The 72,089-nt window shown below is 38.5% G+C and overlaps 5 protein-coding genes across 5 annotated transcripts; 4 read left to right on the top strand and 1 right to left on the bottom strand.

Annotated features, from left to right (window-relative positions):
• The first annotated feature begins 34,680 nt into the window (after positions 1-34,680).
• Positions 34,681-38,224, top strand: LOC109211585 (probable leucine-rich repeat receptor-like protein kinase At1g68400). The gene is made up of 3 exons (XM_019375133.1): positions 34,681-35,773; positions 36,520-36,909; positions 37,499-38,224. Exons 1-3 carry the CDS (start codon positions 34,924-34,926, stop codon positions 38,140-38,142), a joined length of 1,884 nt encoding a protein of 627 aa, XP_019230678.1. The 5' UTR covers positions 34,681-34,923; the 3' UTR covers positions 38,143-38,224.
• Positions 38,225-39,049: 825 nt separating this feature from the next.
• LOC109211582 (probable aquaporin TIP3-2) lies at positions 39,050-40,997 on the top strand. Its single transcript, XM_019375129.1, has 3 exons — positions 39,050-39,680; positions 39,997-40,247; positions 40,338-40,997. The coding sequence occupies exons 1-3, from the start codon at positions 39,542-39,544 to the stop codon at positions 40,728-40,730; spliced, it is 783 nt and encodes a 260-aa protein (XP_019230674.1). The 5' UTR covers positions 39,050-39,541; the 3' UTR covers positions 40,731-40,997.
• A 335-nt stretch (positions 40,998-41,332) lies between these two features.
• LOC109211581 lies at positions 41,333-47,619 on the bottom strand. Its single transcript, XM_019375128.1, has 7 exons — positions 47,441-47,619; positions 46,508-46,964; positions 45,906-46,025; positions 45,762-45,815; positions 44,928-45,091; positions 42,579-42,755; positions 41,333-41,698 (listed from the first exon to the last, which is right to left on the bottom strand). The coding sequence occupies exons 2-7, from the start codon at positions 46,907-46,909 to the stop codon at positions 41,488-41,490; spliced, it is 1,128 nt and encodes a 375-aa protein (XP_019230673.1). The 5' UTR covers positions 46,910-46,964; positions 47,441-47,619; the 3' UTR covers positions 41,333-41,487.
• A 457-nt stretch (positions 47,620-48,076) lies between these two features.
• Positions 48,077-51,708, top strand: LOC109211578 (transcription termination factor 1-like). The gene is made up of 2 exons (XM_019375126.1): positions 48,077-48,240; positions 49,222-51,708. The coding sequence occupies exon 2, from the start codon at positions 49,277-49,279 to the stop codon at positions 51,212-51,214; it is 1,938 nt and encodes a 645-aa protein (XP_019230671.1). The 5' UTR covers positions 48,077-48,240; positions 49,222-49,276; the 3' UTR covers positions 51,215-51,708.
• A 2,800-nt stretch (positions 51,709-54,508) lies between these two features.
• Positions 54,509-59,717, top strand: LOC109211580 (alpha-galactosidase-like). The gene is made up of 15 exons (XM_019375127.1): positions 54,509-54,894; positions 55,356-55,414; positions 55,516-55,572; positions 55,826-55,860; positions 56,469-56,572; positions 56,829-56,904; positions 57,036-57,094; positions 57,209-57,274; positions 57,374-57,457; positions 57,695-57,759; positions 57,854-57,936; positions 58,034-58,124; positions 58,230-58,279; positions 58,746-58,886; positions 59,427-59,717. The coding sequence occupies exons 1-15, from the start codon at positions 54,713-54,715 to the stop codon at positions 59,514-59,516; spliced, it is 1,242 nt and encodes a 413-aa protein (XP_019230672.1). The 5' UTR covers positions 54,509-54,712; the 3' UTR covers positions 59,517-59,717.
• Positions 59,718-72,089: the final 12,372 nt, after the last annotated feature.

The raw sequence follows: 72,089 nt of genomic DNA, 5'->3' as shown, positions 1-72,089 counted from the left end.
GATTTCTGGATTTATGGATGGCTCGGGCTGCACGCCGCAGCAGTACTATGTGATACTGAGGCCGAGGGCCTGGTTGGTGCCACGAGATGGCTTATTTGCGCTTGGGCTGTAGGAGCCCCTCCGGAGTCTGTACACACCCCCAGTGAGCATCGTTGACGTAAAATATATGGTTGGCTCGGACTGCACGCCGCAGTGGGTACCTGAATGTACCGGTAATTGCATTGCATTGCATTATTGCATCATTCCTTACCTGTTACCTGTCATGGCTATTTCTGTACTATTACTTTATTGACTTGCCGGTTTCACTGTTAAAGGTTTGGTACTGCCCGTTATAGTTGCCTTGTGTTTTTTTTTGTGATTTCTTATCTTCAGTTATTATTTATGCTTATTACTCACTGAGTCGGAGTACTCACTTTACTCCCTGCACCTTGTGTGCAGAATTAGGTGCATCACAGTCTGAGGGAGGACCTGTCTAGCTGAGCAGCATTTCACCGGGAGCATCGAGGTAGCTGCATGGCGTTCGCAGCCTTGATCCTTCCCTCCTATCCCTATCTTTCATTATTCCGTTTCTTAGACAGTCTTGTTATAGGATGACACTCTGTATTAGAGGCTCGTAATTGTGGCACCGGATCCTGTTTTGGGTTATGTTCTAGTATTTTTATTGGTTTTCAGTATACTACTCCGTGCTCATAGTAGTTTGATAAGAAGGTTTAGTAATTTAGTATCTGTGCTCGAATTCCTGAATTATCATAAGTTGAGATTTGTTGTTGAATAGTCGGGCTTGCTTAACAATGTGTTGGGTGCCATCACGACCGGAATTTGGGTCGTGACAACATGAAAGGAAGATCTTAACTCGAAAGCTAAATGTTCACTGCCAGATATCTCATCACTCCATTGAGATAGGCAGATTCAGAAGGAGAAGAACATAAGAACATTTGGGAAAATTTGGAAATCGTATGAGCAGACCAATTGTGCAGTGTCCGAGCACTCTTAAACCATTCAGCTAAGTCATGCAACTGAAGCAACTATACAAGAACCAAATCATGGTGCTCTTTGAACCAGAAATGCAGAATGCTGTACGTAAAAGTATTCAGCAAAGTTTTCAGCAAATCGTAGAAGATACAAAGAGATAATCTGCATAGTAGATAGAAGCAATGAGCTTTCAGCGAGGAAGAAGTAGTTGAGCATCCTAATCTGTTGGAGATTGGCAAACAGATAATCAAGAAATGTGGAGCATCCTACTAGGATCATCTGGTTCCTAGTAGTACTCATATTGACTTCAAGTTACACAGCAAGTCTTACATCAATGTTAACAGTTGAAAACCTTCAGCCAACTGTTACAGATATAAAAGAACTTCAGAAGAACAAGGAGTATGTGGGATACCAACAGGGTTCTTTTGTTAAAGAACTTCTAATAAAGAATAACTTTGATGAGGACAGGCTAAAATAATATAACTCCTCAGCGGAATGTATTGATTTACTCTCTAAAGGAAGTGCAAAGGGTGGTATTGCTGCTGCGTTATTCCTTATGTGAAATTTTTGGAGGGGAAGCAAGAATAGGCACTTGTCTAAAAACCACCCAATCCTAAGATACACAATAGCAATGCATCTCATGCCAATTGATACAGTCAGATGAACCAAATTTAAGTAATTTCACATCACCAACAGGTCAATTCAACTCAACTTGGGAATAGTCATAAAAGAAGCAACTGAAGAAAACTACTAAGAGTAGTAACGAGACTGAGAGAAAGTCACATAGAGGTACGACTAGGAAAGATAGTTAGAAGGAAAAGGAACTAATATTGGTTAACAATCGAACCCCAACCATCCCAGGAATGAAGCGGCAGAACCTGGTAAAGGGATCCAATGCGGCGGCTTAAAAATGGACTACTCAAGTAAATATAAGGTCAAGCCAAGGTTGAAAGCAAAATTAAAGGCCAGAAGGCTACTTCTGCGCTCTAGATGCTTCCTATCCACCATATACTGGTAATAAAAAGCATTCAAAAGTCTCATACTCCAGCGTCCCGGATGAAGGACAACAACCTATACGCTGCACATTATTGCAGCTGTTAATTTCTAATTCACTTTTTTCATTTTTTGATAAGAAAATTCACCTTTTCCATATGTTTACTTTTCCAGTGCATCAAACTTCTTTCCTTTTTATTTTCACTTTTTATCCATAATTACCCAATAACTAGTTCTATCTGTAAAAACAAAATAACCTACCATTTTAAAACCAAAATTTGAGTTAACCACAGTGGCATCCACCTTAAGTACTAGAATGATCTCCATTTGTTCAATTGCCACCTGAGAGTGAGCTCATTTTAACATACTTATTATTCCCCCTTTCTTCTTATGAGAAGTAATAAAAATGTAACCTGGAACATTGTGAAAACGAACTAAGACAAACAAGGCAAGACACTTTTCTAGTTTCAGTTTCATTTTATCAGTCGTGAAGGCCTGTAACAATACAGTATGCTAATACTGCACTTCATGACAGTGCCAGGCATGTTACAGGCCAGTAACCAGATGGAAAACAAGAGAAGATACACAGATTATTAACTTAGCAACATTCATCGCTCCCCAACACCTTCCTGAAGCAAAAAAAGCAACTTACAATTAGTCTTGGCAAGTCCAATCGATTTGTTTCGTTAATCAGAATCATTGCGATCCTAAGTACAATTACTTGGTACTCATTCCATTGGAGGGGAAGCAAGAATAGGCACAAGCATGGAAGCATGGATGACAAAAAAGAGACTAGGGACTAGATTTTCTACTGATACCTTTAGCTTCAGAAGGTCTGTTCTCATTGTAAACCACCCTAGTACTCTCTTTATCAAGATAAAAACCTAGTAAACTAAGGAGCCATACAACAACTTGAAAGATATGAGTAGAAACTACCCAGTTTTCCTCAATAAAAGAACTTCAGATGGAGGTTCATCTACAGGATGGGGTCAAAGTAATTTGTGGAAGGGCGGAAAGGAGGATGCCGTTGGAAATCAAGATTCCTGGAGCAGCAAAAGTAACTGGAATTCTGGCAGTGGTTTTGGTGGCAACGACCAGCAATCTGATTCTTATGGTGACCGGGTAAGAGGTGGTAGTTGGAGGGGAGGCCGTGGTGGATCAGATTGAGGTGGATACGAAGGTAGGGGTGGTTCAGATCGTGGTGGTTTTGGAGGAAGGGGAGGTTTTCGAGGTAGAGGGGACAGGGGAGGTTTTAGAGGTAAAGGATCGGATGGGGGAGGATTTCGTGCTAGAGGGCGTGGAAGGAAGTCTAACAAGGGCAGTTGGAGTCAAGGTAACAATGACATAGGGAGCTGGAATACTGCTGATAGTAGAGGTAATGCTAATGATGCTGAGGGATGGAAGTCTAACAAGGGCAGGCAGTTAATGAGAAACGCTTGCCAAATTGTACATTCTTGGAGGATCCAATACGGGTACGACAACATTTTTGGAGAGTCCGGACAGTTGAGTGTTAAGTCTGAAGGCTTAGGTGCAACTAATATAGTGTTAATATGTAGTAACAAGTTTGGCAAATATACAAAATTGGGTGATTCATGTTCACCCAAGCAGAGCAGCAACACCTGATGCAACATCAAAAGAAAGAAATATAGCCATTGAAATTGCTGCCCTGTCAACACATACAACTAAGACATGAGCGAGACATGGCCACTGATTTCAATAGCATAGCCAGTGGTTTTAGAAAATGATGGAAATAAGAATAAAGGGTCTTTAATTAGCTGTTACTATCTGTGCTTTATCAAATGCTACATATTAGTAACATATGTTGTCCGGACTCTCCAAAAGTATTGTTAGGGAATTGACTCCTCCACTGTTCTATGTACAAAATGCATGTGACATGAATTATAAGCCCAAATACAACAACAATTTAATAAAAATCGAAGGAGGAAAACTCAAACAGTAGCGACGAAGGACAAAGATGAGTAGTACCATGAGAAGGTTGAGCATTTTCAGCAATACTGGGCATTCTTGATGTTTGTGGTACTCGTTCATGTCCACTATTGGCGTCGGGGATCTAATAAATATTAACATGTTAAAGAACAATACTTTTATATGACTAGAATTTCAATTAAAATATCTAAAGTTTATTAAATGGAGTTACCTGTTCACCCAAGGTGCCATTGCTGCTTTGAGGCATAGATGCATTAGGAGCATATTTGCGCATTAATTGTCTCATTTGGAGTAATTCTGATTGCATACTCTCCTGATTTTGTTTCATAATATTCATTTCATCATTTTGTTTCTCCTTTAACTCGATTATCTATTGTTCTAACCTTCGTATAACCTCATTAGAAGAATCATCTGCAGCAATATTTCCTAAGAAAGACCTACTACCCCATAGAACAGAAGGAGTTGGACCAAGCTCTAAACCACGAACATACCCACTTTTTTCATTTCCCAACACCTGGGAATACACATCGCCTTCCCAAGCAACACTACGAGGAGGTTGCTCAGTAGATCTCTCACTATTGCTCATCTTTTCATTTATCATTTCCTGACCATAGAATACACAATAAATCCACTTTGGAATTCATAAATAGGAAAAAATGCACATTGTTTGACAGAGTCATGAAACCAAAAAAATAAAGAAAGAATAAATCTTACGATTGTCTTGACAGAATCATCATCCAGTGGCCTACCATCCTTACGTTTTTTATGAGTTAATAGGAAAATTTCTGCTCGTGTAGGCTCTATCCCGTTTACAACCTAATACAATAAAAATGATATCATATATGTTTGCATGACAAAAAAATGGTTAAAATATTATAGTTTGTAGTATTCACAGGTTTACCTGCTCATTCATCAATGTGGCAATACTTTTTGATCCTCCTGTGTGAGGCATCGTTTGCTTGGCCCTATTGTTTCTATTTGCTAGGGTACGTCTCTGTCATTGAAATATTAAAATGATATCTTATAAACTTTAAACAAAAATTGAGCATACCTAAAATCAAAACGCTGTGAAAATGAGCAGACTAGGAGAACTTTCAAGGTTGATACCTTAACTTTATCGGAAAGCCAATACGAGACAAGACCACTCCATTGATCCCTCGGTATACGACTTAGTCTATTTTTTAGTAAAGCGTCTTTAGTCTTATATTTTTGCGCATACTCACCCTTCAAACTGCACTTGTAATCTTTCCATTTTTTTCCTAGTGACTTTTAAGACCCACGCCTCTCCACGTTTTGGGATAGAGAAGTTCTTCTAAAAAAATAAAAGCCAATATTTATAAGATAACATCATGTATAAAAGATAGAGCATGTTCACAAAAAAATAAAATATAATAATAATAATAATAATAATAATAATAATAATAATAATAATAATAATAATAATAATAATAATAACAACAACAACAACAACAAATATTCCATACCCTCGCAAAATCCACCAATTTCTTCTTTTCTTCGTTGTCAAAATTTCTCCAATCATCTATATGTAGAGGCGTTAGTTCTGGAGTTCTGGCAATAATTCCTAGAAAGCTAGCAAGCTTTCGACCCTCTTTCCCAATAGCTTGGCTACGATTATTAAAGGGCACATCAATTGTCTTCCCCGGCGGAAGTTTCCAAATCTCTTTTAGTAAAGTAGGCCCACGAACCTTTTTTGCTTCTGAATTGCCTAGAATGAAAAAGAGAACAGAACGGTAGGTAGTACAATAGCTATTAAGTGGAGAGTCCACCCAGAGTTATATGTGGAAAAGGAGAATGCCAATCAAGCTGCAAGTGGTAAGAGTCAAGTCAATGCTAATGTGCAGCCTTTGATGATATTATCCAGTGGTAAAATTGTTGGCAATCCAGTTGTTAATGCCAAGGAACAATGGAAGGAAGTAAGGGACAATAGAGTTAGTAATGGGGTAAATTCAGAACAAAACAAAACTGGCAAAGAAATAGTGCCTATTCAGCAGAGTGGCGATCAACAAGGTAATGGAGGTAACAAGCAGGTAGTTCCAGCAGGGTAGAAATCAGGAGAAGACAGGAATGGTAAAAAGCAGATAGTTCCAGCAGGAGGTGAGGCAAACAAGCAGGTACAGGTGGCTAACAAATTTGCTGTCCTAGAAGTTGTGGATGAGGAAGATGAGCCTAATAATCAGTTGGCACTGGTAGAAGCAGTTAATACTCCTACAAATCCAGTCAATGGGAATCAAGGTGAAAATCAGCAACAACCAAAGGCTACTACACCTAATACAGGAACTCTGAATCTTGCAGCTCCAGCTTTCAATTTAAATTTATCTGGGATTGGTTCTTCTAATGTTCGAGTGAATTCATCTCCTAAAAGCAAGAGCAAGGAAGTACCTAAGACTAAGGAGTCCACAGCACAATGGGTGGAAAGAACTTTCAATGCAAATACAGGTGGTGGAATAGTTGGCATTAACACTTCATGTCAGGACATTCCTTCACAAGATACCATGGTGGATAAGGAATTGGATAAAGCTCCTGAAACCCAGCCTGATGGAACAACAAGTTACTAGTCATGATGGACCTAATCATGGGGAATCAGTTGGAAGATGAGGTGAGTCTGTAGATGCAGGAGGAACTATGGAAGGTACAGTATCTAAGCAGGTGCCAGAAGAAACAAATAATAGTCATGATCAGGCTCAGATGATTAATACACCACTGGAAGTATCACAATTGAAGATTCTAAAGAGAGGAGATGATCAGGCTGTAATATCCAAATTTCATGATGCAGACAAGGTGGCTACTTTAGGAGATATTGATGCAAGGGAACCAGATGATGAGAATCACATTGCAGGAAAAGATATGGACCAGGAATCAACCACCCAGAATTTCATAAGTGTTGCAAGGCAGGGAGAATGAACTGAAATTCTGTTATGAATGCTACAGTACAAAATGAAAGCCATTGTACAACTGTGGAAATGATAACACAGCCCAAGTAAGGTGCCAAGCAATTGATAACACACAAAACAGCAGGAGGTCACACGAACAGCAGCTACATCACAGTATAGGCAAGCAGAATCTATCCAGAAGTTTGGTCCCTATCCAAGCTGAATGGAACTTTTGACAATCAAAAATGGGGAACATGACTGTAATGTGGAGCTATAATTTAATGTATATTTGTAATGTAACATCACAAGAATGGATCCAATCATTGGAAACAGCAGATGACAGCTTCAAGACACACGAATTTCAGCACTTCAAAATCAATAAAACCTCCAAAGGTCAAAGAAAGCACCAAGTAAATCAAATATCACTATGCAATAAGCATTTATGATGTGCAACCATTACAAGAAAACAAGTATAAACAGTGTTGAAAGCCATAATCTAATATTATACATTATCAGATTGCAATACTATAGAAACATTACCTGAATCGTCATCATTTGGAATTTCAGTGCCACCATCAGAAACTATTCAACTCATTAGATTGACCATCACGTGCTTGGGCATTAGAGTAATTCTGACTATCCATCAACTGCTCAATATATGGCTGGGCTCTAGAGTAGTTTTGACCATCCATCAATTTCTCAATATAAGGTCTCGCATCTTCATCATAATCTTGTTCAATTACCAGTCGATTGCGACCTCTAGTTTGCATAGTTCCTTTTCCTAAACAAAGAAATTATCTAGATGCATTAAGTTATACTAGTACAAAATTAACTCCAACCAATCAGCAGGTCACACGCAAAATAGGAGGAAACATAGTCCTCGTCTCAAGTTGTGAAAAAAAATGAATAGCAATTCAGGCACACGGATAAAGCCTTGCGACAGAGATAGTTAAAGAGATAAAAAGTATTGATGCACCAGCAAAAACTATTGTCTAGCGATAATAACACCTTAGCAAATTGTAATACAATGGCTACAATCAGCAAAATATAAGCAAAAGAAATCACAAAGAATTGACTCAAATCAACCAATACAAACACGGAAAATCCATAGCTGACTAACATGCATCTTCTGTAAAAATGACTCAAATTAAAAGCAAAAAAGTATATTTATTCAAATTTCTGCAGTAAAAAAATCACAAGAAGTTCTTAAATAACACTTGCAAGAAAAATATTCTATAAATTCCACCTATCTTATTTAGAATCATATTCATTTTCACTGTCATTTCCTCCCTCAACACTAGCTTTACCATCATTTGGAGAAGCTTGAGAATGTACGTTTGTATCAATTTCTATCCCATCAACACCACTTCTTACCCAATCATTATACTCATCTTCTGGAACACGAGTATTTTCTAAGAGAGCCAAGTCAATGGCATCACTCTGCATTGATGACTCAAATTGCAAACTATTTTCCTCTCCCATATTAAAAATATCTCGAGGTTTAATTAACCTAGGGACAAACCATTCATGATCTTCAGGATCTTGTTTAAATATTACTTGTTGAGCTTGTTCTGCAAAAATAAAGGGCTCATGACGTTCTCGATCGCCAGAGTCTGTAAGGCGTGAAAAATTCACAAGTGTGAAACCTAAGTCATCTTCCTTAACTCCTCTACCTTTGGTTACATCAACCCAATCACACTTAAATAAGACAACCTTAAATTCTTCATAGTAGTTTAACTCCATAATATCATTCAATCTGCCATAATATGTGATATTTGCAGACTTTGGAGTATTGTCACTTGTACTTGCATAACTTTCAGTCTTTGAAACGACCATAACACCACTATTTTGTGTCACCATAAATTCTTTACTTTGCTTCGTTCGAAACTGATACCCGTTATTTACATCGAACGCATTAAATCTTTTCGCAATGTAACTCGACCCTTGTGCAAGGACTTTAACATCCTTTAAGATGTTAGATGTGGCTTCAAGATCCTTTACCTAACCAAATAAAAGATACAACTATAAATGTGGATATCTGTACAAGGAAAATAATTTAACGTAACCAATGACTTAGTCCTACTACTTACTTGCTCCTTGAACCACTCATAAAATGTATCGAAATGCACACGATCAAGTTGATGTTGAGTCAAACGACGCTTACGATGCAATCTCTTGATTTCTGCAATATGTTCTCTATTCATGTAACTCGCATATATTAATTTTGTTTCAATTAAGTAATATACATATATTAAATAATAGATATAACACTTACTTAATTCTCAACCACTTCTGACTCGCAATTGAAAAGCACATGTCGATGTGCTTGCAACCTTATTTTCTCATCCAGCTCAAATACATCTACTCCACCGTACGACTCCCCGACAGTTGAAAAAAGACATTCTTCTTTACTAGTCTCATGCTCAATCTCATCACTGCATTTTCTTGAACAATAAGACCTTGAATCTCAACCCTCCAAATATCGTGAGCAAAATGCCATACACTCATTTGCTATGTATGCTTCTGCTATCGAACCTTCTGGACATGCACGATTACGAACATATGATTTTAAAAGTACCCAAATACCTATGGAATAAAATAATGGTATTAGTTTGATATTATAATATTTAACAACTAAAGATATATAACAAAGATTCAGTGATATTCATCATACCTCTCAATGGGGTACATCCAGCGATAATGTACTGGCCCCAAATGTTTAGCCTCAGTTGCCAAGTGAATTACCAAATGTATCATAACAGTAAAGAATCCTGGGAGGAAAAGTTTCTCCATAGTAGACAATGTTTCTGGAATTTTTTCTTCAAGTAACTTTAACTCTTCTACTTTTAGTTCTTTGCTACACAGAACACGAAAGAATGTACATAGTTCAATTAAAATGGAACTAACTCTTTTATCTACTGATCTCCGCAAGGCAAGAGGAAGAAGTTCTTGCATTATAACATGACAATCATGAGTTTTTAACCCAGATATCTTTCGTTTGCGAATGCAACGTGAGATATTAGACGCATAGCCATCTGGAAACTTGGCATTTTGTTGTACTTCATAAAACAACTCCTTTTCCTTTTGAGACATTGTGAAAAAAGTAGGAGGAAGATATGCTTTCCCACTAGCTCGATATTAAGGCCATAAACTTGGTCTTATTTTCATCTTCTTCAAGTCCAATCGAGCTTCTAAGTTATCTTTAGACTTTTTACCAAGATCCAATAAAATATAAATTAAGTTATCACACACATTCTTTTCTATGTGCATCAGATCAAGATTATGGCGCACCAAGTTAGACTTCCAATAAGGAAGATCGAAAAAAATACTCCTCTTTTTCCATGTGTTTTTCATCACTCCACTTACCCCTTCACTCGACTGGCCGAGAGTAAATTTATATCTTTAACTTGATTCAACACTAGTGACCCAGATACTGGACAAGGTGCAGGTCTTGTTTCTTTAGTACCATCAAACGATTTTGCATCATTCCGATATTTGTGTCCTGACTTCAAGAAGCGCCGATGCCCCATGTAACAAAACTTTCTGCCATGTCTGAGCCTTCTATATTGAGTGTTTATATTACAAGAAGGGCATGTAAACCGACCATAAGTGCACCATCCAGAGAGAGTACCATATNACGGACGGCCTGGGCCCAACTCTGCGCGGCCTCTACCTTCCTCGGATCCACCCGAATACCCTCACTAGAAATCACATGGCCTAAGAATGCCACAGAGCTCAGCCAAAACTCACATTTTGTGAACTTTGCATATAATTTTTTCTCCCTCAAGGTCTGTAGCACGGTCCTCAGGTGCTGCTCATGATCTTCCCGACTCCGGGAATACACCAGAATATCATCAATAAAAACAATCACGAACGAGTCAAGATATGGCCTGAACACACTGTGCATCAAATGCATGAAAGCTGCAGGGGCATTGGTCAGCCCAAATGACATGACAAGGAACTCATAATGGCCATATCGAGTCCTGAAGGCAGTCTTCGGGATATCTGGCTCCCGAATCTTCAACTGATGGTAACCTGAGCGCAAGTAAATCTTAGAAAACACCTGTGCGCCCTGAAGCTGGTCAAACAGATCATCAATGCGAGGCAAAGGATAACGGTTCTTCACTGTAACCTTGTTCAACTGGCGGTAGTCAATACACATGCGCATAGAACCATCCCTTTTCTTCACGAACAAAACAGGAGAACCCCACGGTGAAACACTGGGTCGAATAAAACCCTTACCAAGCAATTCCTGCAACTGATCCTTCAACTCCTTCAACTCAGGAGGAGCCATACGATATGGAGGAATGGAAATGGGCTGAGTGCCCGGCAACAGATCAATGCCGAAATCAATATCTCTATCAGGCGGCATGCCCGGGAGATTGGCTGGAAATACATCGGGATAATCCCGTACCACTGGAACCGAATCAACAGAAGGGGTATCAACACTAACATCTCTCACATAAGCCAAATACCCGGGACACCCCTTCTCAACCATGCACTGAGCTTTAAGAAAAGAGATAACTCTACTGGGAGTGTGGTCTAAAGTACCACTCCACTCAACACGCGGAATACCTGGCATAGCCAGTGTCACGGTCTTGGCGTGACAATCAAGAATAGCAAAATGGGGCGACAACCAGTCCATGCCCAAAGTAATGTCAAAATCCACCATACCGAGTAATAAGAAGTCTGCTCTGGTCTCAAAACCACGAATAGTAACCAAACATGACCGATGAACGCGGTCCACAACAAGAGAATCTCCCACACACATTCTTTTCTATGTGCATCACATCAAGATTATGGCGCACCAAGTTAGACTTCCAATAAGGAAGATCGAAAAAAATACTCCTCTTTTTCCATGTGTTTTTCATCACTCCACTTACCCCTTCACTCGACTGGCCGAGAGTAAATTTTATATCTTTAACTTGATTCAACACTAGTGACCTAGATACTGGACAAGGTGCAGGTCTTGTTTCTTTAGTACCATCAAACGATTTTGCATCATTCCGATATTTGTGTCCTGACTTCAAGAAGCGTCGATGCCCCATGTAACAAAACTTCCTGCCATGTCAGAGCCTTCTAGATTGAGTGTTTATGTTGCAAGAAGGGCATGCAAATCGACCATAAGTGCACCATCCAGAGAGAGTACCATATGCTGGAAAATCATTTATAGTCCACATGAGAGCTGCTCGCATTTGAAATATCTCCTTAGCAGAGGCATCATATGTTTCTATCCCAACATCCCATAATTCATTTAACTCTTCTATTAAAGGTTGCAAATAGACATCAATATTATTGCCGGGAGCTTTTGGTCCAGGAATAAGTAAGGACAAAATGAAGAACTCTTGTTTCATGCACATCCATGGTGGAAGATTATATGGCATTAAAATCATTGGCCATGTACTGTGTACAGTTCGCATGTGCCAAAAGGATTAAACCCATCAGAAGCTAATCCCAGACGCACATTGCGAGGATCTCCAGCAAATTCAGGATATTTACTATCAAAATTTTTCCAAAAGCTTTAGAATCTGCAGGATGCCGTAGAACTCCATCTTTGTTGCGCTCTTCATAATGCCATCGCATTGCTTTAGAAGTTTCTGAAGACATAAACAATCTCTGTAGCCTTGGTTTTAAAGGAAAATACCTTAGGACCTTGGCTGGAATTTTTCTAGCATCATTTTTCCATCTAGAAGCCCCACAAACTTTGCATTCATTAACATTCTTATTAGCAAACTCTTTCCTAAAAAGCATGCAATCGTTGGGACAAGCATGATTTTTTTCATACTTTAAGCCCAAGCCTTCAACTATCTTTTTGGTCTCATAAAAAGAAGGAGGTAATTTTTCTCCTTCAGGAAGTGCATCTTTCAATAGTCCAAGTAAAGAATTAAAAGATTCAATTGACCATTTGAACGTACATTTTAAGCGATACATATGCAGCAAAAATGACAGTTTGCTAAACTTCTTACATCCAGGATACAGTTTTTCATTTGCCTCCTTCATGAGCCGTTCAAACTTATCCACCTCTGGATGAGGTTAATTTCCACATGGATGAGCAGTATTCTCTTGTACGTTTTGATCCATGCCACCACTTTCACTAATGTCAGTATCCATGAACTGTGTAACATTTACAAATGCATCATGTATCATTCCTCGCATATCATCGCTCCTTAAAGTTGAATGGCTTCGGTTATTTTCTCCAGCATTGTTTGATCCCTTTAGAGACTCCCCATGACAAAACCAAGTATCATATGACGGTATAATATCATTAACCACAAGATGATCATATGCTGTAGCCCGATTTACTTGATGGATAAGCACACACTCCGTACAAGGACATGGAATTTTTTCTCCACGTTTTTCAGAAAATGCATGACTTAAAAAATCCTCTACTCCCTCCAAATATTCTTTACTAACTCTATCACAATACATCCATCTTTTATTTCTAGGATTGTCCATGACGCTCAAGATATTCCTTTCTTTTCTGTAATTACTGCAAGAGCTACAAATTTATTAGTAAAAAGGAGAAATTAATAAAAAAGGTAGTTCAAAATAAAAAAACCAATCCTATTAGTAGGTAATTTCATAGTTCAATGATATCATTTTAACAATTGAAACTATCAAACATAAATCTATTAGAACCATCATTTTAACAGTTAAACTATCTCCAATTTCTTCTATGATTTTCACATATTGGTTCAATTTTTTTAGACTAGAATTATTAAACTTATAAATTACACTTCTTCTATGGTTTTCATATATTGGTTCATAATTCTTTTAAGAATAGAATTATTAAACTTATATTTTATAGAAGAACCATATATCATATATTTTAAATTTTTCAAAACATATTACTCTTATTTACTAATTGTTTTTTGCTCTTTTGTTCATTGAACGTCAGTTTAACTAGTTCTAAAACTAAATGGAATATAAGTTATATATATATATATATATATATATATATATATATATATATATATATATATATATATATATATATATTAAAGTATACAATTATAATTTAAAAAAACTAATATAACTGCGATGAAATCATCACAATACATCCATCTTTACTAGTCATTCTACACCACCATTCAAGACATATATACTATATCTGCAAAGCCGAAAAAGCACTAATACAATATGCACGCACAAGAATACACTCCAATGGTAATGAAGTAAAATCACTTTGATGTTTGCAACAGATTCCTAAGGCACTATCTTAAATAGTAGCTAGTAATGAATTTGATTAAACTTGCCTGCCTCAGATCTCACTTAACCATCAGAAATCTCAATTATCATACTTTTATCAGTTACTATAGATAATGAATTTTTGAATAATATAGCAGTGTAGCACCGAACCTTAACAATTCTATTTTGAAAGCATCTTGTCCCAAAGCAACAAATATCTGGAGTTTTTCTTCTAGATTTCTTAATCACAATTATCCAGTGCAAAATGGAAGAACTTCGAAGAAAATACTCAAGGAAACTGAAGGACATGAAACTGAAGGACATGAAACAAGTGCAAAATGGATTTGGAAGAACTTCGAAGCAAATACTCAAGGATTACTTTGGTCTAGAAACAGAATCGTCTTAAGCAAGCTCTGCCCTTTGTATCTACAACAAATACGATAACATCTATAAGCAGAAACAACTACATTCTTTTGATCGTGCATAACGAAGAATCAAAATCTTAACATAACGAAGAACATCGTCAAGCTTCAGCTATTATTTGAACATCAGTGGCTTCATAGATGAATTTACAGTCCTATTCCCTTCATAAACTAACTCTTCATAAGTATTCTTTAGAGGGACAACTGGATGAAAAACTCGAATGATGCATATGTGAATGGGGGAAAAGGTAAACTGAATGTGGCTGCGACTGGAAAAAATCAACAAGTAGAGCTGGCTGCTACAGCTGTTACTCAAAATTTGGGGGGAACAGAGGTTGTTAAGGAGCATGTTGGAAATCTGCAACAACATAAGGAAGGTGCAAATCTTGTTAAATCAGTAAAACCAGCAGCTAAGGGTGATGTACCTGCTACTACAGCACTCTCGAGGTTGTACAAGGCTGTGAATTCAGCTATACAACCTAATAATGTGTTTTTAATAGGCACAAAGAGCTACTGTCTCCAAATTTAGTTAACTCCAGAACAACAACTTAAACCCCTAGTCCGTCTAGTCAATTCTATGGGAAAATACTCCTACATATCTTTGACATACTTACTATTTAGAGAGTGAATTCTTCACATAGAAGAAGCTTTATAGATGGGCTAACAAATCTTCCTAACAGGCAGTAGTGTCCAGCTCTTAAATGGCTTGTATCAGGTTCTGTCCATGCATTAGATTTTGCATTTTCATTTTCACATGGTGATGAGCGAATGATTTTTGTTTGAAACATTCCTCTGCTCATTCTACTAACAATTCTTAGTTCATTTTCTTGACTGTAGGGCGAGTTGGCCAAGCACTCGAGGGAATATTAAACCATTCGGCAGTGATATTTGGCTCTCAACAATGGTGCTTTGTACAGTTTCCTAGTTCTGTCTAGGCTAGGAGTTTGTCTTGTCAAGTTAACAGCCTTACATAGCTGGAAAACAACAGGAAGTTTCAATCAAAAGGCATCCTAATGAGAAAAACATTACATTTATTGGAAGCACAAATGTCTCAAAGATTGGTTGCACGCACCAACGCACTATTAGACAATCACAGCTATCGAAGGTGTCCGTTAAACATTCAAATTTGTTTGATACATTCTTTAAATCTGTTTGCTATTTTCTTTCCCCGTTTACAAGAAGGAAACTCCTAGGCAGGCTCTAATAGAAATGTTCAACACATGCTAGTGCGTCTTGTATTTCTAAATATTATCACAACCTTTGCGACATCAACATCAGTGAGAAAAGGAAATGCATAAAGCACCAAGGCTATTGTAAACTCCAAGGCCATGACGAGATAGTGTCGTCGATTGAAAAGAAAAACAATAGCAGCAGCTCATGATGTTAATGATCTAGTCGAGGAAGATGATCGACGTATTGAAAAATTACAAGGTGATGCCATGGACTTTTTGAATGCAATGAAATAGAACAATTTAGAGCTTGCGAAACAGAACAATTGAATGCTAACGAAGGTGCTAACAAATTAAAGGGCAAAAAAATTATTTTGGGTTGAGTCTTAATCACTGCTTCATAAAGAAAAGCTTCTGACTTTTAACAAGAAAGGTGCAATGAAATAAACAACCGAGCAGCATCAATCCATTGTAATAAATCAATATAAACAATCAAGCAGCATCAATCCATATAAAAAAATAGAGCAACATCAATCCGCTGTAAAACAACTCATATAATCATTCGAGCAGCATCGCGTCAATCCACTGTAAATCCATCCATTGCAAAACGATTCAAAATCTATTTCAAGCGATTTCAAGCAACAGATTTAACAGGGGAAGAAGAGATTTTAAGCAACAGATTTCAAGCAATCCAAAACGATTTCAAGCAACAGATTTAACAGGGGAAAAAAAGATTCAAGCAACAGATTTCAAACAATTCAAAACGATTTCACGCAATAGATTTAACAGGGGAAGAAGTGAAGATAACATGGGCGAGAAGTTAACAAGGACGAGAGAACAACCTACAAAATAATTGACGGGGACGTTCAGGGCTTCTATGGCAGAAGTTCGAAGCAGCAGCGTTTAGGGCATCTATGGCAGAAGTTTGACGGTATTGTAGAGAAATATGTTTTCCTAAACTTTTCTAAATTTGGAGGGAATGATCACTCTCGTCCAAAAATTTTGGAGGGAATTATATTTTCTTTTTGTTCTGAGGGAATATTTATTAAAGCAATAAAAAATTAATTCAATTAGTAATTTTTAGTGGCAATTTAGTTTTTATTGCCAGTAAAAAGATATCTTTTACTGGCTAATGGTCATTTGCCGCTCATTTTTCAGCTTAAAGAATTTATTAGCAACAATTTCCTTATTGCCGCTAAATAATTGCCGCTAAAGGTCTTTTTTGTAGTAGTGACATTTGGAAGTAAAAATCTAGAGTTCAATGGATCTGGGAAGGTGATGCTAACACCAAATTTTTTCACATAATTACTATGAAAAGGCCACAAAAATAGGATTTTATCTATAAAAGATGAGGGAGGAAATTGGATTCAAAACCAAAATGATATCAACTCATTAATTACCGATTTCTTCAATAAGCTCTACACTATTGACCATACTCTCTCCTACATTAAGGAAACCTATATGTCCTATAATGTTTCTATTGGTAAAGTAGACCATCCGTTACTGACCAAATTACTCTCCACCAAGGAAATCAAAGAAGCCTTAGATTCCTTTAAACCTTTTAAAGCACCAGGTCCTGATGGCCTTCACCCCTTCTTTTGTCAAAAATACTGTAAGGAGATAAATTACCAGCTAATAACTTTTTGTATGGACTCCTTTAATATAGGAAAATACCAGAGGATATGAATAACACCTATATTTACCTTATACCTATGTGCCAAAATACTGAAACCACAGGACAATATAGGCCTATGAGCTTATGTAATACCGCTTATGAAGTGGTCACTAAAATAGTTGTCAATCATATTAAGCCTTTCCTAAAAAACATCATCCATCCTAACAAAAACTAGCTTCATCAAGGGCAGAAGGGCTTCGAATAATGCCATTATAGTAAATGAATCACTAACCCACCTCAGGAAATTAAAAGGGAAAAAAGCAAAAACATTGGTCAAAATGATATTAAAAAGGCCTTTCACAAAATTGAATGGTCTTTTATTAGATTTTCCCTGATATCCCTTAAGTTCCCACCGGATCTGATTGAACTCATTATGTCCTCTATATCCTCTAGACAACCTCTATCTTAGTCAACGGGTCCAAGACTGAGTCTTTCAAACCCTCTAGAGGAATTAGACAAGGAGACCCGCTTTCCCCTTACCTATTTATTATATGTATGGAAATGCTTTCTAGACTCATTGACCATGAAATTGATTGATGTAGGTGAGACCCTATCAAATTATCCCATAAAGGCCCCCTATATCACATCTCTTCTTCGCAGATGACCTTATCCTTTGTTTAGAAGCAAACCAAAAGAGTTGTAACTCTGTAATAGACACTCTTAACAAGTTTTGTAGAGTGTCAGGTCAATCTATTAACTTTAAAAAATCTTCTCCGATAATGCAACTACTGAATATAGAGAATACTTTAGTAACTGCCTAGTAATGAAGCACTCTACAACAACAACATATCCAGTCTTACCTCACACCGTGGGGTCTGGGGAGGGTAGTGTGTACGTATACCTTACCCCTACCTTTGTGAGAATAAAGAGGTTGTTTTCAATAGACCCTCGGCAATGAAACACACTACAAACTATGGTAAATATTTTGGGATTCCCCATGCCTATTTTTAGACCCTCCAAGAAAGATTGTCAGTTCATTATAGACTGCATGAAAATTAGGCTTAAGGGATGGAAAATTAATTTTCTTAACATCGCAGGTATAACTACTCTAATTAAAGCTACCCTAGCTGCTATCCCTAACCATATCATGCAAATGCACGATATTCCAAAAGACACTGGCCAATATTGACTCTATCTAAAGAAACGTCATATGGGGAAGCACTACAGAAAAAAGGAAATGCCGTTTTGTCAAATGGGATATAATCACTAAAGCAAAAGGCCAAAGGGGGCTAGGACTAGCTAACTCCAGTTGCAAAAATGCTTCAATTCATGTTGCCCTAGCATGGTATTATAGGAAGGAAAAAGACTACCAATGAGCAAAAATACTTCATTGCAAGTATGGGATTCGACGTAATATAAATATAAAGGTTGAGACATACAAAGGAGGGTCCCGTGTCTGGAAAAATATCATTAGAGGCACTCGCATGTGCAACTCAGCGACTTAAGTGGGTAGTAGGAGACGGGAAATCCATCAACTTGTGGCATGATAATTGGGTAAATCTGTTGGGCCCCTTGGGATCATATTCAAGGACCCCTCTAGCAACATGAACTGAACCAAAACCTACACACAATCATTAGTAATAGAAACATAGGCGTAAACAACTTGTCCATAAACCTTCCCGACGAGATCATTACTAGGATCAAGAGTACTTACATTAAACAACTCAACCGGCCCAAGACTCCTACGGTTGGAGCTCGAAGGGCCATAATCTATTCTCCACTAAGGCAGCTTATGAACTAATCGCGGGCCATAGTAATTATAAAGTCTTAGATTATACTTGGATTTGGAAATTAAACACTCCTAATAAACTAAAATTCTTCATTTGGACTGTGGTGCTCAACAGGTTGCCTACTTCTCAAATGCTTTTTAAAAGAAAAATACTACCTTGTGAGGTGTTGTCCCATATGTAAAATAGAAAAGGAGGATACGGTGCACATTCTTTTCAAATATACATACTCGAGAGCCCATTAGGACAACCTTAACATCCCCATAATTATCCTTTTAACCACATTGATAATAATACAATGTTCATATGGCTCAAATCACCTTAAATCCAGGAAAAAATCGACAGTTACATTAGCTAGGCTGAACTCCTTCCATTGGAATACTAGAAATAGCAGAATATTCAAAAATAGCTCTTCCCATCCACACATAAGCAATCTTATCAATAGCACCCTAGAATACTTATTCATGTCCATTTAAGGGCTAAATAATCCTACCAAAGAGTCCATATACATTAAGTGGGAACCCCGACTACCACCCTACAAGCTCAATATTGATGGATCCTATTTAGGAAATCCTGGTAAGGGTGGTATTGGGGGCATTTTCAGAGATAGGAATAAAACAAGGATCTTGAGTTTCAATATGGGAATACAACATACTACTAATATCTACATGGAAGCACTAGCTCTGTTTCAGGGGGTAAAGCTTTCCTTGGAAAAAGACTTGTTGCCCTTTATCGAAACTGATTGCCAAGAACTAATTAATTTATTGTCTAACAAAAATTGTCTCTATCAAAATTTGATTGATGATTGCATGTCCCTATTATATGATGGGGGCGCCAACCTTAAAACATGTGTATAGAGAAACTAATGGAGCGACATACCAGTTAGCAAAAATGCATGTAGCTTAGACATTTTTGGAAATCTTTTGATGTACCCCGACACCCTGTATGGGTCAAAATCTGCCCTAAGGGAATTTAGCATGATGGGGAATTAACAAAGGTGACGCGGACGAGGTCGACTAGTAAAGAGTAAGACTCGTAGCCCGGCAGTCAACGATGGTCGAGGTCGATCATCAAGGACAGAGCATTAACTACTAGTTTTTGTAATAACATATTGAACACTCTCTGCATTTTAACTATTAGGGTTGATTAGGGGTATGACTCGTATAAATAGAAAAAAGATAAGGTGATAGGGCATGTAATATCCATTTGATAAGAACACTTTCTGAGAATAAGACTATCTCTCTAGAAAAGATACAAACATTGCCTTTTCATTAAGATTCTATCATCCATTATTCAATACTTTTCCACCAGATCCGAGAATATATCCAACATTCTAGGATTTGTTCTTCATTCATCACTGTCAGAAAGAGGAATCATCCATCTCATTCAATATTGGGTGAATCATTCTCTTTATTAACGTTAATGCTATTTATTGCTTTTTACTACTTGATATTTATATCTCATTATTCAAACCGTTTGGAATATTAAGTGCACACTGCATTTAATCCCCCACCAACGTGGCTCTACGTTATTTGTGTTAACTGATTATAAATCTAGGGATATTATCATTAACTAGGTTTAACCCTTTATTATATAAAAATAATTAATTTAGCCCAAGATTCATGCTTTTTGGTGAAACAATTTGGCACCATCTGTGGGGATTTCCTAGTTAAATTTTTAGTTTCTTCTAGATCTATAACTATCACGGGTTGCAAAAAAAAAACACAGAAAAGAACCCCTTTTTTCCTTTTACACACAGATCTACCATTACAGGTAACGAAGAAGAAAAAATGAGGGTAGTGGCCGACCTTACCACCAATCTTTTAAACACCATCAATGAGGTTTCTGAAACAGAAGACGAAGACATAACACCTAATGCCTCTCCCAGGCGAGGCGGGTCACCTTCCCTCACGGAAGTATTGCAACATCCCACGGTAAAGGAGCTTCCACGTCCACAATGGAAGAGACGCCACCAGAAGTGAAAAAGCTCCTTGAGACTTGGCTAGCTAACATGCTAACCGGCATCCTCAGCAAGCCCGCCTAGGAGACAGTCAGAGAAAACCCAAGGACTTGCATTACACTAACAGCAGTCGAGCAGAACAACCCTTTTCCTCCAGTAGCAGGTATAACTCACATTGTTAATAATACAGGTGACGACACCCTGACTACCATTTTGAAAAAGATAGAGGAAATGGAAAATGAGAACAAAGCGCTTCGGGACCAAATGAGAGAGCACCAAGAAAGGGTCGACAAAATACTGGGCGCCCCGAAACTCTTGCCAAAAAGAGATGCTGGCCGATTTGTCGAACAATCATACAGTGATGAAGCTGCCCCCAGGTCGGGCCCTACGGGCGGGCATCTCCCGCAACGCAAGCACCATTGTTCGACACCACTCTAGAAGCAAAAGATTCGTCAGTTCAGGCTAAAAATACATGCATAGATAGTTGTTTAATGCCAAGGCCGCATGCCATACCAAAGACCTTCAAAATGCCACCCTATCTGAGTATATGATGGTATGACCGATCCCGAAGACCATGTGACTCACTATGTCACCGCTGTAAAAGGCAAAGACCTCGCCAAGGAACAAGTATCCTCCATCTTGTTGAAAAATTTCGGCGAAACCCTCATCTGAGGAGCATTGACTTGGTATTCACAGCTGCCCGCGCATTCGATCGAAATATTCAAAGAGATGGTCGACGAGTTCGTGATGGCCCATGCTGGGGACAAAAAAGCAAAGGCACGAGTGAACGATATATTCTCCATCGAAAAATCGCCTGGAGAGGGATTCAGGGACTTCCTCGCTCGATTCAATCGAGTTAGGATGACCCTACCAAATATATCGGAAGGAATGGCCGTAGCAGCTTTCCAAGACGGGCTGAGCAGGAATGGCTTGAGGGCGACCAGAAAGTTATTAAGTCGGCTTATGAAATACCCTCTGACCACTTGGGATGAAATATATAACGTCTACTGTGCCGAGGTCTATGCAGATGAGGATGAACTAAATGGGCCAACCCATAGGTTGACCTCGGTACAGGTCGAGTCAAGGAAGAATCGAAGAAACGATGTCAGGAGGGACCTCGCAGCCCCATGACCTAACCGAGAACGGATCAGCCGTATATCATAATCGCCATCATTGCCCCTTCCCGCCACAAAAATGGGTGCCTAGACCGAGGAAGGACTCACTGGAGCAAGAGAGGTATGCCTCATTTGTTATCTGCTCACAATTTTTGTGTTTCACCCTCAGAAATAGTCTACGCACTGGAGAAGCTCAGACCAAAGGTAAAGTGGCCACAAAAGATGAGGTCAGATCCAAGCACCAAAAAGTCAGACGTCCTCTGCAAATTCCACTAAGAGCGAGGTCACAAAACTAAGGACTGCATCGCCCTAAGGCAGGAGGTTGTAAACATGCTTCGCCAAGGACACCTCCAAGAATTGCTGAGCGACACGGGAGAGGATCAACTTTGCCCGAGGACGTGAACAACACTAGGGACCTCCGAAACCACCCTCACCTACCCACACCATTCAAATGATCATCGGGGCGGCGACGATGCTTCAATGAACAGCGTAAAGTTCACCACAACACACAAGCTCAAACGGTCGATCACTCACGAATGTTATGACGAACTCGAAGAAAGTATCATCTTTGATAAGTCAGATACCCACGGTTTGATTTTCCCTCATTATGATGCCCTATTTATCGCTTTATGAATGTTAGATACAAATGTGAGGCGCATTATGGTGGACGATGGGAGTGGCGCGTGCATTATCCACCCTCGAGTACTTGCACAAATGAAACTCGAGGATAAGATAGTGCCGCATGCTAACAGGTTTTAACAATGCAGTTGAACGAACATTTGGAGAAATCACACTCCCCGTCCTGGCCAGCAACGTCACTCTAGAAATCACATTCCACATCATGGACCAGGATACGGCGTATAGGATGACCTTAGATACACGCCATGAGGGCCATCCCCTCCAGCTTATACCAAGTTATCAAATTTCCAACCCCGTGGGGAATATTCAACATATGAGGAGAGCAATGCACATCTCGAAAATGCTACCACATCGCTCTGGATTGTACGACTACCCAACAAATGAAGGGCAAAGCAAAAGAGGCATAACAATTAACAGGGTCGAGGTCGAGCTGTGATGAAAGAGAGGACGTGATCAGAGATCCCGAAACAGTGGAGGCTGCGGGATCAACCATAGAAGACCTCGACCCTGTCCAACTTGATGATAACGACCACAACAAGAAAGCCTACATCAGCTGCAAGCTTCAAGAATCAGGTAAATTCCGTCAATTCTTAACTGCTAACCCAGGCTTGTTTGCTTTTTCACATGCAGACATGCCAGGTATCCTAAAGGAGATCGCCACACACAAGTTGAACGTCAACCCGTTCCACCCCTGGTAAGGCAGGTTAGGCGGAAGTTCAATTCTGTAATAAAGGATGCAGTCCGCGAGGAGCCTGGGGAACGCATCCTCGTCTACCTCGCCATATCTAAAGTGGCGGTGAGTGCGGTCCTGGTCCGAAAAGATAAAGGTACGCAAACTCCCATCTATTATATTAGCAAAATCTTAATTGATGTCGAGACGAGGTACCCCCACATCGAAAAAGTGGTCCTAGCCTTGGTCGTAGCTTCACGAAAGCTTAGACCCTACTTTCTATGCCACCCCATTTCGGTAGTCACAACTTTCCCCTTGAGAAGCATTTTGCATAAGCCCGAGCTATCGGCAGGTTAACCAAGTGGGCCATAGAATTAAGTGAGCATGATATCACATATCAGCCGTTAACGGCGATAAAATCGCAAGTCCTTGCCAACTTCGTCGCCGACTTCAATGCAAACATAATGCCCAAAGTCAAAAAAGAAGCCCCCCACGCCTCTCCACAAATACAAGATATATGGATTTTGTACACCGACGACGCTTCTAATGCGTCAGGGTCCGGACTGGGACTTCTGCTCGAAGTCCCGACACGCAAAGTGATTCGCCAGTCTATAAGGTGCCCGGACATGACTAACAACGAGGCCGAGTATGAGGCTGTGATTGCAAGATTAAGGCTAGCACTTAAGTACGGGGCTAGACGGGTCATCCTACGCTGCGACTCTCAACTCATCTTCAACCAAATCATATGGACTTTCCATATCAAAGAGCAAAGGTTACAAAAAATACCAGGCCGAGATCTACAAACTACTGCCCGAGTTTGACGAATACCAGCTCGACCAGATCCCTCGAGCACAAAACATCGAAGCAGACGGCCTCGCCAAATTAGCGGCAGCCACTGAAAGCATCACCAGAGAAGGAAATATTGTCACCTTCCTCCACTCATCGATAGATCGAATCGAGGTAAGGACTATAAATCTAACTTGGGACTGGCGCAACCGTATTGTTACGTACTTGCAGGATGACGTACTCCCAGATGATAAAAAGGAAGCCAAGAAGCTTCGATGCAAGCGGCCAAGTACAACATCATTCGCAACGACCTATATAAGAGGATGTATGGCAGCCCCCTAGCAAAATTCTTAGGCCCGAATCAAATGCAGCGCGTCCTAGAAGAAGTCCAGGAAGGCCATTGCGGGGCTCATTCCGGCAATCGAGCTCTGGTCAGATGTCTCATACGGGCAGGTTACTACTGGCTTACTATGAAAAAAGAGGCCACAGACTTCGTGAAAAATGCAAGCAATGCAAAAAATACGCCCCAATGATCCATTAAGCGGGCGAGGACCTCTACTCGGTCACTTCCCCTTGGCCTTTCATCATGTGGGGAATGAACATCGTAGGCCCCCTCCCTGCAAGGTGAGGTAACGTACGATTTCTTTTGGTTTTAATTGACTATTTTTCTAAATGGGTAGAAGCAGGAGCATACGCCCAGATGTGCGAACAGGAAGTGATCGACTCCATATGGAAAAACATTGTGTGCCGCTTCGACCTCCCCAAAGAGACCAATTGCGACAACGGACCCCAATTTACTAGAAAAAAGGTCGCAGAATTTTTTGAGAAATGGCATATTAAAAGAATACTCTCCACACCGTACCACCCTGCGGGCAACGGACAAGCGGAATCCTCCAATAAATCAATACTAAACATCATGAAGAAAAATCTTGAGGTCACCAAGGGACTATGGCCGAAGCTATTACCAGAAGTGCTTTGGGCCTACCGCACAACGCCAAAGACAAGCATAGGAGAGACGCCTTATTCATTAGTCTATGGGACTGATGCGGTAATACCAATCGAAGTTGGAGAGCCCAGTATGAGATACTCCCATGAGAGCGGGCCGAGGAACGATGAAAGCAGAAGGCAAGAGCTTGACGACTCTGAAGAGCGGAGAGATATGGCCTACATAAGGATGAACACCCAAAAGCAACAGGCAGAACGCTATTATAACAAAAAGGCTAAGGTCAAACCACTCAAAGTTGGGACTACGTGCTCAAAGCCAAAACACAAGCAAGCAAAGACCTGCGGGAAGGCAAACTAGGAACAAATTGGGACGGCCCATACAAGATCATGGGAACAAGAAACAAAGGGTCGTTCCAACTAGAAACAATGGAAGGAAAATTGCTACCAAACAACTAGAATGTCGCGCACCTCAAGTACTTCAACTTTTAAGAAAGAGCGTTCTCCAAGTCGTACTCTTTTTCCCCTCACTTGAGTTGTCCTAATTGGGTTTTCTCGAGGAGGTTTTTGATGAGGCGACAAGGGGGACACTTCAAGTTGAAGAATGAACGGACGAAGGCATAGGACGGTCGGTTCATTGTCTAACCTCTCAATACTTCTCCAGGTCGACCAATGAAGGGACTATACAGACTGGGACAGGGATGCCAGCCGACACTTAACAGACTGGGACTTGAATGCTAGCCCGGAAGACATGTAAATTTCTCCAATATATATGAACAAAGCACAAATGCATGAAGTTCGCACATGTTTTCGCCAAAGCAACGTTGCCTCAACTAAGAAAAAGTTACACTCGACCTCGCTCAAGTTAACTAAATTAATATTATATTCGACCTCGCTCGAATTAACTAAGTACGGGTTATATTCGACCTCGTTTGAATTAACACCCACTCGGCCCCCGGCCGTAATCAAGCAAAAGTTACACTCGACCTTGCTCGAGTTAACTGAATTAAAGTTATATTCGACCTCGCTCGAATTAACTAAGTACGGGTTACATTCGACCTCGTTCGAATTTACACCCATTCGACCCCCGACCATAATCAAGCAAAAGTTACACTCAACCTCGCTCGAGTTAACTAAATTAAAGTTATATTCGACCTCGCTCGAATTAACTAAGTACGGGTTACATTCGACCACGTTCGAATTAACACCTACTCGGCCCCCGATCGTAATCAAACAAAAGTTACACTCGGCCTCGCTCGAGTTAACTAAATTAAATTTATATTCGACCTCGCTCGAATTAACTAAGTACGGGTTACATTTGACCGCGTTTGAATTAACACCCACTCGGCCCCCGGCCATAATCAAACAAAAGTTACACTCGACCTCGCCCGAGTTAAATTAAAGTTACATTCGACCTCGTTCGAATCAACACCCACTCAACTGCGGCCAATCAAGCAAAAGTTACATTCGACCTTGCTCGAATTAACTATAGGTTACATTCGACCTCGCTCGAATTAATTCACATTCGGCCTCGCTCGAATTATTCACATTCGACCTCGCTCGAATTGATTCACAATTGACCTCGTTCGACACACACAAACCAAGTTTTTACGATTGAAGCGACTAAACGGCAAAACAAAAGAAAGAAGCATACAAGCCAGAGCAGAAAGAAAAGAATCAGATACGAACAACGAAAATGACATTTCATACTTCAAATATATTTTTTCAAAGGCCAGAACAGATGCCCGCAAAAGTATGACAAAAGTTGCAAGCAAAAAGAAAGAAAAATAACTACTCGCTACCTAACCCAGCAGCGCCATCTCCACCCGTCTCTCTACCAGCGTCGTTGCCGTGGGATACTCATCCTCGTACCAGGCGTCTTGTTCAATCCCATCCACGTCTTCCTCACCATCACCGACCTATGGTGTAGCGGGGTCATAGCCACAAGCGATCCGAGCTGCACGTGCCTTAGTACGGGCATCCTCGAAGTCAGCCTCAGAAACTTTGCCTGCTAACATCAAATCTCTAAATATATCCAGTTGGGCCTCCACGTGAATCCACTTCTCATACAAATACTATGGAATATCGGGGAAAGCAGAAGTATGAGAGGAGGACGGTTGAGCCAACAACTGGGACTTCTCGGCCTCAAGAGCGATAACTCGTTCATTAAGGACCGAAGCTTCTTTCTCTAAATCCCCTATACGCTCGTCAATTCGCTCCTCTCTGAGCCTCGCCGTCTCCAAGTCATTTGCCTGCTCAGATCGAAGAACGCGGATTGCGGCCTCAAAAGCCGCCACCCGACCAACTCGGCCTTCTCCAAGTACGCCATCTTCTCGGCGACCTCGCCACTCAAAGCATCGGCCCTGACCAAACATTGCCCGAGCTCGGCCCGCAGAGAAATCACTTGGGCCTGAACGTCCGCACATTGGGCCTCAACTCCCTTACTCACTTCGAGCTCCTCTTCTTTGTCCCTCAACGCCCCTTCAAGGACGCTGCACTTGCGTATGACTCTCATTAACTCATCATCTTTCTGCTTCAGCTCGTCCCTGATAGCTTGGAAGTTTCCACTCTCACCAAACCGCGTACAAATCTCGCGGTGCTTGTTGCGGTATTCATGGTACTTCCTCTCCATCTTCTTAAAAATGGTTGTGCGCCTCTCATCTCGGCGAGCACTCTATATCTCCAAAATAATGGTCTGAAAAGAGAAGAAAAATAGAGGAAGAAAATCAAAGTCGACAAGAAAAATAGCGTGCAATGCACGGAAACTAGAAAGGTTGGAAAACTTACCCTAAGGGCGAGGCCGGCTATACCCGTCGACAGGGTGGCATCGTCCAATATCTCGAGGGTCCTGCCCTCCACGTCAGAGCAAAGAGGAACTAAGGAGGGGAATACATTCTCTGTATTCACCAGCAATTCCCGATCCATAGGAACCACGATGGTCCTCGAGGACCCATCTAGCCTGACTTTGATGCGAGTAAACCAATCGCTCAGCATTCGAACCTCACCAGGATCTAGATCGGATCCCGTCTCATAACCGTCCTCGGCAACCCCTTACCTATTTCGTCGGCAGACGAGGTGGGAACATCAACTGTCCGGAAGGATGATCGCTCATCTTGCCGAACAATACCTAGAACCTCTAAGGACAGTCCACCGGTTCTGACGTCGGCATCGAAAAGGGGCATGCTCCCTGCGCCTTCCGATGATGGCCGGACTTCAGACTGAAGATGTGCACCATCTTTAGACATGGTGGCGGCCTGCTCACGATTATTTCGGGAAGAGTCTACAGCTCGTATTGTCCCATCGCCGACGTCTACCAACCTCCATTTACGAGGAACCAAATCCTCCTCGCTCGGTGATGACTCATCTATTAAATGAAGCAAGGGAGAGGCCGGAGTTGCTGGCACTAATGGTGTCAATGATCAAGCAGACCTAATAGAAAAAGGAGGCGGAACGGAAGTGGAGAACCGGGCCGGCCTGGCCACAGTAACAGCAAGAACGCACCCCGTTGTAGTGTTTCTCTAGCGAAATGCAGGATCTAGGGCCCTCGGCCTCCTCGAGGATCCCCGGGCTAAAAACAAAAGAGAAAGAAATTTAAGAGATCGGTCCTCACAAAACGATAAGAAGCAAGCGACCATAGGGCCATGACAATAAAGATCTAAAATGGGTAAACTCACCAGTCGCAGAAGGCGCATGCCTGAGCTTCTTGAGGAAGGCCGCCTATTCACGGATCCCCGCTGCGTAGGGGAGAACCTGGCTCACCCAATCATGTATGTCCTCGACCAAGGGAGGGGGTGCAGTCTTGGCTGCAAAAAAGAGCAAAATGTCAATTATAGTTGAAATTAGCGGGACCAAGGCATAATACAAAAGAAGAGAGAAAAGGGGAGAGATGCTTATGGGCATAGTTTTAGACCTCGGGGAACTCGCTTGCATTGACCACCACGTCCTCAATTTTGACGTAGAATTAATTGAGCCAAAACTAGCAGTTTGCCTTGTCGTCTATATTCACTACTAGACACTTGCTACCCTAGTAGCGAAGATGTAGCATCGTCCCCCTATGAAAGCTAGGGGCGAAGAGGTGCATTAAGTGGCAGAGTGTCACCTCGACCCCGGCTAGTTCCGCATACTTTGTAAGCATGCGGATATGTTTATAGATATATGAAGAAAGTTAGGCCGGGCAGACGCGGTAATAGCTACAGAACTCCTCGGCCAAGGGGAGGATGGGAAAAGAGTAAACGACATGGAAAGGGTACGTGTAGAAAGCGTTGTACCCAGGACGGTGTATTTGCACCACATCGTGCCTTGCTGACTAGGTCTATGCGAGCAGGAATTTTGAATCTATCCCTAAATTCGGCAAGGCCCACCTCTTTCATCAACGACTCCAAAACTTCAGGGTTGTCTTCAGGCACCTTTGAAAAATCTGATATGTCTTTGTCACTAAGGGATTATCTCATCCATCATAGGAAGGTTCCCGTCTTCAATAGCAACTGAAACGCTATCATCATGGGGAGGCATGCGCACTGCCAAAGGAACAGGTTCAGTTGCCCTCCCAGAACTAGAAGATGCATTAACCATCTTTGTTTGTTTGTATATGAAGAAGATATAAGCACAGAGGAGTCATGAGTAGCAAAAATCACCAGAACGGTGAAAACAAGGATACGAGAGTAAAGATAACGGGAGCAGGAACTCTGAATGAAGAAGGAAGAAGGAGATGCAGGGATTAAATATTTGAGAATGCAAAGAGTAAGGCAAAGGGTTTCATATCCCTATTTATAAGAACTCAGGCATCAAAATAGAGAAAGCAAACTGTCAATGCCCAGCGCAGGTATCGAAACGGCAAAGGCATGGGAAACGACGCAAGGCATCGGGAAAACACGTAAAATGACGCATGAAGTCATGACATCACTCTGAATCGACATGACGCTAGGTTACGGCTCACAAAGGGCCACATTGCCACCTCATCTGAGACGTTACTACTTAACCTGCTCGCCTAAATTTCTCAACCACAACTAACGGAGTTCGCTCATCTAGGTCGTCCAAAGTTGGCCTCAATAAGCGGAGGGACTAACTGTATGGGTCAAAATCTGCCCTAAGGGAATTTAGCATGATGGGGAATTAGAAAAGGTGATGCGGCCGAGGTCGACTAGTAAATAGTAAGACTCGTAGCCGGGCAGTCAACGATGGTCGAGGTCAAGCATCAAGGACAGAGCACTAACGGCTACTTTTTGTAATAGGATATTATAGAGAATATTCCAGAGAATATTTGAATATTCTCTGCATTTGTACTATTAGGGTTGATTAAGTGTATGGCTCATATAAATAGAAAAAGAGATAAGGGGATAAGGCATGTAATATCCATTTGATAAGAACACTTTCTGAGAAGAAGACTTTCTCTCTAGAAAAGACAAACATTGCATTTTCATTATGTCACGACCCGGATTTCCCACCCTCGGGAGTCGTGATGGCGCCTACTAATAGGAGCTAGGCAAGCCAATTAATTTAACACTTCTCTCAACATCATTAACAGTATAAAGAGGAACGAGGCAATTAATATAAAAGCGGAAGTCTCGAAACATAAATAACTGAAACCAAGTGCGGAAATTCAAATACACCTCTACCCAGATCTGGTGTCACTAACTCACGAGCTTCTACTAAATGCTAAATACAAAGTCTGAATAAGAATACAGTACTGTCTGATCCGATACAAGGGAAATCAAACGAAAGACAGAGATTAGAGAGACTCCGGGCCATGCGGACGCCAGCAAGCTACCTCGGAAATCTCCGGACTGAAGTAAGCCCCCAACGCTCCTACTGCTGTCCAAAGGCTCCTGCTTCGGTACTATGATCTGTGCAAAAAGCATAGAAGTGTAGCATTCAGCACAACCGACCCCATGTGCTGGTAAGTGCCTGGCCTAACCCCGGCGAAGTAGTGACGAGGCTAGACAGGACCTACCAAAAACAACCTGTGCAGATATATATATATATACAAAGGCAACAGAAATAACAACAGAGAATATCAACTAAAAAGGGGAAGGGGGCATGCTCGGGGAAAATACAGTGAATACAGATCAACGGATATAACGACGAAACTATCTTTAACCATATCTCATATATAAGTGGTCGGCGCGCCACACGATCCCGTTTCTTAATTCATAAGTGGACGGCGTGCCACACGATCCCATTTCATAATATATAAGTATAAGTGGTCGGCGTGCCACACGATCCCATTTCATAATATATAAGTGGTCGGCGTGCCACACGATCCCATTTTATAATGAATAATATCATATAATCTGGCTTTGTAAAGAAGGCCCCATTAGGGGAATTCGACAACATAACACTTTAACCCGGCAAGGGTACAACTAACAGCCCAAATATCCCGGCAAGGGAGAGTACATAATAATAGTCTACACGTCCCGGCAAGGGAATAATCACAACACATCCTCTTTTAAATCACTTCTTTCTCAACTATCACATTCTTGTTCGAGCCAACGCTCCAAAATATACCAATCACAATTCTTCCTCAACCGTTCACATTATATGAAATTTATCAATTAAACAAGGAAGTTGTGTCACATCATTCGAATTAAAAGCAATTAAGACTCACGGTCATGCTAGACTCCGGTGCATAGACAACCGTCACCATGCCTATACACCGTACTCCACATTTAGCAAGTAGAAAATAACATCCTAATCCTATTCCCTCAAGCCAAAGTTAGAACAAACACTTACCTCGGTCCAAGAATAGCAATCAACTCTCTAATACCGCCTTTCCTCTACAATCCAACTCCGAAACAATGATATCTAGGCATAATTAGTTCAATAATATCAATAAGGGCTCAAAACATAATCCCATAGCCTAGAAATGAAATTCCTATCATTCTTCCAAAAACACCAAAATTCGACACCGGTCCCACATGGTCCAAACACGAGGCTCGGACCAAAACCCAATCACCCATAACCCCACGAGTTCAAATATATAATTTATTTCAAGATTCGACCCCAAATTGAGGTTGAATCACCCAAAATCCCCAAAGCCCTAACTCTACCCAAAACCCCCATTTTCTACTTTGAATTCATGATTTAGGGCTAGGAAATTAGTGATTAGTGGAAGGAATTAAGAGGGAAAGAAGTTAAGAACACTTACCTAAGAGGCTATGGAGAAAGAAGCTCTTCAAAATCGCCTATGGAGTGTTAGAGAGAGGAGCTCGTGTGAAGAAATGGCTAAATCCCGAGCTACTGATTCTGTTTTGAACTTAATAATTCGTTGGGCAAAATTGCCCTTCGCGTTCGCGGGAAAGGGGCCGCGTTCGCGAAGGGTAAACTGGACACTCCATCGCGAACGCGTGAAATAGAATGCGAACGCGTAGAAGAAAATGTTGGGGGGGGGGGGTCCAGGGACTGTTATACGCGAACGCGTGAGGGGCCACACGAACGCGTTGAGGAAGCTGGTAAAGCTACGCGTTCGCGATAGTGAGGATGCGAACGCGTAGGAGGGGGAATTTGAACTACCCGATCGCGTGAAGTAGGACGCGAACGCGTAAGAGGGGAAGACCAAAGCACTGCGAACGCGAGCCTGAGGTCGCGTTCGCGAAGAACAAAATGCCTGTGTAAAAAATGCAGCAGAATCTGATCCTTTCCTAAGTGTAAAAACACCCCGAACCACCTCCAATTCACTCCCGAGCCCTCGGGGTTCCTAACCAATCACACACACTAACTCAATAACATCCTATAAACTTACTCGAGCGATCAAATCGCCAAAATAATATCAAAAATCATTGAATCAAGCCTCAAGATCATCATTTTCATTTCAAACTTCATAACTTTAAATTTTAGATATTTAGGTCCGAAACACGTCAAATGACATCCGATTTCGACCAAACTTTACAGAAAGCGCTTAACACATATTTAAGACTTGTACCGGGCGTCGGAACCAAAATATGAGCCCGATACCATAGTCTTTTAATCAATTTTCATTTCCATTTTCCTTAATAATTTCAGAAAAATAATTTCACAGAAAAATTCATTTATCGGGCTCTCGACCTCGAAATTCGACTCCGGCCCGAGTCTCATATTTTTCTACGGATCCTCCGGGACCGTCAAATCACGGGTCCGGGTCCGTTTACCAAAAATGTTGACCAAAGTCAACTTTAATCATTTTAAAGCCACATTTTGAAATTTTTCACAGAATTTAACATATAATCTTTCCGGCTACGCGCCCGGACTGCGCACGCAAATGGAGGCAACTAAAGGTGAGGTTTTCAAGGCCTCGGAAGCACGAAAAAAGAGAGAAATCCGGTGATGACCCTTTGGGTCGTCACACATTAAGATTCTATCATCCAGTATTCAATACTTTTTCACCAGATCCGAGAATATATCCAACATTTTAGGATTTGTCTGTCATTCATCATTGTCAGAAAGAGGAATCATCCAACTCATTCAATATTGGGTGAATCATTCTCTTTATTTACGTTAATGCCATTTATTGCTTTTTACTACTTGATATTTATCTCTCATTATTCAAACCGTTTAAAATATTAAATGCACATTGCATTTGATCTCCCACCAACGTTGTTCTACGTTATTTGTGTTAACTGATTATAAATCTAGAGAAATTATCATTAATTAGGTTTAATCCCTCATTGTATAAAAAGTTTGTTTAGCCAAAATTTACGCTTTTTGGTCAAACACCCCGCCCCTATCTTTCCTGCTTTTGTTAGAGATAGTATGTGTACTATGTTGTCAGACTAGTCTCCCTGTGTAATGAACCTTTTTACTTTGAATAAAAGTCCTTTATTACCACCAAAAAAAACATTGATGATGTTATGTTTGATATATTATCCCATGAAGAATCATATTTATCACCTCTTGAATCATGAAAAGTGGAATTAAAATACAAAATGTTGTGGAACTGCCCACATGGCCACTTTTTGCAAATGAAACTTCTGTCTATGGTCCAGAAATGAGGTTATTATAAAGCCTTTAGCCGTCTCCTATACCCTACAATACAAACTAAATTCTTAGTCGCCAACTATAAAAGGAAATAATAAACTTCTTTGACAATGATATCATTTGACCAAATTCCCTATATCAACGCAAATGAAAAGTTTAAGTACTGATTATTTCCATTGACACTACAAGTCTGAATTTCTCACCGAATGAGTGAGACTCTAGGAACTGTTAGAGAACAAAATGTCAAAAAAATAGGAAGGAAAAAATTTCAACAATGTTTTGTTACAACTGCTGCCAACTCTAATCACTCTCATTGAAATCAACTTCATATCCTCAATGTAGATTATCATATAATTAAGCACAATATTTTAATATAGTATATATTACACTATCAAGAAAAACTTCAATCCTATAAATGTCTATGATTAAGACTTTCCTAGAGTTTTATTATATAGCTGTCAACAACCCTAATAATTATCATGCATAGTTCAACCCCTTGCCCCAAACATCCTGCTAATCCTACCAACTAAAAAACATCATTTTTTTTTCAAACATCGTGTTTGTACGTGTCTTGTTTAATATAATTCTTTGTTGTGTCCGCTTTCACGTCTTCATCTCGGAATCTTTAGCAGCTTTGCTTTGCCTTGTCTACTACGTCAAACCTGTCTTAAATAATACTCCATATATTATACAAAGAGAGAACTCGGTAATGGAGATCACTATAACACCAATTATCTGCATAGTTTTTGAATTTTGAACCGTTTTGACACTGTTGTAATTATACCCATGTTTTGTATTTCTTCAAGTTGTCTACTACAGGTAAAATTTCAGGCTATTACTTATCTATACTCTTCAAAGTCAAGGGTGCCACGACCAGAATGAGAAAGTTGGCTCCTTTAACGCGTAGGCTCCTATTTTTCGCGTTGTTTCTGGTGGTGGAATCAGGTGATCAGATCAATGAATTCTATCCAAATGAAAGAGATGCCTTATTGCAGCTTAGAGATAGTGTAAAATCAAGTGTGTTTGATTTGCATTCACATTGGACAGGTCCTCCTTGTTACAAGAACCTGAGTAATTGGGCTGGAATTCTTTGTTCTGATGGACATGTCATTCACTTAGTTTTAGAAGAAATTCAGCTAACTGGTTCTCTTCCACCAACATTCTTGGAACAAATAACTTTCTTGAAAAAACTCAGCTTTAGAAACAATTTCTTGTATGGTTCTCTACCTAATCTCACAGGTCTAGTTTATCTAGAATTTGTGTTACTTTCAGATAATCGATTTTCGGGTTCGATTCCAGAAGGGTACATTGAGTTGCAAAATTTGACAGAATTAGAGCTCCAGGGAAATGATATTGAAGGTTCAATTCCACCATTTGATCAGCAGAGTTTGATTGTTTTCAATGTGTCTTCTAATAAACTTGAAGGACCTATACCTGAAACTTCTGTTTTACAAAGATTTCCAAGGAGTTGTTATGGAAATAACTCAAATTTGTGTGGTGGAATTATAGGAATACCTTGTCCAATACCACCTTTTAGTCCACCAAAATCACCAATTCCTTATATATCTCCACCCTCACCAGGTGAAAAGAAGAAGAATGGTCTTAAAGTTTGGAGTATTGCTTTGATAGCAGCAGCAGCAGCACTTGTCCCTCTATCAATAATGTTCATTTTACTTGGTTACTTTAGAAGATCTAAGAGAAAAGAAACACAAGGAGAACACAAGGAAGGTAAGAGTAGTTACATTTTATATATTTAAGGGGGAGCCTTAGCGTAACTGGTAAAGTTGTTGTCGTGTGATCAGGAGGTCGAGCGTTCGAGCCGTGGAAACAGCCTCTTGCAGAAATGCAGGGTAAGGCTGCATACAACAGATTCTTGTGGTCCGGTCCTTCCCCCGACCCCGCATATAGTAGGAGCTTAGTGCATCGGACTGCCCTTTTAATCCTGTGCCAGTTTTCCGGGGGAAAGGTTATTGCTTAGATCGAATTAGATGAGCAAGTCATCTGGTGCAGGGCTGTTTTTTCGACTGGGAACGAGACAGGGGAGCGGGAGTTGGCTGTAACTGAGACATATTTTTCGGATGTACGATATAGATTTTTTCTAAAAGGAACCATTTTTTTAAAACTGCGAGAGGAAGGTCATTCAGAACTCGTTGGCTCCGGAGGGGCTAAAGATGATTATTTTGTGACAGGAAGACAACCAATTCATTCCCATTATGACGTCAAAGTCAACCATTTCTAGCTCAATAAGATTGGCTCTAGTCACTCGGCCCTGAACTGTAACTATACAACATAGAACTAGATTAGCTACTGAGTTGGACTTACAAATCCACAACTTTTTTTGGGTTTTTTTTGGTTTCTCTTTTATTCAATTTGGACATATTGCAAAAATATAGGAGGAGGATGACATGTGATGATAGAGTAGTTTATATTGTTATTATTTCCTCTTTTGACATTTCCAATTTTAATTTTGACAGGAAATATTTCAAATGAGAATGTGAAAAAGAGAAGGTATTGGTCAGAGAGCACAGAAGATCCAGAAAGAACATTGGAATTAGAATTCTTTGACAAGGATACATCAGTGTTTGACATGGATGATTTACTAAGGGCATCAGCTGAAGTGTTAGGAAAAGGAAAGCTAAGCACAACATATAAAGCAATACTGGAATCTGGTGTTGTTGTTGCTGTTAAGAGACTCAAAGAAATGAATTCATTGAGCAAAAAGGAATTTATCCAGCAGATGCAGTTGCTTGGTAAACTGAGACATGAAAACCTTGTGGAGATGATTTCATTCTACTACTCAAAGGAAGAGAAGCTCATTGTTTATGAATATGTTCCCTATGGTGACTTGTTCGAGCTATTACATGGTTTGTTCATTAACTCTATTTTTTCTTTCTTTTTCTGGCAAAGTAAATATCTTAATTTTACTCAGAGTTATACTTTGAGACTATTCATTGTTATCAGGAAATTGTGCCATAATTTTACTTCTATTATAGTTTAGGGCTATTTATACCCTTTCCTTTAGCAAATCGTCTCGTATTTCTGCATGAACTCGACTAGATGAATTCAACGTGTCACATTCGGGGAAAGAGAAAGGGGAGCTTTGGAGCAATAGTCAAGTTGTGATCTATAGGTCATGCATTCGAACCGTAGAATCAGCCATTGATTCTTGCATCAGGATAGGCTACTTACATCACATCCATTTACGGTGTGGCCTTCCAGACCCTGTGTGAATGCTAGATACTTTGTGCACCGGGCGGCCTTTTACAATTGAAAAAAGATCCAAATTGACACTCTTTTTTTAATTATGGTTTAGATTACCTCATGTTATACACTTATACTTCAAGTTCGACTCTGTTAGGCTATAGAGCAAATATAAGCCGATTTACTCATAGCAAATCATCCCTTTTTTACCCTTAAAATTACCTTTTAAAAAGTAATGATTCTTGGTTGCAGAAAACAGAGGAATTGGGAGACAACCACTAAATTGGACAGCAAGAATATCAATCATAAAGGATGTTGCAAAGGCTCTGAATTTCTTGCACCAGTCATTACCATCACATAAGGTGCCACATGGAAACATCAGATCAAAAAATGTTCTAATCCAACAAGACCCCAACAACAAGAATTACCATTCCAAGCTAACAGATTATGGATTCTTGCCTTTGCTACAATCTAAAGAATCCTCAAAAAAATTAGCAGTGGGAAAATCTCCAGAGTTCTGTCAAGGGAAAAAGCTAACAAGAAAAGCTGATATCTATTGCTTTGGTATTCTACTCTTAGAAGTAATCACTGGAAAAATACCAGGTGAATTATTCTCACCAGAAAATGGGGTTACAAGTATTGCTGATGATGATCTTTCTGAGTGGGTTAGAACAGTGGTAAATAATGATTGGTCAACTGATATTTTGGATATGGAAATATTAGCACAAAAGGAAGGGTATAATGAAATGTTGAAACTTACTGAATTGGCTCTAGAGTGTACAGATGAGGTACCAGAAAAGAGGCCAAAAATGAGTCAAGTGTTTAGAAGAATAGAAGAGATTGAGGTTGAACAAAAGAGATCAGTTAATGATGTTGAAGATGATTCAGTTTCTTAGTTGAAGTTTCCTTTCTAAACTGTAATCAAGAAAGTTAGAAATTTAGCTTTAAAGCAGAGTTAATTTAATTAGTTTTATGATATTATTTTCATTCTACAAGCTAATTCTTTGTAGATCTTTGATAATTATTTCCAATGTTCATCTTTTACTAGATGAAAATTAAATACCCATTTGAATTAACACATAGTACAATGTTTCTTTTTCATTTTTTTTTTTTTTGGATAGCTGTATTATTATTTGAATAAATTCAATAAAAGAATTTGGCCTGTGCGGCTAATCCCAAGTTTGGATAAAAAGAAGGGTCGCAGTTGGTTGATAGGTAAAACTAATCAAACACAAGTCGCATAAGGCCGTACTCAGCTAACCACGGGTTACATTGGCACCTATGACCTATGTATGAGATGAAAAATAGGCTTAGTTCTATGACATCGCCACATAAAAGTAAGAGAGTATTCTTATATAATATTGAAATAAGATGAGCTTAAATGAGCGATAAAATTCGTATATAACCGACTTCTTGATTGGTATTAGGATGTAGTATTGCATTCCAAGAAAATAATATTCACAATTCAAATGGATACATCTAGAAAATGGTAATATATATATATATATATATAATATTCTGATTCGAAAAATGAGTAATCAACTTGAAGAGTAACACGTTTGAAGAGTAACACGTCCTCCTCAGGTTGAAGAAGAATAGTATTCCCCATTCTGATTCTGTACATAATAATGCATGTAGTAGCTGGGAAACTTCTGAGGTGTGGGGCCAATTGATTTTGGCAGCAAGCAAAAGGATGACGATAAAGTTTTGAATAAAGCCCAAATTTTCTTGAATTTGTTGCAGTTTGTGGATGAACATGAGTTCAGCTGATAGGAAATAAAAGAGAAGCAACTCGAACATATATAGGTTTCATTTAATTCAAGTATATAGTAGTGTGGATGGAGTTTGGAAGTAAGTCTTTGGGTTTGAGCTTAGCCTCTTAGGTGGAAGAAGAGTAAGAAGAAAACGGTGCTAATTGGATTGAAACAGACACCTATGTAGTACGTGTCAATACTCATGCACACTTTCACCCAAGTGTCCACTTCATTCCAAACTCCATTTTTTGTCTTAACTTAAACCACCCATCTACTTCTATTATAACACCATATATCTCCTTCTTGGTTACCCTCATCTTTCTTTGAGCTCTTCGTCTTTATCTTCTCTTCTTTCTTGATTTCTTCTGTGACTTCATATATTCTGTGCGACTTCATTCAGCTTTGATCACTAATTAATATCTCAAGAAAGTTTCAGAGCAATAATCTTACAGCTCTGATCAGTGGTACTAAAGCTGCTAATTGATTGTGAAAGCTGTTGGTTCGAAAGAAACAGAACAAAGAACATAACAGATAATAATCTATGGCTATGCCAGCGCGGAGATATGCATTTGGGAGGGCGGATGAAGCCACCCACCCTGATTCCATGCGCGCCACCTTATCTGAGCTCCTCTCCACCTTCATCTTCGTCTTTGCCGGTGAAGGCACCGTTCTTGCTCTTGGTAAGTGGTATCCTATCCCTTTCATTTTATAGGATGGTGTGATTAGGTACAGTGACATGTTAGAAGGTAAGTACATTCTGAACTTGTAGTGTAAAATCATGCCTATCACATTTCTATAGCGATAGAGTAAATAACAAAAACGTACAGGTTGAAAAAGAAAGTGTGTGTATCATCTTAGTTCAGCTATTTTATGCTGTCAATCATGATTTCTTACCAGGTTGAAGAATATATAGTTCTAACACTATCTTAAGCAGAGACACTTGTCATCATGCATGCATGCACAGAGGTTGTATCACTATGAATATTTGTTGTGCAGATAAGTTGTACCCGGATTCGGCATTAGGAGCATCAAGACTGACAGCGATAGCGCTGGCGCAAGCGCTATCGTTCTTTGCAGCCGTAGCCTCCAGCCTGAACGTTTCTGGAGGACATATCAATCCAGCTGTTACCTTTGGTGCGCTTGTTGGGGGCAGGATATCCGTCGTTCGTGCTGTCTACTATTGGTTAGCTCAGCTTGTAGGTGCTGTTATAGCCTCTCTCTTATTGAGGCTTGCTACTGATGGCTTGGTATATTCTTCTCTTTGTTGTTTTAACATCTTTACTCCTGTTGTATCTGAGATTGAGGCGTAATTGTTGTTGATGTTGATGTTTTTCCAGCGGCCACTGGGATTCTCAGTGGCAGCAGGAGTTGGCAACCTGAATGCACTTGTGATGGAGATAGTGATGACGTTCGGACTAGTCTACACAGTATATGCAACTGCCATTGATCCAAGGAGGGGAAGCTTGCACACCATTGCCCCACTTGCTATTGGTTTCATTTTAGGGGCAAATGTCCTAGTGGGTGGGCCTTTTGAGGGAGGATCCATGAACCCTGCAAGGGCATTTGGGCCTGCTCTTGTTGGCTGGAGGTGGAGGAACCACTGGATTTACTGGTTGGGCCCTTTTGTGGGTGCAGCCCTGGCTGGACTTATCTACGAGTATGGGATCATACAGCATGAGGCCGTTCCGCGCCCGACCACCCATCAGCCATTGGCACCAGAAGATTACTAAATGCACTTCGATAGCAGTCTTCCATTTGTGAATAAGAGAGGATTGTGCTTAAAAACTGAAACTTTTATGTGAAGTTTGTACTCCAGTCTATGGTTGTCTTTTAATTCCCTTTTCTAATGTTTTCTGCATTTAGATACTTCTTTATGTAGTTGCATTTTGTAAGTTCCCCAAAATAAAGACAATGATCCCAGGAATAGCATTGTACCTTTATCCATGTGTCTATTTTCGGCTTTTTATTTTAATGGAGTCATGTTTGTGCCAGTTCAATTTTTGGCTTTGTTCATAATATTCAGCATCCAAAATCCAGTCACGTACCCACAATCCATCCCAGATTCTATTTGTGGGATCTCTCTGGGTTTGTTGTTGAATGCTAGTGAGTAGTGATTCAAATCCCACTTTGTGATTTTACTGGGTTTATTATTGTGGGTTTGTTGTTATATGCTAGGGAGTAGTGACTAGTAGTATAACATTCTACTCTCTAATGAACCAGAGGTCTAATCTAGTTACTTGTATATATCAAGGACATCCCATCAAGAAACTCATGGATGTATGATGTGAGTTAACAAGTTAAACTGTTAGGTAATTTCCTTTGCAAGTTGAGGTAAGAGTCTGAACTGAATATTTGAGCAAAAGTTTGAACTGAATATTTGACGACAGATGATGGTAGAACAGGATGAATGCCATGGCTAGGCAGATGGAAACAAATTACAACATGAAATACTGTCGTACATCAAATAGCATTCTTACTTGGAGATTGCTAAAGTTTGCCATAGAATCTGGCAACCCAAGGAGCAAGTTCAGTTACATCAGGGGTTCTAGGATTGGAGGCATAATAATCAGACCAATAACAAGGAGACATACTCTCTGTAAGTTTACTATTAGAGTAAATGCAAAATGGCAGCCAGTCTTCTCCTCCATTCATTCTTCTTTTCCGCTCTCTTGGATACGCTAATGGCGCCTGCACATACCTGCAGCCAAACAATCCCTCAAGGTTTTTTGATCCTCCAAAACGTGTTACCCTAACATAACAACTCAGTTCTGCACTGTAATAGAATGGGGATATAACTTGACTAGTTCTTTTGAAGCTGCTTTATTCTGTTCTTCTATGTGAAGGTTATACTTTACATTTTGTAGGAGTTCAAAGTGATTCTATATTATTGGGGAAGCCATTTGGATTAGTAAGTTACAGAAACATGATATGCTAAAGGCAATGAGATATTTAAAAAACTAAAACTCTTGCAAGATTATTACTATTCAGGTTTCATCAGATATATCACACAATTTTTTAAAGGAGTATCTTCTTCGTTTCATAGAGTATATTTCCAGCTAGATGCATGATTTTCGTGGCAAAATCTAATACAATTAAGTTTGGCTGCATTTTCAAAAATTATACTATAATATTAGGTCACATTTCCGTCTTCTCCATCAACATATTCTAAGAACAGAGCTCAGAGGAAAATAATCTAACACTCATGCACGCTACATTTTGCTTCAATTAAAAATTCCTTACAACTAGGAAGCATTTAATCTTACTAAGCTAGAACTCCGTGGCAAGGTTTACCACAGACAAAGACAGATGGAAAATTGTCCCAGAGTTGGTGGACAGTTTGGAAGGTGGACAGTTTGGAAGGAAAGGAACTCGAGATGTTTTGAAGATATAAGCAACCCTCTCCAGAAAATTAAGATGAAGTGTATTCTGCTGCTTCTTTTTTTGGTTTAAATCAGAATATATAGATGATCCTGTTTCAATTCTAGATGTTTCAAGCTCCTTGAAAGAAGAACAAGGATATTTATGGATATACTGAATATGTTACCTTCTCCAAAAAAAAAAAAAAAGGGAGAACGCACCTGATACCGTCAAGCTGGACATCCCAGCAGAAGTGGGTGTGACCAAAAATATGACAAGCTTTTGTGCTCCCTCTAGCTCCATGTATGTATCTTATTCGGGCCTCAAGAAAGTCAGAACCAATCATCTTTGGAAGGTTGGGATAGAAAAGCATTCTCTTCTCTGGACAAAGCTCTAGTCTGCAAAGAGATGACAATAAACAGTCCAATCAGAGTACAACAACGAAATCATCAGCATAAGATGTTTAAGGACTGCAATCTATCGGACAAAGATATTTAAAAGTTGGAGAATATACTACACTGTTCTGAGAAGAGGACTACATCTAATTTTAATTCAGTTCAAAGAACTTTTGTATCAAGCTACTCATGTACCTTCCCTGGAGAAATCCCAAATTAATAGGAAAAACAACAAACAGAAGATAAATGATGCATGAGAGTTATTGAAACAACATGTAACCCACCAACCATAGGGCCGAGTTTCCACATAGTTTTCTTCTTAAAGATAGCTAGCTACTCACGTTAATTACCTACATGGAGGACATATACCTCTCCCCTACATAAAGCGAGAAATATCTTAGAGGAAGCACCATATAGTGATACAGTATTATACAACAAGTAATGCATGCCTTGTGACCACAATTGCTTTGGAAGGGGGAGAGACAGCAAGAGAAAAGGATGAAAAAAAGTGGTAGAGAGAAAGCACTATGATACTGTAGTTAGGTCCTGTAGTAATATTGGAGGACAGTAAAGGGTGTATGCTCGCCCATACAACATTAGAGAGAACAGTAAGAAGGAGAGAGATGGAGATCTTTCAATGTATTCTTTTATCCTTGTTAATATGACACAACAGGATATTTCAGCATTTTTTTCATATTCTTGATCTCTCGATTCTCGGTATAACACATTGGTGACAAAAACTACTACTATCATTTAGCTTAGCACAACGTAATCTGAGACCATTGAAGAGAGAGTATTAATTATTAATTATTAACGCTTGACACAGGCTTGGGAGAGGACACCAATGACAGTAAACTGTACATGCTAGTAAAGCATGTTGTTATCAAAGTCCATTAAGTTGGGAAATATGACGCGATGCTTTCATTAGAGTGATAACTCCTGTAAGATGCAATATTGCTGCCCTGAAATATATGATTTTACACATGATCTTCTTGAACCTTGATTCTATGGAGTAAGCTAGTAGTGCCAGTGAGGTGGAATGTCCACTACTTTGAAGAATGTTAAGTTTTTAAGTATCCATTGCGCCCTCTTCCCCTCCCATGTTTTCTCCCCACCCCCACCCACCCCCCCCCCCCACGAAAAAAAACACAGCCCAAAGAAAAGGAAAAAGAAGTCCATCTATCTTGATGCATGTATTGATGAAAGGAGCAGTAAAGACGCTTAGCTTATTAACACAGAGCAAGACAAGAAAAGAGGAAGGCATTATCACATTCTCTACCTAAAGATTTTACAGAAGAACTGAGCAATCCAAATAAAACCCTCGTCAAAAAATGGTACAGAGAAAATACACTAGATTCAAAACATTCCGACAGGAATGTATCAATATTCTCATCGAGGCTACCAAACGAAAATGAACGTATCAATATATTCTTTCAACTCAATACAGGAAGCCATGGAGGAGAAAGAACTACGTCCAGTAACAATAATTGTCAGACCAAAGAAGGCAGCACAAGCAATGGCGGAGGCAGGATTTTCGCTAAGGGGGTTCAGAAAGAAAAAGTTAAAAATTAAAAGAGACTGTTGCCAATGGGAATTGAACCAGCAACCTCACAAAGGTTTTGAATTCCCTTGACCACTGAGCTATGCTTTTGGGTTGTGTCAAGGGGGTTCAAAATATAATATATAGAGGTACAAAACGGATTTTGTCTTATATGTACAGTGTAATTTTCCGGCGAAGGGGGTTTGGGTGAACCCCCTTTCGCCCTCCTAAATCCGCCCTTGAGCACAAGTGAGTAAGATCTGTTTAGCATAATTAATCACTCTAAAGCATTCATCTCCAGTCAATGAAAATGTCAAATAGCCCCACATTATGAAAACTTAAACATAAGTGTTCCAAATCATCTTGTTATAGTTTACGAAATTTATGCTCGCTTACGGTGGCTAGTTATGGTCAATAAGAAGCAACTGCAGTGAAATCACATTTTTAGCTGATAAAAAGTAATCCCTCATCCAGATAAAGTTGACCCACTGCATTTCTGGTCCGCCCTTCAAGAACATCGTTAAATCCTACAAGAAGCCTCTACTGCACAAGACTGAGGCTTTTCAACCATAATCGACCAAATTTTAGACTAGCAACCCAAAGAGATTTTAAAATAGCCTGAGCTACTCACTAACCTTGGAACAAAGTGTGAGAATGAAATTATTTGGTTGCATCTTGCCAGCATTTCCTGGACTGTATCCTGATTCTTGTCATTCATGGCATCAAAATGTGCAGCAAGGGAGTTATCTCCATTTATAAGTCCATCAGGCCACTTGCATGCACGGAAGTCCTTACATGCCTGTGCAAAAATTGGTGAGGGTGAATTACACTGTACTAGCATAGAAGACAGAATCAGTAAACTACTATGTATCACTAAATCAATGTCTATTAACTGTGTAATAGAAACTTGTTGAAAGAACAAAAAATAACTGTCCGAGCATTGCAAACTCACAAAAATCATAGAGAAATGTTACAATACAAGTAGCAAAATGAACAGGCTCAGAACAGTGACAGTGCATCCAAAGCAACCACAAAAAGAAGTCACTAAGATAGTTAAACAAATAAAACGCAAAAGAAGATGAGCAAGTGACTTGCAAATGTCAACTATTATCCCCATATACTCACCTACCCCATCACAGAGAGTACTTGAAGTCACCCCAAGGTAATGGGCACATTTTCCTTGGAGCAATCTGGAATCCTTTATTGAAAAAAACGAATTGCAATGGAATGCACATCACTTCAGAGCACTCTGTGAGATCAGAGATGGAAGATCTAATAATTGACTTATTTTCAGGCGAATTTCAGTGATAACAAGGAGAGCTGTTCATTTCAGTTGTCAGTAAGCTAAAGATTGGCACACTCAACTTGCTCATCTTCTGTCTATCTCGAAACAAGGGACAAGGAAGAGGCTAACATATCATCGAATTAAAAGATTGTTAGTCCTTACAAGGAGAAAGAAAGTGAATCACCAGCTCCAAAGATGGAATGCGGATGCCGGTTATGTCCTTTTCTCTATCAAAGCTCTGGGATCAAGCAGAAATGACATCAAGATGTGCATAAAATGACCCAGCTGCAAAAAGGAAATAGTTTTACAATTGTACAGTAACATTTACCTCGTGGTACCATGAGAATAGAGGAATAATTGCCAAACCATCAATGACACTAGGATTAGTTTCCACTCCAAGCGTCTGACATGCATCAAGCATTTTATCCAGCTTTTGAAGAGAATCAACCTGAATACAGAGGATGCATCACATTAATCACGTTGTATTGCTTTTAGTTTTACAAAACTACCATTATAGCAGGAAAGCAGTACTCTACTTCAGTGGCAACAGAGGAGGGAAAAAAGAAAAGAGGAGAGGAAACACCACCAATGTTCATTCTTAGAGTGTTACTTTTTCTGCATGGACGAAGCTTTTGAGACCTAAACTTAATAAGACTGTCTAAAAGGCAATGTCGTTGACTGAGAAAGGGACATGCATAAGAAACTGCAGCCATAAATGCTTCAAAAGGAGAATTTCTGTTCAGTTAAAAATCCCGCCATTAGTAACGGGATTCCATAATGTCACAAAACCATTTTAACAGAATACAATGACACATGAATGCAAAATCACAAAAACAACTAGTAACATATGATGCAAATCTACACAGTACATTTGAACTAGATTCTGTAAATCACATCTTCATGGAACGATATGAAGAAAAGCATGCTTACAAAATTCTCTTTCTCCCTACGGAGCCAAAGGTCGTGGTTTCCGGGCACAAAGAACACATGCTCAAAACTATCCTTCAAGAAGGACATTGTTAAAACAAACTTCTCATAAGTCTCTGCAACATCTCCTGCAACGAGCAGAACGTCCTTTTTCTTCCCCTTGCTAGGTAAACCCTTTACCCATTCCATGTTCTCCGAGTATTCTGTATGCAAGTCTGAAACTACAAAAACCTCCAAACCAACTGTATCTACCCTAGCAGAAGGGATAATCTTATGCCTCGTAACATCCCCCTCTTTCATGAGATATCTCCCGTTATTCTGCACTCCCATACATTTGGGAAGACATCTCGAACGTCCAGGCTGCAGAGTGAAAATCGAGCTGGACGAAATTAAGCATAGAACCATATTTTTATTGCTTTCTTCTCCTTTCCTATTTCCTCTACTCTTGAATCAGCTAATCCTACATCAGAAAATCAAAGAATTTATTCTTGAGCATGAATAACAAGCTCCTATAAAGTTGATCACTTTTAAGTACGATGCACAAAACATTTTTAATTTCTTAGAATTCAACCGCAAACAAACAGAAACCCTTCATCTCAGAAATGCAAACATAAAGCCGCAGCCTACACATTATAAATGAATAAAATAGCGATAACTGGAAAAGAATAATTGTCAACTCATGAAGCCAAAACTGTGAATACGGAAATCAATATAGTAGATAAGGTAACATTTACTTATTTATTGTAGCTAATTCTGTAAAACCAATGAACTGAATAAGAATGGCTCTTTTTACAGAAATGATGATAAAGGAGCAGAACAATTGACAATCCTAAACTTACCTATCAACATCCATTAACCTAAAATTATACAAATATACATCACCCAGGGGAATATCATATTATCATTACGGAAAGTTGAAATAGAAGATAAAAGTACCATGGTATCACTGCTAAATGATCCTTTTCTCTGTAGGTCGTCCGGAGATGAACAAGAAAATACAGAATTGTTGGAGTGATTTTATTCACTTTTTATCTCACACAGTGAGACAAAAAAGAGGCACAAAATAAAAAATTTCCAATTGTTGGAAACGGAACCCAATTATCCATAGCCTGGCATCTGTTGGAAACTGTAGTCGCACCAGCTGAATGCGTTTTATAATCGCGTTAAAATGCATTCTATAAGGCATTTACTGAAAACACCCTCAAGGTGTCACGTGTTTATTTCCAAAGAGTATTGAAATTTTAAAAAATATTTTTAGTTTCTATTTTTCAAAAATAATTTCAACCATAAGCAATTACGTATTCTTTTAAAACTCTACAAAAACTGAAAACACATTAGAGTTGTTTAAGTTTTTCAAATAGAGAAAAGTAGAAAGAAAATAAATTTCTAATGACGATTTGTTGAAAAGAAAGTTTAGATTTTTTTTTGCAAAAAATCAAAAAAAAAAAAACTTGTTTCAGACTGGTTTGGAGCAATATTTGGAGGCTGCTAAGTGGTAGGTCCGATGGACTTTAAACCCGAAAAGGTTAATATCTCAAAAACCCTAAAACAGCAGAAATTAACAGTATCGCAACTGAGCAACCCCTCCCACCAGCTCGTCCTCCTCCGCCACTGCTGCCGCAACCGCAACCACATCCGCCGGTGTCATACACGTCAACTGAGTATTCATCTACAGAAATTGTCTCAGAAAATTCCAGAATTTCGCAAGTATTCCAACCATTCTTCCCGTATTTGCGGTATTTGATTGCTTCTTCGAAATCTTTACTCTCGTCCTTTCTAATGTCCGATTGGTTAGATATTTTCAGCTTATTCATACTTTAGGGGTCAGAATTTCACTTAGTTAGAAGAAGAAAATATTTCTATCTGTTGTGAATCCTGAATTGTTATTCAGCTGTTGGAATGAACTTACTTTGCAGCATTTGTTTTGGGATTTTTCTGCTTGAGCTTTTCACATTGTACTTATTTGGTTTGATAACTTGCTGAGCCTCTAGCAGTGAAGCTAGTTCCATTATGCTGTTTTAGTTTTTCTTGTTTGCTGTAGAATTAAAGTCTAATATGCTATGTAAATATTAGAGCTTAATATGCTGTCATGAAGGAGCCCGAGACTCAATTGGCTCCCAGAAAGTCAAAGGCATCCTCTTGATGGGGGAATGAATCTTTGATTTTTGAAAGTATAATTTCAATGTCCCTATATCCTTAGTGTCAGAAGGCTTTTGTGCTATTTCAAGCTTTTTCTGTAGGAATTTGTGGTTTTGTAAAAATTTTCTATTTCGGAGTTTGAACTCGATTGTGCTTTTTGAAGCATGTTTCGTTTGTAAATCTTGGAGTTTCTATTTTGTGTGATCTTGCTATTTCAAAGATTGAATTGTGATGCTTATGGTGTTCAAATTCTTTTAAAAAGATGCTTTATTACCATGATTTTTAATTTTCGAATAACAAGCAAGGTTTTAAAACCCATGTCTGTTTTGCTAAATGATGGTTGTCCTATGAGTTGTGCACAATGGGTGAAGACAATTATAATACCACGATAACTGAAGTAAAATCTGTTATCCCCTGATAGTAGCAATCTATTACGGCCTCAGTAGATTATACAGGTGGATTAAGATTTGAGATTGGTTATAATTTTTCGATGCATTCTGAGCTAGTCTCGAAGGGTATTTCATCAGTATGCCTTGTCTCCTAATCATGTTCTCCTTTTTCTTGTTCTCCTTTTGCAGAGAAACCTCTTTTGGTGCATTGCAAGAAGACACAATTGATATATCCGAAAGAAGCATGGTAATAGGAGATGAGAAGTTGGATATGCTCCCGAAGAAGGAGAAGAAATCCAAGAAAAGCAATAAGAATGCTGCTACCAGTGGTCCAGGAGTGGTAGTGGCTGATGTTAAAATGCTAGATGGTGATTTTAGTTTTGAGGTAGAGAAGTTATCTGTTGTGGAAACCAAGAAAGAAAGGAATAATGCAAAATTGGAAACTAAAACAATAGGAGAGAGTGATGATTGTGACATCAAGAGAAAGAAAAAGAAAAAGAGAGAGGGTGGAACACATCATGGGAAGTCCACTGAAGGCAGTGATGAAGATGTTGCAATAAGTGTTGAAAAAAAGAAACCCAATAAGTTGAAGAGAAGCCACCAGGATGAGCGAGAGTTAATTCTTGATGCTCCTTTAGACACCAAGACTACTGCTCATGTAAGTGTGAGTGAAACACGGGACAATAAGAAGGTGGTTGAGATACTCAGCGAGGTTTCTGGTGGAGATGCTGTAGAGGAGACTAGGAGGAAGAAGAAATCCAAGAAAAGCAATAATAATGCTCGGACCACTGATGTAGGACTGCCAAACAGTGATGTTAGAGCTGTTGAGGGTGATTTAAGCTTAGAGGAAGAGAAGCTGTGTATTGTGAAAACTAAGGAAAAAAATGAGAAGGTCAATAAGGAAACTAAAGCAGCAGGAGAAAGTGAAGATTATGATGTCAAGAGAAAAAAAGGAAAAAAAGGCAGGACGTTCAAAGACGGTGCCGAGGCTGCTTTGGAAAGTGTTGAAGAAAAGAAAAGTAAGAAGTTGAAGAAAAGCTGCCGGGATGAGCTGGGGAGAATGCATGATATCGAGGATGGGCAGGGAGATATTGTGACAGAAGTCAATCAAGGTGATATTTCTTCAACTGTGGAAGAGATGGAAGAACAAAGCAGAACAGATACCGGTAATATCAGAAAGAGGAAAAAGGCAATGTTAGGACACAGTTCTGAAGATCCTACACATGAAAAGAGTGAAAAGAGAGTGAGATTCTCTGGTCATGTTCAGATTTTCCCTTCATCCGGTGATCCAAGTGACGAGAATCATGAAACCGAGGAAGAAAATTTACTCCGTGGCAAACGATTCTCGAAATTAGAAGATGAAATTGTCAAAGAGGCTGTTCATAAGTACATAGATATACATAACTTGGGCGAGGAAGGGCTGCAAAAGATCTTGAACTCTAGATCTAATCCTGAAGTAAAAGGCTGCTGGAAAGAAATAGGGGGCGCTATACCGTATAGGCCTTATACTGCGGTTTATTATCGTGCACAGGTCTTGTTCCGAAGGAGTGAGACGCGTAAATGGACTGAAGAAGAGTACGAGATGGTACGAAAATTCCACAAAGAGCACGGGAACAATTGGAAGGTCTTGGCTGATGAACTTGGAAAACATCGGTTTCATGTGAAGGATACATGGCGAAGGCTAAAACTGGCCAATAAGAAGAAAGGACAATGGAGTCAGGAGGAATACCAGACTTTGTTTGATTTAGTAAACACCGATCTGAAACTGAAGCTTTCTGAAGAGAAGAAATCTAAGCATGGGATGTTACGGGATAATATTGCCTGGGGCGCGATAAGTGACAGATTGTCCACGAGAACTGATGCAACTTGCTGCTTGAAGTGGTATGACCAATTAACATCACCCATGGTGGCCAAAGGTGAATGGGCAGATACTGATGACTATCGCCTAGTTGATGCACTTTTTGAGCTGGATGCGAGCTGCATAGAGGATGTGGACTGGGACAATCTTCTTGACCACAGGCCTGGCGAGATATGTCGAAAGAGATGGAACCAAATGGTTCTTCACATAGGTCAACATGGAAACAGGTCATTTGCTGAGCAAGTAGACGTTCTAGCTAAGAGATACCGTCCAGAATTGGTCGAAGTAAGAGAGGCTTGGGATAGTAAACCAGTTATTCCATGATATGGCATCACTCAGCATGGATGTGTCTGTAGAGAGTTGTCTTCAAGTAACACATACCATTGGGATAAACTTCTCCGTCTCTCTCTCTCTCTCTCATGATTATTGAAATGTTTTATAAAACATTTAGAAGACATAATTTAGAGGAGCTTCATTTCTGTCTGGTCGAAAGAAAAGGGAAAGATCTCCTCAATGAGATATTGGATTGTTAATCTGCAGGGCAAGAGATCTATCAATTTCAACTGCTACTTGAGATGAAGGTTTTGAGTTTTGACAATGTGTTGTTATCATTGCTCTTATGTTTCTATTCCTTTATTATCTGTAGTGTATCCTTTTTCTATTCTCCAATCTCATAGCATATGGTATGTGTTCAGTACTTAATGTAGTCTTGAAATATCATTTATCACTTCAATAGAGTAAAGGAATACAGAAGTAAAATAGGGATGTAAATGATGAGATGCTTCACTTGATTTTGTTTTTCGTTGTTGTGTTTCTCTTACTGAAGTGCATTCCTTTTCCAATATTTCCTCACCTTCTGTCAAAAAAAGAAGAAGGTATAAATAGCTAACTGAAGCAGGTTAGGGTATTTACTTTTCACTAGTAATCTTACTGGCAAATCTCATACAACAGCTTTGAACAATAAATGCAAAGTCATTGTATATAAAAAAAAAAAAAAAAAAAAAAAAAAACCCTTCGAACATTGCAGGCTTGCAGCTGTCTACCTTCATTTGTTTCCTGTAAATATGGCATATGCGATGGGTGCTCTCATGTGGAACAACCAGCAAATGTAGATGAAAAATGTGCAGGAGTAAATGTTGGATTAATGATCAAAAGAAAAATAAATTTGTTAGATATCCCTCCCAGGTTCATGTTGTTCTAAACTAGCTCTCTCATCAAAATTTTGTAAATATCTTCAATTGGAATCCTCGTATATATCAGGAGGAACATTCTTTCTTGTGAATGTGCAACTCAATTTCCTTGTACATATGATGCACAAAAGGAATAGAGCCAGAATTTTGTCATCCAGCTGTAAATGATGCATGAAAGGTAAATCAACATTGATCCTGTGATATGGAACTATATGTATAGGTTCTTGGTGCTGCAATGTTTTATCCTAAAGTGGGTGATGCTGCTATTGTATACACTGGCGATTATAATATGACACCAGATAGACATCTTGGAGCTGCTCAAATTGATCGGCTGCAGCTGAACCTTGTCATAACAGAGTAAGTAGGTCAACATATCATCTTCTGTCACAAAACCATTCAGGACATTTGCACCAAATGCTTCAGCTTAATTTAGACGGGGGTAAAAACTATAAGATGTTCGCTTCAATAGTTGGCATAATAGGAAAGTATTTATTTATTATAGTTAATTCGAAGCTTGGCTTTGCTTTGCTTTGTAGTATTTGTGATCAGCAGGGGGACTACTTTCAGTGTTTCGCAGGAAAAAAGGTAAGATGGTGAATGATTAAACCTATGTTGAATCTGACTTAGTGGAGTTATAACAGGAGCTTAGTAGAGTTGGATTCCAAAAAAAAAAAAAAAAAAGCATATATGATTGATTTTAGCTTCCTTTAAATGTAGCAACAGTTAATGCAGCTACATTTTGTACATTGAACAATATATCTGAGCATAAGCTGTAAAATAAATTATTGGAAAATCAGTTCGCCGCTATGGAAAGAGCTTTCAAAATGCAAGAAGAATAGGTTCTTGGAATCAAATCATAAGAAATGATGCCATCGTGCGTTGCGTTACGTTACGACAATACTAGTGGATAGAGAAAAAGTGGGAAAATGGGGAACCAAAAATCAGAAGAAAAAGAGGAAAAAGAGAGATTGGACAAAGGAAAATTGTATTAAAATGAAAGTTAGCTGTATGCCAGCCCTGTAGGAAGCTATAACGAAAAAGAAGAGAGACGAGACAAGAAAGAGGTCACGTGAGATGATATGCATTTACGTTAGACTCCTATATTTGCTAATGCAAACGACAACCGAAAATCTCTAGACGTAACAATATTGAAGTCTGAAGATTATAAGAGTTCACATGAGATATGGCCAATGCCTTACTGTATTTGCAAAAAACAAAACAATGCCGACACTGCCCGTGCTTCAATTGGAAGCTCCTTCATCTTAGTTTAATCATATTTATATTTGAGATTGAGGCATACATACGTAATTGATTGATTGTTATTGCTACCATTTTTTACCAACTGTTTTGCTCAGGAGTACAACGAAACAACGTTTGTGGAGCAATATATTTTTCATTTGCGAAAAGGATAATATAATTCTTTTATATTTGGCTAGTATTTTTTTCTTGGAGTAAAATGTTTTGGCTTCTATAAAATAAAGATGTTTCTTCTTATTCAGTAGCATCCACAATGTAGTCATAAGGGGTTTGAGAGTCTTGTTTAGGGAGAGAATTTCAGGACAAGTGTTAGCCTGTCACTTGTGCTTGTCTCTTTGTGAAGTTGTTCTCTCAATATTTTGTACTCTCTTTCATATAATGGATTGCTCATCTTTGCCTGTAGACGTAGGTCAATTGACCGAATCACGTTAAATATTTGTATTTCTTTTGGTATATTCTTTTTTTGTCTAATTTATCTTCAATCAAGGTTTGCTTTGCTAGCTTCTGATGACACCTGATTATTTTGATCCTAACAAAAACTGCTAAAACACATGGCAAGGATTTCGACTCCTCCTATGATATATAGTCGGCAAATAATAAAATATATTATCCTTTCATTTCCAACGAGAGAGTACAACAAGTCACGTTGGTCTCCCATTTTAGTAAGAGGGATGTAATAGTAAAACATTATTAAATGAACTAGTATGAAAAAAGATAGTGGGAGTAAATGTTTAACATAATATAAGGACTTATAGACTGTAAATTATACTTCTTGTTTGACGAATGGTATCATGAAAGTAAAGTTTTCTTGAAATTTAAGACTGATGAGTGCACGCGCGAGGAAGTCAATGTTTGTTGGCACCACCACTAGCAAGTGTCACTTATCATGATGTAATTTTGGTTAATTGGTTCACTATGATGTCTCTACAAATAGAAAAATCTGCATTGATATACATATTGTCCACCTCAAGCAATAACAACCTTTCCTTATCAGTCCACCACGCCTAACTATGACATTTTCAAAATTTAAACTCGATGAGTTAAACTTTGAAAATTTTAGTATTAATTTATTACATTGAAAATTATGGATTTAGAATTTAATTTGATACTTATAATATGTTGGTGTCAAAAATACTGTGTTCAGTTAGATCCCATTGAATAAAATCTCTCTCTGCTGACTGCCCCCGCCTATCACGTCCGTGGACCTCTATTCTAAGTAACTAGTGTATATAAATAGCTAGCTACCTGCTCATTCATATTAATCACACACAAGGCTAGCTCCAATTTGCCCTTTCACTAAAAGGGGCTCTGCATATTTTACTGTTGTTATATTTCTGTCGTAGCCAAAACCAAAAGCTGCCGGAAAATCCAGAGGATGATGCCACCAATTTTGAAGCTGCTACTATGGTGCTGCTTGTGTTTGTGTGGTGTACTAACAACAACGTATGCTCGTCCTCAGCCTCGAAATCTGATCGTTGATTCAAATTCCACTTCCAACGACGAGTTCATCCGCAGAAGCCTCTTGAGCAATGGCCTCGGCCGAACTCCTCAAATGGGGTAAGATTTTGTTTTCGAGTTACACACTTTCAGTGTACAGAAGTTAAATTCGTTTACGTAAGACATTATTGAAAGTGGAAGAGTATAAGTAGTGTTGTTGTTATCATGAAAGAAAACCATGAATGCAGAGTATGTGGGATTCATAATGGCAGCTCGTGAACTTGTCAAGTTGTCCATACTTATTTAATTAAGATCTATAATTCAAAAACATTTTACTACAAGAAAACAAAAACAATTCAGATGGGGCAGTGATTTGGCCCCCTTAATTGACGACCCCACTCCACTTATTTTTATGCAAAATCAGAGAAAGGGGTACGTATCAAGAAGACAGTTTAGTGACTAAACTATCATAATTCAAGATTTAAATGTCATGTTTTTTTAAAAAAATTATGTGAAGAAAGTAAATTTAGAGAAAGGCTAGCTTTGGATGATTGAGTGTTGTTGTTGTGGGTGATAAACAGATGGAGCAGCTGGAATCATTTTGGTTGTAATATTGAGGAGAAAATGATAAGGGAAACAGGTCAGCTAAATTATTGACTAGTTTCAAATGAACAAATTCATGTACCATAGTTCTTTGCTAGCTACAATACAGTTGTCACAAATTGGTTTTATATGTGGCAGCTGATGCAATGGTCTCTACTGGACTTGCTTCTCTTGGTTATGAATACATCAACATAGGTAACTTTGTGCTTTACCGTGTTTATTACAAGATCACTTAAAAAATAATTACATGTGACTTCCCATTATAACTTTTGAAATAGACAATATGCTACAACCGATTAAATTACATTGATAGTGTTAATTTTTTTTAATACAATCAGCGTATATATAAAAGTTAAATCCTATAATGAATTACAGTCTTGTTGTTACTAGTAATTTAGCTTCCATAGTTTACACCTAATCAATTATTTGTCATATTTTCTTCCTTCAGATGACTGTTGGGCCGAACTCAACAGAGACTCTCAGGTACCCTAATTTGCTTCCCCTATTTTTTATTTCTAATTCCATTTTCTATTCTCAGATAATAACTCGTATTATCCGGCCTATGTACACCCCTAGTTCAATACATAACAAAAATGGCCAAAAGGAAAAAAGAGGAAATATCATTATCACGATTACGTTTGTGGCAAATCTCTTAGCCGACAAAGGAGAAAAAACTCAATAGTCAATTATACCCTTACTTATGAGACTATTTTAGATGAAGCTTCATAAAAAGGACGTACGAAATATTGGATGCACCTAACTTTATTTAGTTTAAATATTAAGATATATGTTGAAACGGATCTTAAATTTTAAATTACTCCATATCGAGAATTAATGCGTACACTTTTCATATATATATATATGGGCGAACGTAGTGTATGGATATAATTAAATTATTCAATAAAGTCGAGCTGAAGGTAGTGAATGGAAAGGTACTTGCAACTTATATTGTAAATTTGGTCCTGGATTTTTGACACTTTGCATGTAAACTTTTTTTTTTTTTTTTGAATTTTCACGTTGAGTAGAGCATAAAATAATTTGAATAAAGTCGTGAAGTAGTTGATACTAAAGCTTTTAACAAAATTTGACAGGGAAATATGGTTCCTAAAGGTTCTACTTTTCCTTCTGGGATTAAAGCACTAGCAGATTATGTTCATGGCAAAGGATTGAAGCTCGGAATTTATTCTGATGCTGGGTAATTTTTTTTTTTTTTTTGGTAACTATCAAATTTTTTTAGTCACCAAAGCAAAACAATACATCTTAGACATAATTTTATTAATTCCTTTTAAATTTTATGTATGCCTTCTATAAAGGAATACATAATTAGGTGATTGTAATATTGTAATGCATACATTAATAGACGTAAAACTAAATCAGTTTTGAAATTTCCAAGAAATGATAAACGAAGGTTCTTTTTTTTTTTTTTTTTTTTTTTTTTTTTTGTAATGCAGGAGTCAGACGTGTAGTAATCAAATGCCAGGTTCATTAGGACACGAAGAACAAGATGCAAAAACTTTTGCTTCCTGGGTATCTTTGCTTGGCCTATATAGACACATTTAAAAAAAAACAATAATCATAATTTTGGAGATTATAATTGAGTTTATTATTTTTACTTTTGCATTTAATCGCCAATACTTAACTTGTCCTATATTTCTTAGGGGGTTGATTACTTGAAGTATGATAATTGTAACAACGAGAATCGAAGTCCAAGGGAAAGGTACTACCTTTCTTAACAAGAATATGCCTTTTGTTGTTGTTTTTAAATTTTTTTATTTTTACTATGATATTTTAAAATGTCCATTAAGTGTATTTGTTTCCTTAAATGAAACAGGTATCCTACAATGAGCAAAGCTTTACAGAACTCTGGAAGGGCTATATTTTATTCTCTATGTGAATGGTGAGAATATTTCTTGAATTTAATGTGATGATGCCATTGGCGGCACATCTAGATTATACTAAGGATTTTAATAAGTATTTTTTTTTTTTCCAATTTCAGGGGAGATGATGATCCTGCCACTTGGGCTTCCTCTGTTGGAAATAGTTGGAGAACTACTGGAGATATTTCTGATAATTGGGACAGGTAAAATAGAAATTTTAAAAAACAAAGAGAAGTGCTCTTCAATTTTTAATTCAAAAGTAAGAAAAATAGAAACTTTCGTTACAACTACTGTGTGCATTCCTAGCTCATTGAGGTTGTTCCTTTTAAAAAACAAAAAATAAAAGGAAAACTACCAGCTATGTCCATTTTTTTTCACTTTTTTCCGGAATTTTATATTTCTTACATCCAAACGCCCACTTAATATGCTCGACTTGGCAGCATGACTTCTCGGGCAGATATGAATGACAAATGGGCATCTTATGCTGGTCCAGGTGGCTGGAACGGTAACTATTAAAATTTCATTTATTTAATTTGATAATAAATCAAGATTAATTTTCCCAACTTTGAATTAATTTGGCATGGTGTTTGTTGTTACAGATCCAGACATGTTGGAAGTTGGAAATGGAGGAATGACCACTGCAGAATATCGTTCCCATTTCAGCATATGGGCATTAGCAAAAGTCAGTGGTGATTATAATTCTGAATTTAACTTTTAAAAAAAGTTCTCTTTGCAAAATGGACTTTAATTTGTTATGTATTTTTTTTGTTTTGTTATAGGCGCCTTTAATAATAGGTTGTGATTTGCGTTCGATTGACCAAACTACCCATGAAATCCTAAGCAACAAAGAGGTTATTGCAGTTAATCAAGGTAAAAAAAAAATTCATTTTCTTCTTTTTTTCAGTTGCATTTTAACAAGACTAATGCTAGAAGACTAGAACATAACATTTTTCTACTTGTTTAAATTGAGATCAGATAAACTTGGAGTTCAAGGTAAAAAAGTTAAGCAGAATGGAGATTTGGAGGTAAGTAATTTTTCAAATTACCCTCTATCCAATTTGAAGTTCCACTTAACTCTTCTTTAACACAATAACAACAACGACATACTCAGTGCATTTCTACAAGTGAATTCTGGGGAGGGCAGGATGTACGCATATCTTATCCCTATCTTATGTGAGGTAGAAATGATGTTTCCAATAGACCATCGGCTCAAGAAAAACATTTTCAAAATAGGTTTGAAGAAAAAGTATTGCCAGCAAAAATAATAATGATGGTAGCCCGGTGCACAAAGCATCCCACGTTCACGCAAGGTTCGGGAAGCGCCGCACCCCCAAAGGGTGTGACGTAGACAACCTACCCTAATGCAAGCATTAATGACTGCTTCTACGGTTCAAACCTATGATATATATGTTACACAAAGACAACTTTATTATTGTTCCAAGACTCCGTTTCTTTTTTAACTCTTCTTTAATACAAGACCTGCAAATACAGGTTTGGGCAGGACCTTTAAGTGGCAAAAGGGTAGCAGTGGTGCTATGGAATAGAAGTTCATCCAAAGCTGATATCACTGCTTATTGGTCTGATATAGGCCTTGATTCTTCCACTCTTGTTGATGCACGAGACTTGTGGGCTGTAAGTCTTTCATTTATTCTTTTTTTCTAATTTAAATTGCTCACATATCATTACTTTAACATGATCAATATGTCCAATTATGTCTTTTATTACTTGTTAATATTTTTAAACCTATCTACATTGCATAGAAATAAATCTTTACGCATAGGTGGATTTTATTTTTAAGTTAATGAATATAAGGTATTATTGTACTAATTAATTACTCTTTTGTGGTGATGGTACGGTCCAGTTGAATAAGGAAATAATTTTCTATGACAAGATATAATTTGAATAAAAGATAATTATCCTTCAAAAATCTTGTGTATTTTGTTTACCGATCTCATGTATTATATTTGACGAATGTCCCATGAAAAGAGTGATAAAACTAAAATTCTTATTTTATTTCCAAAGCAAAGGAGAAGTGTGATTTTGAAATTTATAGCTTAATTTGGACGACTGCTTAGATAAGCAAAAATAGAAAAAATGATAAGCATCATTTTCTTTGTATATTTACATGTAAGTTTAACGTGAATAACATATATCAATTGAATTGATTTGCAGCATTCAACAAAAGGATCAGTTAAAGGACAAATATCAGCTAGCATTGATTCACATGATTGCAGGATGTATGTTCTCACTCCTAAAAAATAAGTTCAACAAATGGAGGCATATATACCTAGCTCATTTTATTAGAAGAAGAAAAATAAGTTATGGAATTTTCATTTTATAGTTGGCAACTAGCACGAAAATCAATATTAAGCTATTATGGAGTTGTTTTCTTTATGTAGTGAACTTAGTGCATGTTGTTTTCTTTCTCTCTATTTAATTTACTTTATGTTTATCATTTTATTATTTCAATTTCCATTACTTTAGCTGCTACTGCTTAGTATGTTATCACACTTTTAGACTTTAATATAATTTAACATCACAAGACTTAAAAGTATTCTTTTATATTTATTAGCCTTGAGGCTCAGTCAAGACAGTACACAAAAGGAAACAGATGGTGAGATGGATTAACATTTTGAAATGAGCGTTAGTTAGAATGCGCACTTTTCTTTTTAACATTGTGTGACGCCCATGACGGAGGACGGATTAAGCAGGATTGACATGTTTCTAGGCTAGCTAGCAAGCTTTTAAAGAAGGGGTGAACATGTCATATTAGGCAAATCTCACATCGAAATGTGAGATGAAAGTGAAGAGTTTTATAAGGCACAACAGAAGTTCACATCATACACGCGCGTTTTTGGACTCGATGATGGCGTAATCCAAGAGACAAATCCGTTGGATCTATTGGGCCAAAGCGGATAATGCGTGCCATGAACTTGGATCGTGACAAATATAATACGAGAGCCTAACTCTCTCTCAGTGCGGTGGTGGATCGAGCAAACCTCAGCGAGGACGCGCCCATAATGGAGAGTGGGTCAAGCAGGACCAGCAGGCTTCTCAGCTGGCATGCTTCTGAAGAAGGGATGCACCACCTAAGGTGAACCATATTAGAACGGGAGAAGAAACACTATAAGTTCACATGGTATGCCGCGTTTAGCCCAAGAGACCAATCCGTGAGGTTTATTGAGCCAAAGTAGATAATACGTGTCATGGACTTGGGCCGCGATACTTAGTATAAACAAGCCAACAACGGTTGCTTAACTAGTTGGATTATTGCAAATCTAATCTTAATAAAAATAAAACAAAAACTCAACAAAAGAGATGGAACTTAAAATTTCTTGACTCTATGGAAACAACAGATGCTTCACTATTTGGAATAGTACAAATCTAATTGAAAAACTCAATGGAAAATATTGAACTTAATTGAACTTCTTTGTGGAAACAACGGATGCTTCACTATTTGGATTAGCACAAATTAATGTAATTAAGTAATTTTATTATAACACAAATCAGATCCCTGAGTTGATTTGTGCTATCTGTTTAGTTAGAATGGAGGATTACAATTTTAGCTATAACAGATGTTTTCAACATCAAGTCCATGAAGTTTTGTCTTAATTATAAATGATGTTTTATATTTCAAGTGCATCAGATCAAAGTTTGTATAAACGTTGTACTACTATTTTTTGTCTTTTGTGTTAGCCACAAATTAATCCTCTTTACGTCATCATATAAATAATATTCTGGCATTGTCTATAAGTATATAATATGATTTGTCACGACCCAAAATTCACTAAGGATCGTGATGACACCGAACTCCACTGTAAGGCAAGCCGACATCAAATAACTAAAAATTTCTCATAGAATTCTACTGAATAAATAATGACGTTTTTAACAAATCTAAATACTGAATAATCCCTTAGTCATCCCAGAACCCAGTGTCACAAGTGCATGAGCAATTTCTAGGGAACAATGTAATACACTAACCGTCCGGAATACAAATTGGACAGTAAAGGAAATACAATACACTACTCTGAAGGAGACTCTGCTGGTTGCGGACCATCTCGAGAAAAGCAGCTCACCCCAGTCTCTGTATCAACCATGCCGCTGCGCCGAACTAAGCCACAAGACAAACATGTGTCTGTGCAACAAAAATGCACAGCAAGTATAGCATGAGTACAAAAACAACGTGTACCCAGTCTTACTAGTGGTCCAGTGACAAAAATACATTAAAGAAGTGAATAAATATGAAGCAGAGTAAACATATTAAACAAACATGTATAAAATACGTGAAACAATTCCCTTCTTTACGACTATACTCAAGCTCTCAAGTAACATGTTCCCTCCGTAACCGGAACATATACATAAAGGTATAGTGGCCTTCATAAAATGGTTGTTACAATTTCAAATCAGGGAAAGATCCCCAGGTACACTGGCTGCTAGCCAAATGTTAAGCACGAGTTCTATAAGAATGATGTGTGTGTGTGTATATATATATAGAAAATGCCGAGGCGTACGGTCCGATCCAATATAAAAGTAAAATGTGCACTGCCGAGGGTCGAAATACGCGAACCATAGATGCATCTATTAATGTCACGACTCGAAATCCCTCCAAAGGAATCGTGATGGCACCTAGTCTCTAAACTAGGTAAGCCTAACATTTACTGAAATAACATTAACATTTACTGACTTCAAATTAAATAACTCTTAATAAATCACAATTCCCAAAACCGGTGATACAAGTCATAAGCCTTTCTAAGAGTAGTTATACAAAATAAATACAACATTATTCCAGAACGAGAAGGAATCAATGGGACGTAAATACAAACGAAGGTGACTCCGAGGCCTGCGAACGCAGCAATAGGTTACCGTGAGTCTCCACCGCGACGGCCCGCACAGCTACTATCGATCAATACCCGGATCTGTACACATAAAAAATGTACATAAGTGTAGTATGAGCACACCACGGCGGTGCCCAGTAAGTATCAAGACTAACCTCGGTGGGGTAGTGACGAGAAACAGTAAGACACCTACTGGTCAAATGAAATGAATAGGATGGGATAACAAAATATCGAGTTAAAGATAACGAGGTAATACCAACAGCGGAGAGAAATCAAAATACAAACAGTGGGAACAATAAAGGGAGAACGCGGGTAATAACTAACGATAACCAAGTAAATCAACACTGACATAACAGGAACAGAGACAAGTAAGAATGTTTTCAAATAAAGAAGGCAATGCCAACACAGCCAATCATATCATGCCTAGTACACAATCCCGACCATCTCAACCCTTGATTTCTCATGTCATAATCTCAACTTCCGAACCTTCAGCACATATGGCACCTTGTGCCCGCATATTTTTCCGTCTCACTTTTAACAACAAAATCCACATGCTATACATTACATAATGTCCGTACAAATGCACTCAAGATGTTCAAGAAGTCTCATTTACATAATATAAAGTAAATTACAATTTCTAGACTAATTAGGAAAAAAAACAGCGAGAAAAGTTGAAGTTGTTTAATATAATTAAATGCTAGCAGTATGAAGTAATACAGGATAATAAGAATAACAACGGCTATAGCAGAGACAAAATAATCACAGAAGGAATACAGCTCAATACAGAGATAACATCCGGGGATCTCTCAGTATCCCGAGGATCTCTTAGTATCCTCAATATGTGTGCTGGGGATCTCTTGGTATCCCGAGATCTCTTGGTATCCCGACTATCTCCTAGTATCCTCAATATATGTGATGGGGATCTCTTGGTATCCCGAGGATCTCTTAGTATCCTCAATATATGTGCTGGGGATCTCTTGGTATCCCGAGGATCTCTTAGTATCCTCAACATATATGCTGGGGATCTCTTGGTATCCCGAGGATATCTTAGTATCCTTAGTATATGTGCTGTGGATCTCTTGGTATCCCGAGGATCTCTCAGTATCCTCAATGCATGTGCTGGGGATCTCTTGGTATCCCGAGGATCTCTTAGTATCCTCAATATATATGTTGGGGATCTCTTGGTATCCCGCACTACAGTACAAATCAATATAAATATACATGTGCACGGCATCACCCTTCGTGCTTTATCACTCTTTCGCACCCAAACAGTAGAAACAACAACATCCCGACAAGGGAATCAATCAATAGAAACAATAACATCCCGGCAAGGGAATCAACGAAGAAACAATAACATCCCGGCAAGGGAGTCAACAATAGAAACAATAACGTCCCGACAAGGGAATCAACAATACATAATAAGGGTCATAGAAAACCAAGAAGCACGATAACCTCAACAAAACAACAAGACATAATAAGCACGTGATAGCTACACCGGTAACCACAACAATTGGACATGTAACATACTTGCACGAAGTCATAGAGGAACTCACAATAAAGAAGTATCAAAACAATAAGGAAGGCAATCACTTCAATTAAGGCAATTAAGGGTCAATGTAACACGTAAGAATTAGAGGAAAGTTAACAACATCATATAAAGCATATAGATGCAATTCGAGCAATTATTAAACCCAACCATAACAGGATACTTTTCACATAATGGACATAAGGACCTAAGAACCCTAGAGGCAAATTTTCCACAAATAAATCCGAGCACACACTCGTCACCTCGCGTGCACGGACTACAATTAGCATAGAAGACTCAAATCTTAAGGGGAAGTCCCCCACACAAGGTTAGGCAAGATACTTACCTCAATCCGGCTGATTCAATACTCAATTTAGATTTTCCTTTACCAATTCATCAACACTCGGCTCAATCTAGCCAAAAACGACTTGAATACATCAAACAATGCAAGAGAAAACAATTTCAATTAACAAAACTATGATTCTTATACAATTTGCAAAAAGTCAACAAAAGTCAACTCCCCGGGCCCGCACCTCGGAACCCGACAAAATTTACAAAAATCGAACACCCATTCCGCTACGAGTTCACCCATACAAAAATTATCTAATTCCGATACCATTTGGTCATTCAAATTATCATTTTACATTTTTGAAAGATTTCGCAATTTTTCCCAAATTTTCCTTTAGATTCTCATGAATTTGATGTTATATCTAAGATATAATCACAAAATATTGTTGAAAATTGATTAGAGACACTTACCCAATGATTTGGAGAAGTTTGGGTCTTCGGAAAATCGCCCATGGAGGTTTAGGGTTTGAGAAAATTGAAAAATGGATGAAAATCTCGTCAAAAACCTCACTTAACAGGCCTCAGATGTCGCATTTGCGACCCAGGGTTCGCAATTGCGAACCCTCGCAAATTGTGAACAAAGCAGGGCTGGCAGAAGTCGCATTTGCGACAAAATGTGTTCGCATTTGCGAACTGGGCATCGCAAATGCGATGAAGAAGTTCGCATTTGCGAACACACCAGAAACCAGCAATTTTTCCCGACACGAGAATGAGCATAACTTCCTCATACGATGTCAAATTCGATGATTCTTTTTCCTATGGCTCCGTAATTTCGATACGGATCTAATGGTTCAAACAAAACTGAATTTGGATCCCATTTGCTCAATGTGGTATTATTTTTGCTTGAAGAAACGACGATGAAGCATCCAAAAACAATCGCAACATAGCCTAAACCTATCCGAAACTCACCCAAGCCCTCGAGGCTCCAAAACAAACATGCACGCAAGTCTATAAACATCATACGGACTTGCTCGTGCAATTAAATTATCAAAATAACATCAAAAACTATGAATTTAACCTTAAAACTCATGATTTTCTAACTTTTCAACCGGACGTCCAAATCACGTCAAATCAGTTCCCATTCTCACCAAATTTCACAGATAGGACTTAAATATCATAACAAACTTGTACCAGGCTCCGGAACCAAAATACGGGCCCGATAACTAAGAGTTCAAACATTAATTCATTTCTTTATTTCCTTTAAAAACCAGCACAACAATTTTCTTCAAAAATTGTTTTTCTAAGGCTAGGGACCTCGGAATTCAATTCCGGGCATACGCCCAAGTCCCATATTTTACCGCGGACCTCCCGGGATCGTCGGAACACAGATCCGGGTCCGTTTACCAAAAATGTTGACCAAAGTCAACTAAAAACCAAATTTTAACTCTAGAAATTACTATATTTTTTATATTTTCACATAGAAGCTTTCCGATTTCATGACCGGACTGCGCACGCAAGTCGATACACATAATATGAAGCTACTCGTGACCTCAAACTGCCGAACCGGATGAAATTGCTCAAAACTACCAGTCTGGTCGTTACATCCTCCTCCACTTAAACATACGTTCGTCCTCGAACGTGCCCGGAGTCGTTCAAAAGCCATCGAACCACTGCATAAGCTCCTCATACATACACCCGGCAACACCCAAACCTATGTAGGACTGACAATGCAACTTAACTGATGGTCTCGCCTCATCCTTAGTCCATAACCTTAGGACATAACCCAAACCTCAACGTTTGAAATTCATCATAGAACCGGACTCCCACATCATCACACTGCTTTAACCTGAACAAGCTGAATCGAGCCAAAATTCCAATCCAGAATACAATCACATGTTGTTTCACACAACTCAAATGCCAGAAGCAATAACCTCTGACCACCATAGCTGTACAAATAACATCCTGGATGCCGGCAATACACCTCACATTGAATATAACCTTGTTCCGGACCTCCACAACATTGCCCATGATAAAGAAACATGCGGGTATTCATAGCCGCTCACGAAGTCAACAAGTTAAGAAACTCTCTCGCCCGCCAAGGGTCATTACCCAACTCTTAGCAGAAACAACCACACACATCCAAGCACTCCTCACATGAGAGTGTGGTACATAAATCCTGCCGAGGCGAACGGCCCGATCCCATAAGAGTAGTAGAAGGAAATACCCCGCTCGCGAATCATACGTGCGACGCGGTAAAATATAAATTTAAGGAATCACCCCGCTCGCGGATCATACTTGCGATGCGGTCAAATATAAATTTAACATTAAAATCATATCTCTTTCTTAATTCTTTTCAAAATAAGGGAAATTCAGCTTGTAGCTTTTTAAGGAAATTACCCCGCTGCGCAACATACATGCAACGCGGTTACACATAGATTTCTTAAGCTATTATAATATTCCTTCAATTCATTTCAAAAATATGAAGTTCAAATAAAAACTTTTAAGATCTCAAATTCCTCAATTTCAACTCTTTTCAAGAGATTTACTAAGCAAACTCAATCTCGCTTCTTCTCAAGGCAAACAATAAACATAAATCAACTACAATATCAACAAGGCATGGTGTAAACCTAAAACTACCCGAACATAGGCATAACTAGTAGCTACATACAAACTCTCGTCACCTCGTGCATACGTAGCCCCCCACAAATAGAGGCACATATTAATTTGGTTCACCTATGGGGTTAATTTCCTCTTACAAGGTTAGAAAGGAGACTCGCCTCGCTCCGAAGTTCCATAACCGGCATTCCACGCCCTTCCGAAGACTCAAACGAATGCAAAATGCTCCAAAACTAGCCAATAATTATGTAAACCCATGAATATATGTTCAATTACTCATTATAGTCTAATTTATAACAATTCCTAACCCCCAATGGACAAGTTGACAAAATTGTCCTCGGTCCTACGTGCCCGGATTCCGAAATTTTTCGTAGATAAAGTTTACCAATGACCTCACGAACTCAAATATATAATTTATTCTCAATTCCATGCCCAAAATCGTGGTCAAAATCCAAAAATCTCAATTTCTAGGTTTTCTTTAAAACCCCAAATTTTCCTTTAGATTCTCATTAATTTTGATGTTAAATCTAAGGTATAATCACAAAATATAATTGAAAATTGGTTAGAGGCACTTACCCAATGATTTGATACAAAATCCTTCTCTCAAAATCGCCGACTCTCGGACCTAGGGTTCAAAATATGATAAAATGAAGCAAGAACCCGAGTAACACAGCTGAAAACAAGTTGCAAATGCCGCAATTGCGAACCCTCGCAAAAACGAATAAAGCCTTCGCAATTGCGAACTGGGCATCGCAATTGCGATGGAAATGTTTGCAATTGCGACCACACTAGAACCAGTAGTTTTCCCGACACAAAAATGAGCATAACTTCCTCATACGATTTCCAAATTCGATGATTCTTTTGCTAATGATACGGATCTAATGGTTCAATAAAAACTGAATTTGGAGCTCATTTGCTTAATGTGGTACCCTTTATTCCCAAAGAAACAACGTTGAAACATCAAATAAGAGCGCAATACAACCCGAAACACACCCGAGGCCCCCGAGACCCCGTCCAATCACACAACTCAGTCCCATAACATAACATGGACCTACTCGAAACCTCAAATCACGTCAAACAACACTAAACCATGAATCGCACTCCGATTCAAGCTTAATGAACTTTAAAATTTCAAACTTCTACTTTCGATGTTTAAACCTATCAAATCACGTCTGATTGACCTCAAATTTTGCACACAAGTCATATTCGACATTATGAACCTACTCCAACTTCTGGAATCGGAATCCGACCCCGATATCAAAAGGTCCACTTCCGGTCAACTTCTCAAAAACCTTCAAATTTCCAACTTAAGCCAAATGAATCCAAAATGACCCATGGACCTCTGAATTCACTTCCGATCGCGCTCCCAACACTGGAATCACCATACAGAGTTATTCCCAAACTTGGAATCCCAAACGGACATCGATAACACTGAAATGCACTTCAACCCAAACTTATGAAATTCTTCCAAAAATGCTAACTTCTATAGTAGGTGCCGAAACGTTCCCGGGTCTTCCAAAACCCGATCCTGACATACGCCCAAGTCCGAAATCATCATACGAACCTGCTGGAACCTTCGAATCCCGGTTCTGAGGTTGTTTACTCAAAAATCCAATCTTAGTCAATTCTTTCAACTTAAAGCTTCCGAAATGAGAATTCTCTCTCCAAATCAACTCCGAACTTTCCGGAATTCAATTCCGACCATGAGTACAAGTCATTGTCACACCTCCTTTTTTACACACCTACCCCGAAGGTAAATGTATAAGGGAGTTTTTCCATTTAAAGTGACATTATTCGAAATGGAATTATTTATTTGTTTTATAGAGTCGCCACTTGGGAAAGGATTGGCTTTTGGTGTCCCAAGTCACCGATTTAATTTAAATCCCAAATCGAGGAAAATTTCGACTTCCCTATTGGAGTCTGCGAACCAGAAATTCTGAATAAGGAATTCTGTTGACCCGAGGGAAGGTGTTAGGCACCCCCGGATCCCGTGGTTCTAGCACGGTCGCTTAAATTATTATAATTGGCTAAAAATCTGATTTTAATACATGTTTTAACCTATGTGCTTTTCAATTTTAAGCCGCTTTTATTATTTATTTTTAAAGAGAATTGCAACGTCGTGAAAATGTATCTCAAACCACGTCGCACCAGTACGCCCGTGATATTTTGGCACATTTCAACTTCGTTGAGATTTGGATTTGGGTCACATAAATGTGCACCCGTATTTAAGAAGGTAACATTATTAAAAATGCGCCTAAAGTAACTAACGCGTTATTATCTTTGGGGAGGGACGTGAAGTTTGCTAACGGTCCGTCCCGGATACTAAGTATTTTAATATAAATATTTAAAGAGGGCCCCGCAATTTATGCATTTTGTTTGGCAGGGCGCACCTCGTTTCGTTATTTGAAGGCCAACCTAAAGCAAACTACGATTTTCTATTTAATTTTTTTGTCTCTAAAAAGCCTTAGTTAATTATAAAATCCGGGTCTCAAGTTCAAGTCCGGATTCAAACAAAAGGAAAAAAAATCTCTTAATTTGAGCCCGCTGCCTAACTTGAAAACCCGAATTCATGTTACAAAATTAATTCTAATGATCTTAAAGGAATTCCAACCTCCAGCATTGTTTGTAATGTTTTACTGGAGACAAACATTTCCATAAATGCAATAAATGCTGCAAAGGATAAATAAGAGAGAATTGAAGTTACACTTTCAGAAGATGGCATAAAAGCCCCAACACAGTAACCTGTGCTACACCATTGAACTTGTGTGCACCCATAAAACCCATAAATCGAGTATATCAAATACACGTCAATTAATGGCATATGCAATGTAATTAAAGGAAAGTCCAGCTACTAATGGCCTACAACTTGAATCCAATTTATTAAACGCAAGAAACTTCCAATCCTTACATACAAAAAATGAAATAACTCTCAATGATATTATTCAAAAGCCAGCAAATGAATGAAGGCAAATTGTTTTATTTCATTGCTAAAGAGTATCTCTAAAGGAGGCAAAGGAAGAAGGAAAAGAAGAAGCCAAAGCCGAAGGAAAGCATTAGAAGCAAAATTCTCATTAACAAACTTGGATTTAATAGTTCAAGAAAAGAACACAAGTGAGATGAACAAAGTTTATTCGCAAGATTTGGACGTGTCATGTCCTTCACAATGACGCAAAACAAGGAAACCAACGGTATCACAGTCCACAATGCAACAAACTAAAAGGGTTAATTAGAGAATAATACGCATAGCTATTATTCTTCAATTTAATGACATAGCCACAGATTTCCAGTTAAAGAAAATATCAATTGCAAGACAACAATTACAGTCTACTAGAATATGAATCAATCCTGCATAAATAAAACTTGCTGGGAATTGAATATGATACATGATAAACCTGGTGAATCATTCAAAAGCAGACAAAACAACTCACTACTGCTATAATCGAAACCAAGAAAAGCAGAACTTCAATTTTATTTCATACACAGCAAGTTCAACATTTAAAGTTTTCGACATACCTAGATATAAGCGAACATAAACCGAAGGAAACAAGCAGAGATCTGACGCAAATGGTGAGACCCAGCAACAAGAACAAAAACGAACCAGCAACAGCAACAGAAATTGAAGTTCAACTCGAACTTCACATTCAGAAAAATATCTGAAACCCAGCTATCCGAGAGTGAAACCCAGCTGATGAAACTCTTTTAGTTCTTTTTTTTTTTGTGTTTCTGAAAATCGAAGTTGAAGTTTCAGAAATTCTTCTGTTTTTCTTCTCTTTTTTTTTCAATTTCTCGTGAAGCTTTGGTTTCCAAATTTGAGATGCAATTTCGGATCTAGAAATTTGCTTTCAGATTTTTGTTTTTGTTTACGTATGAGTAAGATTATGGAGATGGTAACTATGGCGACTGGGGCTTTCTCAAATGGGGAGGGAGTTGGCTCTTGCTATGTGAGGAAGGAACGCAGCTTTTTGTTTTTCCCCCTTTTTTTTGGGTAGATCCCCCTCTCTTTGTGCCTTAGCTCCCCTTTTATGTCAGGGATTAGGGCAAAGGGTAATGGGTATTTGGGTAGGGAGATTAGGCTTTGAGTGGGTTATTGGGTTTGGACAGATTTGGGTATGGGCTTTGGTCTCAACATTAATTTTTGCCCAATTTCACAAGACAAACCTTTCTTTTTCAATTCTTTCTTTTATTTTCTAATTTTTTCTTTTTCTTTTGATTAAAATCCTACAAGTTAAAAATCCAAAATTATACAAAATGTGAAATTAAACTAATTAGTTAATTATAAAAATTATAAAAACCACTTAATCCTAAATTAAAAGAGAAAAAATAAATAAAAGGAAAAAGTGTAAAAATGAAGCACTTTTTGGTGATTTTCAATTTTTAATAAACAAAAAAAATTATTGGTTAATTCTAAAAATGTAAAAACAAATTTTAAATGCAATGCATGATATTTTAGTATTTTTTCATGATTTAAATAAAATTAAACATGCGAGAAAAATGCCAACAATTAATAAAATTCTATAAAAATTCCTAAAAATGGCAAATAATTAAAGAAAAAAATCTTATTTTGGGAATTCTGTAGGAGTAAATCATATAGGGCAAAAATCACGTGTTTATAGTCATAATACCTGAAGTGAAGCTACTCAGGGCCTCAAACTGCTGAACGTCACGCTAGAGCTCAAAACGACCGATCTGGACGTTACATGATTTAATTCGTCCACTTTAATTGCACGAAATTTTCCACTTGCAACTATCAAAGGATGGATGATAAATTTCATTTTTACCTTTTGTCTATATCTTTTTTCATGTAAAGCTCGTAACCACAAAGTTTAAGATGAAGAATATTTGTTTGATTGTTTATTGTACCTCTTTTTATTTCTAGTCCTCTTATTTTTTCTAGTTCCTCTACTTGTTTGTAGTTAGAAATTTTCAACTTAATGTCTAATTATATTATATTACAACTACTACTTATAAGAGAGAAAACCCATTCCTTAACTGTGATGATGAAAATAAACCCAAAAGAATATTTTATATAAAATAAACGTTGATTTTAGTTCTGCATCTTATATATGCCCATCAAATAAGAAGGAGAAGAAGAAAAATGAGTAGAAGTAGTAGTAGTATCCAGTAAACTATTTGCTGTCATCGCTTCGATCCACCCCCTCGGTGAAAAACCGTAATACGCCCTGAGGAATTCCTACCAGCAGATTTCCCTGTTTGAGTTCTAACCATGTATCATACGGCGTAGTCAATACTTACTACAATTAATTACATGTTTAGAACTACGAATATACGTAAGGTTATATTTTTATACGCTTATAGTTATGTATAATTTGATGTTTAAATCAAAGCTTGTTGGCTTGTGAGAGTAGTACAAAAATCGCGAGAAACTCTAAATACTATATATTGCATCCAAACGACAAAAGTCAAAGTAGGCTGGTTCAAATGATGTAGGATAAAATTTTATCTTTGAGAGGGAATAGATGATGACTTTAATTTTGATTATATACTATTCAACTAAAATACATAGTTTTTGAAAATGTTCTACGATTTTTGGCCCCATATTCTGGCTGTGTC

This window comes from Nicotiana attenuata, unplaced genomic scaffold, assembly GCF_001879085.1.
Source record: "Nicotiana attenuata strain UT unplaced genomic scaffold, NIATTr2, whole genome shotgun sequence".
Classification (NCBI taxonomy): domain Eukaryota; kingdom Viridiplantae; phylum Streptophyta; class Magnoliopsida; order Solanales; family Solanaceae; genus Nicotiana; species Nicotiana attenuata.
This window is presented reverse-complemented; position numbering and strand designations above follow the sequence as displayed.

Excerpts from the sequence above, each read along its gene's own strand:
- LOC109211585 (XM_019375133.1), top strand. The coding sequence starts at position 34,924 with ATGAGAAAGTTGGCTCCTTTAACGCGTAGGCTCCTATTTTTCGCGTTG. Across the intron at positions 35,774-36,519 it reads ACAAGGAGAACACAAGGAAG|GAAATATTTCAAATGAGAAT; the intron begins GTAAGAGTAGTT and ends TAATTTTGACAG. Across the intron at positions 36,910-37,498 it reads CTTGTTCGAGCTATTACATG|AAAACAGAGGAATTGGGAGA; the intron begins GTTTGTTCATTA and ends TCTTGGTTGCAG.
- LOC109211582 (XM_019375129.1), top strand. The coding sequence starts at position 39,542 with ATGGCTATGCCAGCGCGGAGATATGCATTTGGGAGGGCGGATGAAGCC. Across the intron at positions 39,681-39,996 it reads AGGCACCGTTCTTGCTCTTG|ATAAGTTGTACCCGGATTCG; the intron begins GTAAGTGGTATC and ends TTTGTTGTGCAG. Across the intron at positions 40,248-40,337 it reads GGCTTGCTACTGATGGCTTG|CGGCCACTGGGATTCTCAGT; the intron begins GTATATTCTTCT and ends ATGTTTTTCCAG.
- LOC109211581 (XM_019375128.1), bottom strand. The coding sequence starts at position 46,909 with ATGGTTCTATGCTTAATTTCGTCCAGCTCGATTTTCACTCTGCAGCCT. Across the intron at positions 45,816-45,905 it reads TATTCTCATGGTACCACGAG|AGCTTTGATAGAGAAAAGGA; the intron begins GTAAATGTTACT and ends GCTTGATCCCAG. Across the intron at positions 41,699-42,578 it reads GTCCAGCTTGACGGTATCAG|GTATGTGCAGGCGCCATTAG; the intron begins GTGCGTTCTCCC and ends GTTTGGCTGCAG.
- LOC109211578 (XM_019375126.1), top strand. The coding sequence starts at position 49,277 with ATGGTAATAGGAGATGAGAAGTTGGATATGCTCCCGAAGAAGGAGAAG.
- LOC109211580 (XM_019375127.1), top strand. The coding sequence starts at position 54,713 with ATGATGCCACCAATTTTGAAGCTGCTACTATGGTGCTGCTTGTGTTTG. Across the intron at positions 55,861-56,468 it reads AACTCAACAGAGACTCTCAG|GGAAATATGGTTCCTAAAGG; the intron begins GTACCCTAATTT and ends AAAATTTGACAG. Across the intron at positions 57,458-57,694 it reads ATTTCTGATAATTGGGACAG|CATGACTTCTCGGGCAGATA; the intron begins GTAAAATAGAAA and ends TCGACTTGGCAG.